The 72,089-nt window shown below is 42.0% G+C and overlaps 4 protein-coding genes across 4 annotated transcripts; 1 reads left to right on the forward strand and 3 right to left on the reverse strand.

The window, feature by feature from the left end:
• Window positions 1–8,660: 8,660 nt before the first annotated feature.
• On the reverse strand, window positions 8,661–10,117 carry LOC306739507 (uncharacterized protein; the record flags this gene model as incomplete). The annotated part of the gene is made up of 3 exons (XM_079221528.1): window positions 8,661–8,689; window positions 9,490–9,657; window positions 10,066–10,117. 3 exons carry the CDS (start codon window positions 10,115–10,117, stop codon window positions 8,661–8,663), a joined length of 249 nt encoding a protein of 82 aa, XP_079077654.1.
• Window positions 10,118–27,044: 16,927 nt separating this feature from the next.
• LOC306739508 (interferon-induced protein with tetratricopeptide repeats 1-like) lies at window positions 27,045–28,388 on the reverse strand (the record flags this gene model as incomplete). Its single annotated transcript, XM_079221529.1, has 1 exon — window positions 27,045–28,388. The coding sequence occupies one exon, from the start codon at window positions 28,386–28,388 to the stop codon at window positions 27,045–27,047; it is 1,344 nt and encodes a 447-aa protein (XP_079077655.1).
• Window positions 28,389–29,582: 1,194 nt separating this feature from the next.
• On the forward strand, window positions 29,583–42,792 carry pomgnt1 (protein O-linked mannose N-acetylglucosaminyltransferase 1 (beta 1,2-); the record flags this gene model as incomplete). The annotated part of the gene is made up of 21 exons (XM_079221342.1): window positions 29,583–29,702; window positions 30,477–30,579; window positions 31,291–31,406; window positions 31,493–31,558; window positions 33,261–33,374; window positions 33,484–33,601; window positions 34,188–34,286; window positions 34,503–34,630; window positions 35,452–35,522; window positions 35,933–36,008; window positions 36,731–36,814; window positions 37,009–37,050; window positions 37,279–37,337; window positions 39,269–39,341; window positions 39,699–39,827; window positions 40,401–40,526; window positions 40,720–40,784; window positions 40,895–40,939; window positions 41,053–41,188; window positions 41,598–41,707; window positions 42,659–42,792. The coding sequence occupies 21 exons, from the start codon at window positions 29,583–29,585 to the stop codon at window positions 42,738–42,740; spliced, it is 1,962 nt and encodes a 653-aa protein (XP_079077468.1). The 3' UTR covers window positions 42,741–42,792.
• A 7,229-nt stretch (window positions 42,793–50,021) lies between these two features.
• tspan1 (tetraspanin 1) lies at window positions 50,022–64,398 on the reverse strand (the record flags this gene model as incomplete). The annotated part of the gene is made up of 7 exons (XM_079220468.1): window positions 64,339–64,398; window positions 60,312–60,518; window positions 58,583–58,657; window positions 52,985–53,083; window positions 51,624–51,767; window positions 50,486–50,569; window positions 50,022–50,081 (listed from the first exon to the last, which is right to left on the reverse strand). Exons 1-7 carry the CDS (start codon window positions 64,393–64,395, stop codon window positions 50,022–50,024), a joined length of 726 nt encoding a protein of 241 aa, XP_079076594.1. The 5' UTR covers window positions 64,396–64,398.
• Window positions 64,399–72,089: the final 7,691 nt, after the last annotated feature.

Consider the following 72,089-nt stretch of genomic DNA (forward strand, 5'->3'; position numbering starts at 1 on the left):
AGATGGACCATACCCAGTCGGATGGAGCAGGCGTCACTGGCAGTTGTTGTTGATTGGGTTGCTGGATCGGAGGCTATAGTTGTGGCAACCGGAGTTGTTGTTGTCGCAGCTGTAGTTGTTGTCGCTGCTGGTGTAGTTGTGGCAACTGTAGTTGATGTTGGAGCAGCTGTGGTCGTTGTTTCTGCTGGTGTAGTTGTGGCAACTGTTGTTGTTGGAGCAGCTGTGGTCGTTGTTGCTGCTGGCGTAGTTGTGGCAACTGTAGTTGTTGTTGGAGCAGCTGTGGCCGTTGTCGCTGCTAGTGTATTAGTGGCAACTGTTGTTGGTGGAGCAGCTGTGATCGTTGTTGCTGCTGTTGTAGTAACTGTCGTTGTTGCTGCTAGTGTAGTTGTTGTTGGAGCAGCTGTGTCCGTTGTTGCTGCTGGTGTAGTTGTGGCAACTGTAGTTGTTGTTGGAGCATTTGTGGTCGTTGTTGCTGCTAGTGTAGTTGTGGCAACTGTAGTTGTTGTTGCAGCAACTGTAGTCGTTGTTGCTGCTGGTGTAGTTGTGGCAACTGTAGTTGTTGTTGGACCAGCTGTGGTCGTTGTTGCTGCTGGTGTAGTTGTGGCAACTGTAGTTGTTGGAGCTGCTGTGGTCGTTGTCGCTGCTGATGTAGTTGCGGCAACTGTAGTTGTTGTTGGAGTAACTGTGGTCGTTGGTTCTGCTGGTATAGTTGTGGCAACTGTAGTTGTTGTTGGAGCAGCTGTGGTCGTTGTTGCTGCTTGTGTAGTTGTGGCAACCGTAGTTGTTGTTGGAGGAGCAATAGTTGTTGTTGCTGCTGGCGTAGTTGTGGCAACTGTAGGTGTTGTAGCTGCTGTGGTCACTGTCGCTGCTGGTATAGTTGTGGCAACTGTAGTTGTTGTTGGAGCAGCTGTGGTCATTGTTGCTGCTGGTGTAGTTGTGGCAACTGTAGTTGTTGTAGCTGCTGTGGTCGTTGTTGGTGTAGTTGCGGCAACTGTAGTTGTTGGAGCTGCTGTGGTCATTGTCGCTGCTGGTGCAGTTGCAGCAACTGTAGTTGTTGTTGGGGAAGCTGTGGTCGTTGGTTCTGCTGGTGTAGTTGCAGCAACTGTAGTTGTTGTTGGGGCAGCTGTGGCCGTTGTTGCTGCTGGTGTAGTTGTGGCAACTGTAGTTGTTGTTGGAGCAGCTGTAGTCGTTGTTGCTGCTGGTGTAGTTGTGGCAACTGTAGTTGTTGGAGCTGCTGTGGTCGTTGTTGCTGCTGGTGTAGATGTGGCAACTGTAATTGTTGTTAGAGGACCAGTAGTTGTTGCTGCTGGTGTAGTTGTGGCAACTGTAGTTGTTGGAGCTGCTGTGATCGTTGTTGCTGCTAGTGTAGTTGTGGCAACTGTAGTTGTTGTTCGAGGACCTGTAGTTGTTGCTGCTGGTGTAGTTGTGGCAACTGTAGTTGTTGGAGCTGCTGTGGTCGTTGTTGCTGCTGTTGTAGTTGTGGCAACTGTAGTTGTTGGAGCTGCTGTGGTCGTAGTTGCTGTTGGTGTAGTTGCGGCAACTGTAGTTGTTGGAGCAGCTGTGGTCGTTGTTGCTGCTGGTGTAGTTGTGGCAACTGTAGTTGTTGTTGGAGCAGCTGTGGTCATTGTTTCTGCTGGTGTAGTTGTGGCAACTGTTGTTGTTGGAGCAGCTGTGGTCGTTGTTTCTGCTGGTGTAGTTGTGGCAACTGTTGTTGTTGGAGCAGCTGTTGTCGTTGTTGCTGCTGGTGTAGTTGTGGCAACTGTAGTTGTTGGAGCAGCTGTGGTCGTTGTTTCTGCTGGTGTAGTTGTGGCAACTGTTGTTGTTGGAGCAGCTGTGGTCGTTGTTTCTGCTGGTGTAGTTGTGGCAACTGTAGTTGATGTTGGAGCAGCTGTGGTCATTGTTGCTGCTGGCGTAGTTGTGGCAACTGTAGTTGTTGGAGCAGCTGTGGTCGTTGTTGCTGCTGGTGTAGTTGTGGCAACTGTAGTTGTTGTTGGAGCAGCTGTGGCCGTTGTTGCTGCTGGTGTAGTTGTGGCAACCGTAGTTGTTGTTGGAGGAGCAGTAGTTGTTGTTGCTGCTGGCGTAGTTCTGGCAACTGTAGTTGTTGGAGCTGCTGTGGTCGTTGTTGCTGCTGGGGTAGTTGTGGCAACTGTAGTTGTTGGAGCTACTGTGGTCGTTGTTGCTGCTGGTGTAGTTGTGGCAACTGTAGTTGTTGGAGCAGCTGTGGTCGTTGTTTCTGCTGGTGTAGTTGTGGCAACTGTAGTTGTTGGAGCAGCTGTGGTCGTTGTTTCTGCTGGTGTAGTTGTGGCAACTGTTGTTGTTGGAGCAGTTGTGGTCGTTGTTGCTGCTGGTGTAGTTGTGGCAACTGTAGTTGTTGTAGCTGCTGTGGTCGTTGTCGCTGCTGGTGTAGTTGTGGCAACTGTAGTTGTTGGAGCAGCTGTGGTCGTTGTTGCTGCTGGCGTAGTTGTGGCAACCGTAGTTGTTGTTGGAGCAGCTGTGGCCGTTGTTGCTGTTGGTGTAGTTGTGGCAACCGTAGTTGTTGTTGGAGCAGCTGTAGTCGTTGTTGCTGCTGGTGTAGTTGTGGCAACTGTAGTTGTTGTTGCTGCAGCAGTGGTCGTTGTTGCTGCTGGTGTAGTTGTGGTAACTGTAGTTGTTGGAGCTGCTGTGGTCGTTGTCGCTGCTGATGTAGTTCTGGCAACTGTAGTTGTTGTTGGAGTAACTGTGGTCGTTGGTTCTGCTGATATAGTTGTGGCAACTGTAGTTGTTGTTGGAGCAGCTGTGGTCGTTGTTGCTGCTAGTGTAGTTGTGGCAACCGTAGTTGTTGTTGGAGGAGCAATAGTTGTTGTTGCTGCTGGCGTAGTTGTGGCAACTGTAGGTGTTGTAGCTGCTGTGGTCACTGTCGCTGCTGGTATAGTTGTGGCAACTGTAGTTGTTGTTGGAGCAGCTGTGGTCATTGTCGCTGCTGGTGTAGTTGCAGCAACTGTAGTTGTTGTTGGGGCAGCTGTTGTCGTTGGTTCTGCTGGTGTAGTTGCAGCAACTGTAGTTGTTGTTGGGGCAGCTGTGGCCGTTGTTGCTGCTGGTGTAGTTGTGGCAACTGTAGTTGTTGTAGCTGCTGTGGTCGTTGTTGGTGTAGTTGCGGCAACTGTAGTTGTTGGAGCTGCTGTGGTCATTGTCGCTGCTGGTGCAGTTGCAGCAACTGTAGTTGTTGTTGGGGCAGCTGTGGTCGTTGGTTCTGCTGGTGTAGTTGCGGCAACTGTAGTTGTTGTTGGAGCAGCTGTGGTCATTGTTGCTGCTGGTGTAGTTGTGGCAACTGTAGTTGTTGCTAGAGGACCAGTAGTTGTTGCTGCTGGTGTAGTTGTGGCAACTGTAGTTGTTGTAGCTGCTGTGGTCGTTGTTGCTGCTGGTGTAGTTGTGGCAAATGTAGTTGTTGGAGCAGCTGTGGTCATTGTCGCTGCTCGTGTAGTTGTGGCAACTGTAGTTGTTGTCGCTACTGTGGTCGTTGTTGCCGCTGGTGTAGTTGTGGCAACTGTAGTTGTTGGAGCTGCTGTGGTCGTTGTTGCTGTTGGTGTAGTTGCGGCAACTGTAGTTGTTGGAGCTGCTGTGGTCATTGTCGCTGCTGGTGTAGTTGCAGCAACTGTAGTTGTTGTTGGGGCAGCTGTGGTCGTTGGTTCTGCTGGTGTAGTTGCAGCAACTGTAGTTGTTGTTGGGGCAGCTGTGGCCGTTGTTGCTGCTGGTGTAGTTGTGGCAACTGTAGTTGTTGTTGGAGCAGCTGTAGTCGTTGTTGCTGCTGGTGTAGTTGTGGCAACTGTAGTTGTTGGAGCTGCTGTGGTCGTTGTTGCTGCTAGTGTAGTTGAGGCAACTGTTGTTATTGGAGCAGCTGTGGTCGTTGTTTCTGCTGGTGTAGTTGTGGCAACTGTAGTTGTTGGAGCAGCTGTGGTCGTTGTTTCTGCTGGTGTAGTTGTGGCAACTGTTGTTGTTGGAGCAGCTGTGGTCGTTGTTTCTGCTGGTGTAGTTGTGGCAACTGTAGTTGATGTTGGAGCAGCTGTGGTCATTGTTGCTGCTGGCGTAGTTGTGGCAACTGTAGTTGTTGGAGCAGCTGTGGTCGTTGTTGCTGCTGGTGTAGTTGTGGCAACTGTAGTTGTTGTTGGAGCAGCTGTGGCCGTTGTTGCTGCTGGTGTAGTTGTGGCAACCGTAGTTGTTGTTGGAGGAGCAGTAGTTGTTGTTGCTGCTGGCGTAGTTCTGGCAACTGTAGTTGTTGGAGCTGCTGTGGTCGTTGTTGCTGCTGGGGTAGTTGTGGCAACTGTAGTTGTTGGAGCTACTGTGGTCGTTGTTGCTGCTGGTGTAGTTGTGGCAACTGTAGTTGTTGGAGCAGCTGTGGTCGTTGTTTCTGCTGGTGTAGTTGTGGCAACTGTAGTTGTTGGAGCAGCTGTGGTCGTTGTTTCTGCTGGTGTAGTTGTGGCAACTGTTGTTGTTGGAGCAGTTGTGGTCGTTGTTGCTGCTGGTGTAGTTGTGGCAACTGTAGTTGTTGTAGCTGCTGTGGTCGTTGTCGCTGCTGGTGTAGTTGTGGCAACTGTAGTTGTTGGAGCAGCTGTGGTCGTTGTTGCTGCTGGCGTAGTTGTGGCAACCGTAGTTGTTGTTGGAGCAGCTGTGGCCGTTGTTGCTGTTGGTGTAGTTGTGGCAACCGTAGTTGTTGTTGGAGCAGCTGTAGTCGTTGTTGCTGCTGGTGTAGTTGTGGCAACTGTAGTTGTTGTTGCTGCAGCAGTGGTCGTTGTTGCTGCTGGTGTAGTTGTGGTAACTGTAGTTGTTGGAGCTGCTGTGGTCGTTGGTTCTGCTGATATAGTTGTGGCAACTGTAGTTGTTGTTGGAGCAGCTGTGGTCGTTGTTGCTGCTAGTGTAGTTGTGGCAACCGTAGTTGTTGTTGGAGGAGCAATAGTTGTTGTTGCTGCTGGCGTAGTTGTGGCAACTGTAGGTGTTGTAGCTGCTGTGGTCACTGTCGCTGCTGGTATAGTTGTGGCAACTGTAGTTGTTGTTGGAGCAGCTGTGGTCATTGTCGCTGCTGGTGTAGTTGCAGCAACTGTAGTTGTTGTTGGGGCAGCTGTTGTCGTTGGTTCTGCTGGTGTAGTTGCAGCAACTGTAGTTGTTGTTGGGGCAGCTGTGGCCGTTGTTGCTGCTGGTGTAGTTGTGGCAACTGTAGTTGTTGTAGCTGCTGTGGTCGTTGTTGGTGTAGTTGCGGCAACTGTAGTTGTTGGAGCTGCTGTGGTCATTGTCGCTGCTGGTGCAGTTGCAGCAACTGTAGTTGTTGTTGGGGCAGCTGTGGTCGTTGGTTCTGCTGGTGTAGTTGCGGCAACTGTAGTTGTTGTTGGAGCAGCTGTGGTCATTGTTGCTGCTGGTGTAGTTGTGGCAACTGTAGTTGTTGCTAGAGGACCAGTAGTTGTTGCTGCTGGTGTAGTTGTGGCAACTGTAGTTGTTGTAGCTGCTGTGGTCGTTGTTGCTGCTGGTGTAGTTGTGGCAAATGTAGTTGTTGGAGCAGCTGTGGTCATTGTCGCTGCTCGTGTAGTTGTGGCAACTGTAGTTGTTGTCGCTACTGTGGTCGTTGTTGCCGCTGGTGTAGTTGTGGCAACTGTAGTTGTTGGAGCTGCTGTGGTCGTTGTTGCTGTTGGTGTAGTTGCGGCAACTGTAGTTGTTGGAGCTGCTGTGGTCATTGTCGCTGCTGGTGTAGTTGCAGCAACTGTAGTTGTTGTTGGGGCAGCTGTGGTCGTTGGTTCTGCTGGTGTAGTTGCAGCAACTGTAGTTGTTGTTGGGGCAGCTGTGGCCGTTGTTGCTGCTGGTGTAGTTGTGGCAACTGTAGTTGTTGTTGGAGCAGCTGTAGTCGTTGTTGCTGCTGGTGTAGTTGTGGCAACTGTAGTTGTTGGAGCTGCTGTGGTCGTTGTTGCTGCTAGTGTAGTTGTGGCAACTGTAGTTGTTGTTCGAGGACCTGTAGTTGTTGCTGCTGGTGTAGTTGTGGCAACTGTAGTTGTTGGAGCTGCTGTGGTCGTTGTTGCTGCTGGTGTAGTTGTGGCAACTATAGTTGTTGTTGATGCAGCAGTGGTCGTTGTTGCTGCTGGTGTAGTTGTGGCAACTGTAGTTGTTGGAGCTGCTGTGGTCGTTGTTGCTGTTGGTGTAGTTGCGGCAACTGTAGTTGTTGGAGCAGCTGTGGTCGTTGTTGCTGCTGGTGTAGTTGTGGCAACTGTAGTTGTTGTTGGAGCAGCTGTGGTCATTGTTTCTGCTGGTGTAGTTGAGGCAACTGTTGTTATTGGAGCAGCTGTGGTCGTTGTTTCTGCTGGTGTAGTTGTGGCAACTGTAGTTGTTGGAGCTGCTGTGGTCGTTGTTGCTGTTGGTGTAGTTGCGGCAACTGTAGTTGTTGGAGCTGCTGTGGTCATTGTCGCTGCTGGTGTAGTTGCAGCAACTGTAGTTGTTGTTGGGGCAGCTGTGGTCGTTGGTTCTGCTGGTGTAGTTGCAGCAACTGTAGTTGTTGTTGGGGCAGCTGTGGCCGTTGTTGCTGCTGGTGTAGTTGTGGCAACTGTAGTTGTTGTTGGAGCAGCTGTAGTCGTTGTTGCTGCTGGTGTAGTTGTGGCATCTGTAGTTGTTGGAGCTGCTGTGGTCGTTGTTGCTGCTAGTGTAGTTGTGGCAACTGTAGTTGTTGTTCGAGGACCTGTAGTTGTTGCTGCTGGTGTAGTTGTGGCAACTGTAGTTGTTGGAGCTGCTGTGGTCGTTGTTGCTGCTGGTGTAGTTGTGGCAACTATAGTTGTTGTTGATGCAGCAGTGGTCGTTGTTGCTGCTGGTGTAGTTGTGGCAACTGTAGTAGTTGGAGCTGCTGTGGTCGTTGTTGCTGTTGGTGTAGTTGCGGCAACTGTAGTTGTTGGAGCAGCTGCGGTCGTTGTTGCTGCTGGTGTAGTTGTGGCAACTGTAGTTGTTGTTGGAGCAGCTTTGGTCATTGTTTCTGCTGGTGTAGTTGAGGCAACTGTTGTTGTTGGAGCAGCTGTGGTCGTTGTTTCTGCTGGTGTAGTTGTGGCAACTGTAGTTGTTGGAGCAGCTGTGGTCGTTGTTTCTGCTGGCGTAGTTGTGGCAACTGTAGTTGTTGGAGCAGCTGTGGTCGTTGTTGCTGCTGGTGTAGTTGTGGCAACTGTAGTTGTTGTTGGAGCAGCTGTGGCCGTTGTTGCTGCTGGTGTAGTTGTGGCAACCGTAGTTGTTGTTGGAGGAGCAGTAGTTGTTGTTGCTGCTGGCGTAGTTGTGGCAACTGTAGTTGTTGGAGCTGCTGTGGTCGTTGTTGCTGCTGGGGTAGTTGTGGCAACTGTAGTTGTTGGAGCAGCTGTGGTCGTTGTTTCTGCTGGTGTAGTTGTGGCAACTGTAGTTGTTGGAGCTGCTGTGGTCGTTGTTTCTGCTGGTGTAGTTGTGGCAACTGTTGTTGTTGGAGCAGCTGTGGTCGTTGTTTCTGCTGGTGTAGTTGTGGCAACTGTAGTTGTTGGAGCTGCTGTGGTCGTTGTTTCTGCTGGTGTAGTTGTGGCAACTGTTGTTGTTGGAGCAGCTGTGGTCGTTGTTGCTGCTGGTGTAGTTGTGGCAACCGTAGTTGTTGTTGGAGAAGCAGTAGTTGTTGTTGCTGCTGGCGTAGTTGTGGCAACTGTAGTTGTTGGAGCTGCTGTGGTCGTTGTTGCTGCTGGGGTAGTTGTGGCAACTGTAGTTGTTGGAGCTACTGTGGTCGTTGTTGCTGCTGGTGTAGTTGTGGCAACTGTAGTTGTTGGAGCAGCTGTGGTCGTTGTTGCTGCTGGCGTAGTTGTGGCAACTGTAGTTGTTGTTGGAGCAGCTGTGGCCGTTGTTGCTGCTGGTGTAGTTGTGGCAACCGTAGTTGTTGTTGGAGCAGCTGTAGTCGTTGTTGCTGCTGGCGTAGTTGTGGCAACTGTAGTTGTTGTTGGAGTAGCTGTAGCCGTTGTTGCTGCTGGTGTAGTTGTGGCAACTGTAGTTGTTGTTGGAGCAGCTGTGGGTGCTGTTGCTGCTTGTGTAGTTGTGGCAACTGTAGTTGTTGTTGGAGCAGCTGTGGTCTTTGTTGCTGCTTGTGTAGTTGTGGCAACTGTAGTTGTTGTTGGAGCAGCTGTGGTCGTTGTTGCTGCTTGTGTAGTTGTGGCAACTGTAGTTGTTGTTGGAGCAGCTGTGGTCGTTGTTACTGCTGGTGTAGTTGTTGTTGGAGCAGCTGTGGTCGTTACTGCTGTTGTCAACGCAGTGTTACACAAACTGGTCCCACAACAAGTTGGTCCACTAGTGATGCTACCAAAGATTTGCATGAAAGGAAAGCTACCCAGTACTGAAGCATCTGCACAAAGGTTTGAAGATGCACAGCCAAAGGCTGGAGAAGTGCTGGACCCACTTGTCACTGTCGATGAAAATTAATTTTTTAGTGTAAGTTATTTTAACTAACTTGTTAATTTCAATAATAAATATTCAGTTTTATTGCATGAAATATAGTGAGTAAATGCTACTAAAAATGTACTTTTCGTGTTTAAAAAGTAATGGATTAGTCTTCCGGCCACTCAAAGTGCTTTCACACATGTCATCATTCACATCCATTCACACACTGATGGCAGGGTCTAGCATGCAAGGTCACCTGACCATCAGGACTAACTAACATTCATTCAACATTCACACATGAGAGCAGGCACAGCTACGGGAGAAATGTAGGGTTAAGTGTTTTGCTCAAGGACACATCGACGTGGACTATTTGAGCCGGGGATTGAAGCTCCAATCCTTTGTTTTAAGGATGGCTCTGCTCTACAACTGAGCCACAGTCGCCCCTGGTACTCCCCCTGTCACAATTCTATTGTTATAAATACTTTATGTTGTTCAATTTCAACATCATTACCTTTCTGTGGACTGAATATGTGCGAGATGATCATAACTTCTTAATCTTTAAACTAAAGTAACAAGTCACTATAACGGTCATTTAAATGTAATAATTCAGGTCTTGTGACCTTTAAATACTCTACTGCAGTAAACAGGTCAAATGTATACCTCTGCTATGTAACATACAGTAAGTAACACATTATATTAAATATTAAAGGAAAGGTTCAGAACAAGTACTTCATCACTTTCTTCCACTGGGGGATTTTCCAGATCTCACATGTAGTTTGTTTGAGATACTTTAAGGTCGTAAATCATGTTTTGTAAGCTACGTATGATTAAGACTCACCACTTGATTGAAAGCATTGGTCCTCCACACCGCTGCATGTTAATGTAGAAGTACATTGAGAGGTGCTGGGGTCACAAATGTTACACTGAAGGGCGTTTTCTGCCTCAGCAGCAGGGACTGAAACAGAAAAGAACGTGACTTGTTTGAGGAAGAGAAAATGTTTCAGCTTCACAAAATTAAACTTGAACTTATGAGAAGATGGCAGGATTTAAATGTTCTTTTCCTATCTGTTTGATCTTTTTTCATAAATGAGCTACTTATCCGTCTGTACTTACATGTTTCATTTCCTGCGTTGCAATTATCTGTGTTGCAGCACCTAGCAGATGCAACTGCACCCATAGCACCCAAGTTGGCAGAAAATGTCTGAGAACCGGTGGCTGGACACATGGAGGACGATGCACACGCCTTGAAGACTTGCAGACCTGTAACTCCAGAGGAAGTGGCTACAAAATGAAAAAAAAAGTAGTTTGTCAATATTGTCAGAAAGAAAGTATAACTCTGAAGTATTTTAATTTACTCAAAAGTAGTACATGGTATAAAGAAACGCCTACCTCTAATGGAAGCTGTTACACACATCGTCTCTGAGGAACAATTGAGTGGTGTTTGGGTTGAACACGGCTCATCTGTGCAAGTCATACACTGAAGTGCTCGAGCTGCAATTGGGAGAAAAAAATGTCAAAATGTTAATCTTGAGTCTTGATCTATATACAGTATATGTCATTTATATTTTTCAACGATATCACATCATATACTTTCCAAAAAATTAATTCTGGGAAATTAAAAATGTCTTAAAAGTTCTTCATATGCTCTATTGCTTCTTCAGAAAATATATTGTAAGAATAAGCGGTTACCTGTGCTGGAGAGTGCCCAGATGAGAGTCAGAGAAAGGATCAGCTTCATCATGATGAACAGGTAGTACTCTGGAGATTAGTTTTCCTGGAAGGTGATACTACTCCGTATTGACACCGCTGCCCTTAATATACTGTGCGGGTGTTCTATAAATATATGGCACATGCGTAGGTCAGCATTTTCGGGTTTGGGTGTGATCCTGTCTTCACAAATGTTCAGCCCTTCTTCTTTTGTCTTTCAGAAAAGCAACATGCCAACACACCTTTGCCCACCCTTTTTTATTTTGTCACTGCTTTCTTAGATAGGAGACAATACATACGCAGTTTATATTTACGTCAGACATTGAATACAATATTAAATCACCAGGGACAACAATGGAAATAAGTTAAATATCATATAATACCATACAGGGGCCTGACATAATGCTCACTGAGTAGCAGGAATGCACAGCAGTTAGCCTATTTTTTTTATTTACAATTGGTTTGTTGTTTTGTGTCACACGTCAAAGACAAGTGACCACAAGAAAAGAATTTGCTTGAAAAACAATAATGACGTGATTGTGATCTGACGTTGTGATGACGGGAACAACGTACCCTTTGATAAAACATCCTTACACTACGTCTAAAGGAAGGTCCTTTCACCACACCTAAATATGTCACCGCTCGCTAGCATGTGCTTCTTGCTTTACATCATTGGGAATGCTGTGAAATTGAAAATTGTTTTACATTGCAAGTTCAATTTGGAACTATTTTTCTATTTTACTCTGGTTTAATCTGGTTTGTTCTATTTGATCTTTATTCATTCTTATTCTACTTTCTTTCAATCATTTTATTTATTTTATATGTTGTCTCAAGTCCTTTATGCCTTTAGTAAAATGTTTTGCCTAATTGCCTTATTGTTGAAAGTTGCTATACATTAGTTTTGTCCTGCTTTCCACTGTTTGCACCACCTTACAAGATAACCTTAATAACAGCATATAAAGTAGAAGCATTAGTAATATGACTGCATTGCACCTTGAACAGCAATAACTTGATTCAATAATATATTATATTTAATAATGTCACCATAATTCAACGATATAAAGTACTATAAAGTAGGATAACCGTTGAGACATAATAAGGCATATAAGAAACATGGTTGACTGTGATCCGAGTTACCTTAACTGACACAATCAATATCAGCAACAGTGAACATTCAAGAGGCATAACAAATAAAATGTCCTAACATGGCAGTGTTGTTATCTTATCAGGCGAGGCTTAAATAACACACCTATCCATCTCTACTTACATGTGGGGTTTGTGAGGTGCCAATAAAAACAAACTGCACCCTTGTCAATGTTGTGGGAAAGCATACAAAACATTTTTTATTCATGTCACTGAAAAATTATGACCATGAAGAAACTACAATCTCTAATGGAAACTTCCATCCATTTACATCTTAGAGCAACACATAAAAGTCTGAAAGAGGCCATTCTGCATCATGAGTACCTTCACATTCGATACCTATTGGTGATCATTCAGTTACTTTTAGTACTTTAATTTAAGTAAATCACCTGACTTTTACGTACACAGCGATGGAAGATGTATTCATGTTTTACTACAGTGTAAGTAGCAGTATGACTTTGGACTTGGGTTAAAATTCCTAGATTTTAACTTCAGAAAGAAAGAAAGGATCAAATCAAAGGTCTCATTATGCAGGAGAATATCTCGATCTGTTGTTGAACAGCTGATAGAGACTATGGGTACATCCCAAGTCTCTAAATTGCATCCCCGTTTCCCTCACTTGCGTCTTTTCCTTGCGTCTTAGTCCCTCCCACCAGGGATGCATGGAGAGACGCAAGGAAACCAAGCAGGGAGAGAAGACGCGAGGAAATATGTTTTAACAGACATGAGACGTCCTTTCCCCTGAAGCGTCACGTGAAGCGACGTCGGTTTATGATGACTGCGGCCGACTGACAGCTGATCAGCTGTCAGTCGCTTTAACAGCTGACGGAGTTTTGTTCGGAGAGTTTTTAGCGAACATTCCAATAAAAATGCACTTAAAATATTGATAAAAATGTTTTCAGTTGATTTAATGGCGTTAAACTACTACTTACATTAATAAAGACAAAGTTATCATGAGTGTCAGAGTGGAGATGTTTTCTCTGTCGTCTGTTACTGTTTAATTAACTGCATTGTATTTTTATACTGTGATGTGTCCTGCTTATTCGCGCAGGATCCATTTCTACCGGCGGAATGCGTCTTATTTATTTATTATTTACGTCAGTATGTTTTGAAATTCTGATTGTGACATCATTATAAAATAACCCACAGTATAAATATGTTTTCTCTTCATTATGTGTTGTAAAAAGTGTTTCCTCTTTCCAGCTCTCTCTGATTTTAATCACATACATAATACAAGTTATTGAGGGAAACAACAGTTACAATCTTTGAAGACAGTTTGTGGTCCTTATATTATTCAGACCTACAATGAACATATTTTAACCAGATGGTGAATAAGAAAACAGATATAATATATAGCTTGAGTTTAATCTGTGATCGTCTCTGGTATGAAACTCCAGACATCAGTCCGCTCAGCTGCAGCGTCCAATCACATAACAGATGAACAGAGAGGGGGCGTGTCCAGCGTTAAAACACTTCCTGGAAGCTCACTCTCGGGCTCCTCGATCATGGCTCCTCCGATTTCCCTCCTCGCTCCTCGATTCTCGCTCCTCCGAGCAGAATAAGAGCTTTGGGACGGCCGTCAAGATGGCGGCGCAGAACCACTTCCGGTTCAATCGAGTCTTGAGGAGCGAGGAAACGACAATTTAGAGACTTGGGATGTACCCTATGACTCAGACTGAATGCGCAGGTAGAAAATCCACGGCCCGCCACTGGTGGCTGGTCACTGCTGGAACCAAATTGCTGGAACCGCACTCCCATTTTCCCTGCCAAAATCCCTCCACCAACCGACCACTGCCACTGGCACTAAGTCCCAGCCAGTTTTGACACAAACAGCGAAGTTAAAGCGCTGTGCCCCTCTCTCGCCTCCACAACGGCTGCACCACCATTCTCTATCTCCCTTACCTGATAAAGGCATTAATTGATATCTTTTGGGTTTGTGTCAAAACTGGCTGGGACTTTGTGCCAGTGTCATTACAAGTCTAATGACACCACTGATTACCTCCAGGAATAGTCAGGGACCTGTATGACGCTAGCCTTCTCAATTCCTGTCCTGATGTGAGGCTGCGAAGAAACATTAGTAAATCTGCAAATTTATCAAATTTAACATTCATTCCTCGTCAGCCTGTCCAAATAAATTGGGAAAATAGAGCTTTAAACACATTAAACTTAGCTTTATTAATTGTCAGGTCTCTGTCAGGAAGACTTGACTACTGTAACAGTGTGTTCACAGGCCTCTGTAAAGGTCAATCAGAAAGCTGCAGCTGATACAGAATGATGTATTATTCCCAAAAAATCATATATGCTATCCAAGGAGCATTTTGCTGATAATACATTCACTTTTTTTGTATGCAAATCTTTTACTTGCAGTGGAGTGTCTTCACAGTGAAGTATTATAAGCAAAGGATCTTTCATCCAATGATCCAAGTTGTGATCTCAATCACCCATGGTTGAATTCAGTGTCAAGTCAGGTGTCTTTGATTAAAATAGATTCAACAGAAGATGCGCTTTGCTCATTTCTGTTGGCAGCGCTGTGTTGTTGATGTTCTCTGGCAACATTGCCAAACCTGTTATTGTTGAGTGAACGTCACTGCCCTTCTCTATTTTTACTTAAAGAATAGGCCATTGAAAATTGTGATTGAAACATATTCACACACCTATTTATGTGACGTTCTATTTGCTATGTTCATTACGTGTTTCTTTGTTTTCAGTCTCTGGACACCTGTGTGTGTGTGTGTGTGTGTGTGTGTGTGTGTGTGTGTGTGTGTGTGTGTGTGTGTGTGTGTGTGTGTGTGTGTGTGTGTATATATATTGTAGTGTCACCCTAGGGCAGGCTAGAGTGGGGCAGTGCAACAGAGAGTGGTAAACAAGCACAATCAGATGGTATAAATCAAATATATACATATATATATATACATTTTGGGTACAAGCGGCCGAAATGAGCCGAAGTGGCCGATATTTCGGGTACAAGCAGCCGAAATGAGCTTCCTCCGCAGGGTGGCCGGGCTGAGCCTTAGAGATAGGGTAAGGAGCTCGGACATCAGGAGGAGCTTGGAGTCGAGCCGCTGCTCCTTCGTGTCGAAAGGAGTCAGCTGAGGTGGTTCGGGCATCTAGTCAGGATGCCTCCTGGACGCCTCCCATTAGAGGTTTTCCAGGCACGTCCAACTGGTAGAAGGCCCCGGGGAAGACCGAGGGCACGCTGGAGGGATTATATCTCCCGGCTGGCCTTGAGCTGGAAAGTGTTGCGGGTGAGAAGGAAGCCTGGGTCGGCCTGCTGAACCTGCCACCGCGACCCGACCCCGGATTAGCGGCTGATAATGGATGGATGGATATTTATATATTATATATATATTATTATTATATATATATATATATATAAATATATATATATATATATATATATATATATAATATTTTTGCTTAAATGGTGATTCGTGGATCAACGGCAAATACATCTTTTTTTTGTTTAACATTTTCTGGTTCCGGCTTCTTAATTTAAGGGGTTTGCTGGTTGTCTCAGTTTTAAATCATTGTTGTCTTTTATTTAAACAAAACTAAATATTTAACACACATCACTGTCGGAAATTGTAGTTGCCAATTTTGGTACTTTCCCACATTATATAGACCAAACCTGCAACAATTTATTGAAAAAAGAATTATCAGAATAATCAATCAATAATGTTGAGTAAATTATTTAGATCTCTGTCTTTCGTGTATCAATTTATAAAGCAATACAATGTGATAGACTCTAAATTAATCAATTACAGTTTAGGAAGTGTATTAATTGTTTGTCATTTTTCAAGTAAAACAAGCCAAATATTTGTTGGTATCGTTTTGTCCAGCGGAAGGATTGGGAGCTCGTTTTTGTTTAACATGATACAAAACTAAATATATTTGGGGTATGGACTGCTGGTTGGACAAAACAAGCTATTTTAATATTCCCCCATGGTCTATGACAAATAGTAATAATTGGCATTCATATTTCACTACTTTCTGACATGTCACACATGGAACAATATAATTGATTAATCAAGAAAATATCAGCAGATTAACCGATAACTCTGAACAGAGCAATATGTAACAGTGCAGCACAGTTAACACCACAGCATGTTAATATGAGTTTAGCTGTGACGCCAATGGGTCAATACAATGTGGATGAAGTAGAAATACCAACTTAATTTGAGGAAAACACCAAAATCACATTCAGGTTACATTCAAAGTATAACAACTCAGAATATTTGTTGCTATATTTTGTTCTATTACCTCCCTTCATTTGACTACTGACTATTATGTGTAGAGGCATCTATTCATTATTTAAATTATGTGTAAATATTTTTACAGTCAGGCAGTAAAGGTTTGGATTAGAAGAGGACACTGTACAACCTTTTGTGCCTTGTTACCGCTTGCAATAAGACTGTTATTGACTGGCAACTCTGTTTGCACCTGGGTAGCTGGTGTGCTATTAAGATTAGACAAAAGTAATAATGTCAGAAATTGAGTCCACTTGAAGTGTGAAACAATGTCATAAAAACATTATTGTTATTAATTAGATTTGTCTAAAATGAAGTATTATATTTAATATAAAAATTGTGAGAGCATTCAATCCCATTGAAATACACAAAGATTCAGGAAAAAAGTGGATCACTACAGTTCTGAGGTCTTTGCTCTGGCTTCCTGTCCAACAAAGAATTGACTTTAAAATCCTGCCGCTGGTTTATAAAGCACTGAATGGTGTAAGGCCTAAATACATTTGTGATCTGCTGCTACCTTATGAACCATCCCGACCCCTCAGGTCATCTGGGACCAGTCTACTTTATGTTCCAAGAGTCAGAACTAAACACGGAGAAGCAGCGTTCAGCTTTTCTGCTCCACGCATCTGGAACAAGGTTCCTGAACGCTGCAGGTCTGCTGAGACCCTCAGCTCCTTTAAGTCCAGATTGAAGACGTTTCTGTTTGCTGCTGCCTTTAATTGAACCAGATTCAAGGATATTAATCAATTTATGCATCTCACTACTGCATTTTATTTCTTAAACTGCACTGCAACTGTTATTGTAATTATTGTAAATAGTTTTTTACTGTTTTAATGAATGTTCTTAGTTGTTTTTAAATCTTGTTTTCTTCTGCGTTGTGTGTTGATGCTTTTAGTGGTTTTATGTGAAGCACTTTGAATTGCCTTGACATTCAAATACACTTGCCTTGCCTTACAAGTTAAAACAAGATATGAGTCATACCAAAGGTATTGCAACAACATTCTGGACTTTGTGCCAGCAAACCTGTGTGCAACTGCATCCCAGCAGGTTAAACTCATATTAACTGGTGTACCAAACTTGTTGAGTCATCTTTTGTTATATCATGCCTCAACAACTGCCAAAGAAATTGTTGCCAAAACAGTTGCAGTATCAGTCTGGGTGCAGTCTGTCTGTTGTTTGGACCCAAACCAGCAGGGGAAATAATAATTCTATAAGAAAACAGATATGTTACATACACCACCGATATGTTTTAATCAGGAGCTGGTATTGTAAAATGTACGGTTCTAAATGTTGCGTAAGTTGTGGGTGGGCAGAAAGACTATTGTCATAATTGTAGTGTTTGTATTTTGTGATGTTAAATCGGCTGTCAGTGAGTCTGTGGTCAAAGCAGGAAAACAGGAAGAGAAATTAATCCTGGTTCCTCTCTGAGAGGTACAGAGAGGCTTTAGTGTTGTTCTGGCCAGAGACAATGATAAATCACTTTTTAGTTCATATCAAGAGTAGTTTGAGCTTTTTTTGTAAACATTTTCAACAAAGTTTTTGCACACCATTACATCTTGCATGTGCAAAGGTCAAAAAAAGGTCCTTCGTAGTCACTTTATGAATCATTTAATTTACTACCAGGTATGGCCAGTATTCAGTATTTTTAATTGCAGTTGCTCAGATAATCTATTGACACCAGTTTATCTATGTTATAAATTGAGTAGATTGTAGGGTTTTTAAAAACACGTTATTATACACACTGTACACTCGCCATTTTCTAAAGTCGACCTTTAAGTCCTAGATAGATTTCTCTTCCGAATAAGAAGATTTACATTTTAGGAAGTTTAATTTAATTTTACTGCAACAAGGTGGTTGATGCCATGTCTCTATGAGTTAACCACAATGCCTTGCATGTTTTGCAGTCAACATTATTTTACATCCACAGTGTGAATGTATGCAAAACTATGAGGAACTCCAGTAAAAAGAGCTACCAGGAACTCTGTTGATATTAATAAGGGCTCGCATGAGAGTTTTGTTGAGAAGTGAAAGCCAAACAATCATTCTGGTTGCAATTAATTTTATGTGACAACAAAGTTTATTTTGGTTGTGAAATTGAAGTCTTCCCAAAATGGTCTTTGGGTGCAACCCGAAGAAACCCGGATCTGATCTCATCTGACACGTTTTTTCTTAAGATTTCTGAAGTGAAATATGGAAAAATATTTATTTTTAAATTATGTTTTATTGACCATTCCCTAATTTTTCACCCAATTTTGAGCCTTTTTTTTTAGGGTTTACACATGATATCTGTTTTTAGTTTTATGAGAAGTTATATAGGATAAAATAAAAGAAGAGTACTTCAATTTGCCTTGTATTGTTGTATTTTAATATATTTTGATGAGAAGTATTTTTTATCAGGTACATTATATAAAATATACCCGACATTAGTGATGGTGTTACTATTTTTAACATTCGTGTTCTAGGGTTAATCACTAACTCGCGAGTGAGAACGACAACATGTGTGTGACGGTGAGTGTGTAGTGTAACATTAGCAGTAAGTTACAGCCGTGAACGAAGCACTGGAGTGTGTGTGTTTTGAAATATATATGTGATTCAGCCTACCGGGTGAAGCACTAAAGTCACAGGAAGTCACACCGGCACAGGTCTAGATGCCAGGACTGTGTGCACATTTCAATTAGATGCAAATAAAATCAAGATGGCTGTGGAAGAAACAACGCTTCACGTTGTAGGTTGCTACGGTCACACTAAAAGATGGCACACAAGGGTAGGAGGAATCTCACAGCCATGACAGCAAATGACAGCTCTGTATTTCAGTCTGTGTGTTTCATGCGGCCAAGCTGGACGTTACATGGTCACTCCTGGTTGCTTGACATATGTTCTCGCCCGTTTGTTTGTCATGGTGAAGGCTTGACACTTCACTCATTGTGACTACATTTCCCCTGTGAAAGTGAAACATATTACACAAGCCTTCAGAAACGTCTGCAGTTAAATTGGACTAAACAAACACTTTCAGTGATGACAAACACACTAGACACTGGCCTAGAAACATTGAGGCTACAAACAACCCATAACAAAGCTTTTTATTCTAAAAGAATATCTGATGTTGTAAACATGTAATTGCTTCGAACCTCGAATATAAGATGAACTTTTTCAAATGTAATTTCCTGAAAGAATACATGATGTTATGTGCAGGCCAAGAGGGCAACTAGTAAAGACTCCATCCATTGCTGAGCTCCACAAAACAATTGTTTACCGGCTCAGTTCATCACCTGGAATAAGATGCCAAATGTACACTTGTCACCTGTAAAAGTTTCTTACTTTTCAACAATTACACCCAGCATTTGGCAATTAGCATGTTTATCGGATCAATGCAAATTATTTTTTTAAAAAGCTTAATAGTTTCTTGTTGAGGTTCCCCTCTTTGAAAATCAAATTACTACACAGTTCCTTTTTTTTCATGTATCTACAGTAAGGTAGCTTCCTCTTTTTAAACACAGTCTCACATATATTAGGTGTAGCTCCGTAAACCCATCACTGTGCACATGTTCTCATCATGATGAAGCTGGGTCTCTCTCTCACTCTCATCTGGATGCTCTCCAGCGCAGGTAACTCAACTCACTCCTAGATCTGGGTTTATGGACTACTTTTAAGATTTTAAATGCTTTCTTGAATGACTTTTTCTTTGGCGAAGACTTTTACTTTAAATAAACAGGATCATGAGCCTCACTTTACTGGGCACAGAAATGCCTCTAATCCAGATAACGCGTTGTAGTCAAGGTCAGTAGAGTCTGAAGAATAAACATTTTGATATATAGCTGAGGAGGTGGAGGGGAGGGGAGAGTCTATGTCACTAACAGTCAATGTGGCAGCCATTTAAATTGATGAGTTGCCTTTTAGATATCAGCAAAATAAGTTGAGGTAGTATTTAATTGCAATGAAATTGTATATATCTGTGTGTTTGTGGTCAAATAATTTGCTCATTGTTCAGTTCACCAACATTTTTCTCGTTGCAGATGGAGATCATGAATGTCAGTATAGACACAGCTCCAAACTTTGTGCATCCGATGAATATTGTGCAATTGCTGCCATAAGTAAGTGTAAAAAGCTTTCAAATACATGTGTTGACCTCTTGTCTTCATAGCGTTTGCTCTGTGTATCTTTTTTCAGTGACATTTACAAAATGCACTTTGGTTTCACAGACCAAAGCACCATAACATATCAGTCCAAGTTGTGTGTGTCGTCCTCTGCCTGCGATCCAAACAATCAGACATTCTCCATCAACATTGGTTTCGCAAAGCTCACTGCACTGGTTCACTGCTGCAAAACAAATAACTGCAACAGTGAAGATGTGGCTTGTAAGTAAAGTGTGTTAATCTGTGTTAATAGTCAAGGACGGTAGGTGAGGATTATCAATCAGACTACAGTCAAATATCAGACCACTACAAAGGGGACAAGGGAAATGTTTTGTTATCACTTAGTTTTGTGTGTGTCTACTGTTCTGTTTCAGACCCAGGTGCTCAAACAGACAACAACCTCCAGTGTGTCACCTGCGATGCTGCTGCTGTCTGTAACAAGACGGTTCAGTGTGTGGGAGAGCAGACCCGCTGCTTTAAAGGAAATGGTGAGCTCTCACACGGGTGTTACATCTACCTTTACGTTTTTTCTTTTTTTCTTTAGTAAAACAGTGATTTTGTCATCCACAGTGGGAGATCTTAACGACACCTTTCCGGTTCTCGGCTGTGCTTCTACAAACATGTGTGATCTTCTTCAGCTGAAACAGCAATCTGCTTTGATGGGCAATATTAAGTTCACCCGTGTAGAATGCTGTGGAACCAGCTTCTGTAATTCAGCCGGGACTGTCAGTCTGAGTGTTGTTCCCGTGCTTCTTGTTCTTCTTTTCCTTATTGTCTATTAGAACCAAGAGTGAAATAGAACTGAGAGGTAAACAGAAAAACGTACAAACAACAATTAACAACATCATTGACCTAAAAGGGGTGGACAGAATGATATAAATATATAATGCAAAAGCAATGCAAACTACAACCTCTGAATGTCCGAATCAAAGTTTTCACATGACTAGTTTAAACTTTTCATCTTTTGAGAGCTGCCTCCTTAAAAACAACCAACCCCTCTTGTTCGGTGTATACAGCTCTTGTCTTTGTCCTGCGCCTTCATTTAAAACAAATGTAGTTTCAAAAAAGCTCTATATAAAATTGATAAAACCATCTTTCTTCTGTGTCACATTCTGTGCATATGTTACTGGACTTTTTATTTAATCAGGTAAACGCCTTTTTGAGATTAAAACCTCTTCTATCGACCGAAAAAAAAACACTGTTGAATGAATGAAAACAACATAGTGATGTGTTAAGTAGCACTGGGTTGTGTGTGAGAGTCGGGAAAGTCACTACAGACCACAGAAAGAAAATATGTTGCCTGAAATACAGTGCCACACACACACACACACACACACACATACACACACACACATATTCTCCATAACCAAATCTTAACCACGGTGGTGTCAGATCAGTAATCTTTCAAAAGACTAAGTACAAATAACAAACAGTGTCGTCCTGATGGTAGCGGCTCAGACTTGTTGGATGGATTGTACAAAATTAGAAGAATTTACTGTTTCCCATTTAAAACCTAAAACTAAATTGCCAAACGACTGAATCGAAATGGAACAGAATAACTATTGGAAAAAATTACTTCATATTCAACTATTGCTGGAATGACAATTATTGACTTTTTTATTAACATATACAGTTTCACATATCAAAAAAAGATGGGAAAACATGAATGAAAAGGAAAACAAACACAAATAAATGAAGATGAGCTTTGCTCTTTAGTTTTGTCTGAATCTGTACTGATGGATGAGTCTTTTGGATGAATTTAGCCATCTTCTCCATCCAGACATCTCCTCTTCCTCTTATTTTGGAGTTGCTCCTCCTCATCGGCTCTCTACTTCTTATCGTCATGGCCGTCCTGAGTCAAGCTCAACCAGGCCTCGACTGTATTCATTAGTAGTTCTAAAAAAAAGAAGAAAATGATTGTTCTCCAATACGGATAAAACCTATTGCCATAAAGACCCTAAGAATAAATAAATTCCCATCGTACACTTTCTATGGCAAAGCTTTTTGAGCGATCCTGGGAATGGGTTGGTAACATTTTAAGATAATTGATGTACTGTGACGGGAAATTTACACTCTGTTAGTTAAAAAATACTTTTCTATAACGTGACTTAATTTGACCTCACTCAACAACAAGACCATGAATAACATTTATTTACATTTATGGTTTGATTGCCTTGCTGAATGGCACAAGGATGTATTTATCTCCAAACACAGATAAGTCTGCCACAGCATGTTTAGTTTAGGGTGATGTTGAACAGGCTCTCTGTCAGGTCTCATCCCACCCCCTCTCCTTTGTCCCCCTACCCCTTGATAAGATGCATATACCAGCGGGTTAGTTAAATATTTGCCACCACAGTACAACAATTGTGTATACATGCAGAAGAAAGTACTTTTTTTTTTTTTTTTAAGAAGTGGTGTGTGTGTGTGTGTGTGTGTATACATGCAGGAAAAAGTAAAGCTTTTTTGTTTTTTTTAAGAAAGTGGTGTGTGTGTGTGTGTGTGTGTGCGTGTGCGTGTGAGCGTGTGTGTGAGCGTGTGTGTGTGCGTGTGCGTGTGCGTGTGAGCGTGTGTGTGAGCTTACTATTGACACTGTCCATGGGGATCAGCTTCATCCTGGTCCCTTTTGAGCAGCAGTGAGGCTCGTTTCACCTCCTGTCGATGTTGCTGCTACATCCAGGAACACTAAAATAAAATTACAATATATATAAAAAAACAATGTGTGACTTCAAAAAAGATAAATACCCAAAGACAGTATGGCTGAAGTTGACATTGCTCTTGTGTTTTCATAATACTGATCATATCTGCTCCATTCAACTATTCCTCCAGAGCTTTGCGGTCTGAGGGCAAAGTCTTTATGCTGGACTCCCAGCTCTTTTCTTTCGGGACACTCTTCTGCTCAAGAGCGTCCTACTTGTCCTGCTAGGCCTCATTGATCTGGCTGAACATCTGGCGTTGGCACTGGGGTTTATTCTCAGAGAGACTGTGGCTCTTTTCCTCCAGAGCTTTGCGGTCTGAGGGCAAAGCCTTTATGCTGGACTCCCAGCTCTTTTCTTTCATGACGCTCTTAATATAACTCGTATGCTTCATTACAAACCTTTGGCAGCAAGAATGTTTGTTCCTACATTTGCATTTCATTTTACATTAATTTGCTCTCTAAGTTTCTGCTTCTTTGTGAGCTATCGCTAGCTGCTTCTTTGTGAGCTAGCGAGGTTCGCTTGTTACGGTGGGGGATTTAGAGTTTCCAATTAGCTGAATATTTTTTTTCTTTTTGTGGGAGGAAACCTGAGTACCAGGGGAAAACCCACGCAGACACAGAGAGAATATACAAACTCCACACAGACAGAAAGAGGAAAGAATCCAGGAAAAGTTTTGATCATTTGAAAAAAGAAATTGAAACTGAAAGTTTAAGGTTTGGTCTTGAACTTTGAAAAATTCAACAGAAAGAAAGAAAGAAAGAAAGAAAGAAAGAAAGAAAGAAAGAAAGAAAGAAACACAAATAAGTGTATTACCCAAAACGTTTATTGGGGTTAAATATAATTTAGATTCAGTTCTGTAATTTTTTGAATAAAATATACAAACTTTCTGGTTCAAATCTTTTTTTCAAATGATCAAAACTATTGCCCTGGATTTGGCTCTATATCTGTGAGGCAGCAGCGCTAACCACTGAGCCACTGTGTAGCCTGGAAGGAGGGAGAGAGGGAAATAGAGGGGGAGGGGGATAGAGGGAGATAGAGGCAGGAAAGATGGATAGAGCGATACACAATGTATTAACAACGAGTCCTTGTCGATACGTTTACCTGACTCAACAGAGGTCCAAGAAAGACGAGGGCTGAGGATCTGCCAGCAGGGTTTCCACGTCTTTGGCCCAATCAATCAAATCAGCGTCCAACTGAAATATATTGAACCAGAGAGGCAGAAACATAGAACATTTATTTAAAAAATAAATGTAAACATAAATCATCCATCACTATGAAAAAAAAGATAGAAAAAATTATATTTACCTTTTTCATAAGAGGGTTCACTTCTCCACCTCCTCCTCCTACATTGAATACAACTTACCAGAGCTAAAACAACTTTTTAGATTAAATAAAACTTAACACATCTAAAACAACTTAGTACATGAAATAAAACTTAACACATCTAAAAAAGCGTTAAACATGAAATAAAACTTAACGCATCAAAAGAATAAAGCATCTAAAACAACTTATATGTGATTGTTTGTATGTGTATTCATGCAGGAAAAAGTAATGTTTTTTTTAAGAAGAAAGTGGTCTGTGTGTGTGTGTGTGTGTGTATACATGCAGGAGAAAGTAAAGCTTTTTTGTTTTTTTTAAGAAGAAAGTGGTGTGTGTGTGTGTGTGTGTGTGTGTGTGTGTGTGTGTGTGTGTGTGTGTGTGTGTCAGTCGACCTCCATCGGCTCGTCGAATCCCTCAGGTGATTCCGGGGGATCTATCTCCATCGGCTCTTCGGGGTCCTGAAGAGGAGTGGAGGCTCTTTGGAAAACAACAAAATAAGTTATCAGAATTATGCAGATGAAACACAATGTTACATAACCATATGGCATGGGGACTATTCAGAATCTTCTTCAATTAAACAAAGACGTAGGTAGTTCTTTCTTACACTGTACTGTAACTTTTAGTCTTATATTTTATTCCTGTCTAATTCTAGTTTAGTTTGTCTTAATTTCCGGTTCACTTCAATGCTTTTACTTGTATTTGAATGTCATTTTGTGGTGTGTTTCTTTTTATACTTTTGCTTTTGATGTTTTGTGGAGAGAACATTTAATGGCCTGGTGAATAAATAAGATTACCGTCCCATGCCTAGCCAAGAGGAGGGGATAGAAGAAGAGGGGGAGGAGGAGGAGCTAGAAGAAGAGAGAGAGGAGGAGCTAGAAGAAGAGGAGGAGGAGGAGCTAGAAGAAATGGGAGTGGAGAAGAGACTAGAGGAGTTAGAGGAGGGGGAGGCTGTCTTACGGGACGACCCAGAGTCACCGGGCCGGTTGATGTCCGGGCACGGTGTGGCATTCAGGTTCTTGGTGTTCTTACCATGCTGCTGATTGCACTGAATTGGAACCGACGGGCCATCTGAGGGAAAAAAATAACAACAAACAAGATAATGACTGGGAGCTCTATTACAGTTTACAGTACACAGATACTTTTTACACAGCGAAACTTACGCCAGACTACATTTAAAAAAAATGTCAATTTAAAGCCGTCTTTCTGATCGACTAAAAGTCGGACACATATCGGTGCCTTTTCTGTAAAAAAATATATTTCTGTGGTTGTTTCACTCTCTGCTGCTCATCGTGTTAATGTTTGGGGCACAGTGACATAAAAGTGACACATTTATGAACGTCTTTTTATGTGAAATAGCCTTCTCTAATATCAATCAAACTTCATTTCAGACTCAAGGTCCAGACAGTACAAAACATTAAATAGAATAAAATAAAATCCAATATTATAAAATATGATATTTAACTTTGAAATGAGACAATCTGCAAGAAACATATTTATTTGGCACTTATTGTACTAATAATACTTCTGAACCTGAGTTTATGTACTTTATTCAATTATTATTTATGGTGAACAATTTTACAATTCACAGACCAGAGGAAATATGTTTCAGTTAAGTTTAGAGAGATAATAAAATCAACTTCATGAGTGTTTAACTTGTACTCTGGGTGTAAACACACATTGCTACATGGCTAACAATCAGCTGGTTGAGTCCTTACCTTGCTGTTCACTGACGGTTGAGTTGGGTTAGCTTGGGTTAGGTTAGCTTGAGTTGGGTTAGCTTGAATTGCGTTAGCTTGAGTTGGGTTAGCTTGCTAGCTAGTTGTTGAAGTGGTTTTCTTCAGGAGAAGTTCAGGCTTGCTGTCTTCTCGGTGGGGTTCTCAAGCGCAATGAGGAGAAAAGAGGGACACTGTTCTTTTATAAGAACATGTGAGTTCTATAGAAGCTCTTAGATTATTCCATTGAAATGTTAAAATAATGACGCCAAAACCTGGGCCACGCCCCCTGGCTGCCGGAACGTCAATCAAAACTCGCTGTTGCTGGGCCACGCTCCCCGAGTGCCAAATCACTACTGACTGCGTCAGTAATTATTAGTACAATATATATATATATATATATATATATATATATATATATATATATATATATATATATATATATATACATATATATATATATATACATATATATATATATATGTATATATATATATATATATATATACATATATATATATACATATATATATATATATATATATATATATATATATATATATATATATGTATATATATACGCCAATATTATTATTAATAGTAATACATTTTATTTGTTTTGCGCTTTAAAAGATACTCAAGGTACTTTACATGGTAAAGACAAACAATAGAAGCAACAACAAAACAAGCAGTAAGATGTGTTATTGAGGTTATTGAGGTACATTACATATACGCCAATATTACCAGCCAACTGATGTGTTATTGAGGTTATTGTTTAGAAAAATGCATGACAAAAAAAATAAATAAATAAATATATATATATATATATATATATATATATATATATATATATATATATATATATATATATATATATGTATGTATATATCTGTATTTATGTATACGAAAAACTAAAGTACTAGTAAACTACAAATGCTGAGACCAAACCTCCGCCCTTTCTTAAATATATACTTCAAGTCACTGTGAGGAACTTTTAACTTGACACAGTCTCAATGTCATACTGGCACCTCAAAACGACCTTCGTAAGTGTCAACGAAAATGGGTTTCCACAAGTGACTGATGTTGTCAAAGAAATATAGTGGGGAAAAAATAAATGTACACACTGGGTTGTATATCAATGCCTTACCAAATACATGGTTTTCTCTGCAATTAATTAATATTCTATCCTTATTCCTGGTTCCATGAGTGATTGTGGAATAAAAAGGATTCCTACTGTCACTGTGTATCCTATTATATGCCTTAATAAAAGTAGATTGGGTCAGTCAGCACTGATAGTGTGAATCATATATTACTCTAAAAGGGATCATACTTTACTAATTGAACATCATGCTGTATTGAAGAAGACTTGAAACTAGCAATTGACACCATCAACTCATGTTCTCAATGTTTATTGAGGTAATAAATCAAGAGAAAAGTAGAATCATTTGCTCAGACTTCCCTATAATCTGACATATTTCTGACACCAAAGGAAGTGTTTCCCTCTGGTGGCCTTTTGAAATAATACAAGTTTAGGCCATTACACATTTTAACTTTTCAGAATCAGAAGTTGCCACCTGGCTTTAATTATTATACAAATAATAATGTAAGAAATTAATGTGATAACAATGTTTGGTTGTTAATTCATTATTAATTACTCTGGACTTAGTTACGAACAGTCACAACAGTACATTCAATGTTCCCCTCTTTTTTTCAGGGGGTTATCAGGTTGTTCAGAAACTCATCAATTTCTCCGCACATTCGGTTTCTGTTTCTTTCTCTAATCCTCTCCAGGGTGTTGATGGTCTTCTTACGATAGAGAGATTGTTGCCGTATCGCCGCCGCCCTCATGTGGTATTCTATCGACTTGTAGGGCTCGTTTCGGTGGAAATGTACATATTTTGCATAGTAGTGGTAAAGCATCTGTGCCCCTTCGGGATCCAGATCCCTTTCCAGCAGTTCCTTGTATATCTGGTCAGCTTTAGCTTTGTTATTGAACTCTGCGTAGATGTTGGCAAGATATATTTCTATTGGAAGTGAAGAAAGAGGGTACAGAGTAATCACTTCCTTATGGAGACTGATTGCTCTGTCGATCATGCTGTGCTCCAGGAGATTGTCCTTCCTCTGGGAGATCCTCTTGTAGCAGACTGCAGCACAGCTCTTCAGATAACGCTCATCTGGATTTCTTTCCAGAGCCTCCTCTGCCAAATCAATGGCCTCATCCAGCGATACATAGATTCTGTACAGCCTTAGTAATGGTCCGATACCGCTGTAGCTGCTAGCGGGCTTTTTTAAAACCCTTCTGGCCAACTCACGCGCTTCACTTTCAATGTTCCTTCCTTTCTTAGCACAGGCCTCAAGGTAAAGAGCAGCGAGATACAAGTTCTCTGGATCCTGTTCCTTGGCGATGTTCATTTTCTCCAAGATGTCGGCCGGTAGCTCTGTGTCGCTGTGCATAAAGGCACTTGCTAATCCTATGACGTGACTGGTGTGCCACTCCACCATGTCCGGCTGCATCCTGATGGCTCTCTGGAAGTAATCTGCCACCAGCTCTCTGTCTGCTCTGAACTTCATCAGGGTCCAGGCTTTCTCAGCGTAGGTCTCTGCATGGAGCTCGTCCTGCGATGGTGATGGGTACTCATTTATCAGGGCGTCGATTTTTAACAGGTAAGCCTGACACTCTGCTCGTTCTTTCCTCTGGTAGTGCAACCAAGCCAGGTTCCCGTAGTTCACCACCAACCAGGGGCCCTCATCTGAGACGGTGTTTCTTATCTGGCGGAAGGCCTCCGTAGCCCTGCTGAGGAAACGGCAGGCGTCATTGCTTAACCCCAGCTGGTAGTAGATATACCCCTGCAGGTTGTAGATGTGACCCAGCCAGCTGTATCCCTCCTCTGTGCCGATGTCCTCCAGCTGGTCTCTGAGGCAGTTAAGTCTAGTCCTGCTGAGCTCTAGATCCCAGGTGAAGTGGCACTGCAGGGCCTCCAGTTTGGACTCCAGCGTTGTTTGACTCTGAGCAGCACTGATGGGGAATAAAAATACAAATGTCAAAACATTCATGCAGTACAGTAAGATGATTTTCCGTGGTGTACTATGTTTATGATCACCGTGATAATCATCATGTTGAGGAAGGAACAAAGGAACAATGAATAGACAGAAAGGAACGGATGTGTGAAGCAAGGAAATAATGAAGAAACCAATATCAGAAAGTATGGAGGGCAAAAATTAAAGAATTTACCTTAGATCCATAATGTTTAACATACTGTATATTAGAAATGCAACTGATTGACATGCAGAAGCAGACGCTCACCTCATCATCCAGCTGTAGTTTGCGAAATATGAGTCTCTGGTGTCTGCTCTTTGAACTATGCAGTGTTGCTTTAGGTGTGGCGCCATAAAAGTGCCACATGTTCAACTTATTTGGCGTTGTAAATTATGTAATGTTAATCACTGGATTTGAACTCAGTGGACTTTCTTTTCCCAGTAACATAAACTATACAATCACATCTGTCATGCTGAACAAGCACATCAACATCTTTGTAATTTCATGGATGTGATGATTAAAATACAGTTTGAGGTTTTCAGATTTACCTTTTTAAAAAGCAGGCGTTCGACTCAATATAATTCATGAGAGTCGCAAATTGGAGATACATCTTTAAAAAAAGAAAAAGAAGAATGGTGATTAATGTCATTCGTTATTTTATCCGATGGAGGGCAGTAATGAGCCTGACGTTGTTTATAGCGCAGACAGTCACAACGAGAAGAAGAAGCTCGGTGACGTCGTTTGCGCTGCGACAAAACACCGTCCATGTAGCATGTAGCACGTAGCATGTAGCTTGTAGCAGCAGCAGCGACAAGCGACTTTTCTGGATCTCGCTGCCGACTACGATATTAAAACGATAATGCGTGGTTTTCTGACGACCCCGTGAGTAGCGACGTTAATATCTCAGCAGGAAAAGAGACGAGTGGAGTGCGCTAAGCTGAGCTAACGCTAGAGAGCGAGTAGTACCTGTTTAATTTGCTTGTGTATAAATAGTCAGCTAGCTAGCTGTCGTTAGCTGAACTTTGTGGTTTGCTAACTTTATCGCTGGCCCGTGTCCGTGCTCTGTCCGTGCTTTGCAGATGACGATGTGACAACCAGTCGTGTGTCGGTGGTGTCGTGGAGCAGTGCATGCCCCTGGAGCAGCAGCAGGAGGAGGAGGAGGCCGATGCGGAGGGTGTGAGCTCTGTTGTCGGCGACTGTCGGTGTCCGGGATGGAGACCTGGACCCCCAATCCCAGAGCCAAGCCGTTCATCCCTCGCCAGCAAAGAAGCTTGTACCTCACCTGGAAATACAAACTAACCAACAAGAGGACGATTCGTCGGTTCTGTCAGGTAACGTGAGGTGAAACACGACTGACAGCTAGGGTTGACGTGTGTTTCTTCAGCAGCACAGAAAAGTCCCATTTCTAGACAGAACTGCACATCCTGCGCTTTATACAAAAACTGACACTTAGGTTACTCCCTCTGAGTTTCCAAAACTGATTGTTTAAGTTAGTTGTTCTTTCCTGTGTGGTTTTGGATTCACCTAACCATGTTGGTCCACTCTTTATATAAGTTATTCGTCATTATCCTGTACAAAACATCCACAGAGAAGCAGCAGATGGCAATTTTAATCTTGGATTGAAATCTAAGACGTACAGTAGTAAACAAGTTATAATGTAGGGATACAAATATGACATTGCTGCTTGCAAACTGCTTTCAGTCATGTTTTTTCAGGGAGTGTTAAGTTATTGTAACCTGCTTCAGTAAATACCTACACTTACGGAATTTGATCTTTTTCCATCCCACACTTTTAATCTTTCTGGTTGTATTTATCTCTATTTGGCAGCGTTAACAAGCAGGAGTTGAAATGGGAAAGAGGTTAATGTTTTGTCCTTCTGTGATGGAAGTGCTTAGTGGACATTTAAAGCACTGAGCAGTGTGTCATTTCAAAAGAGTGTCATTGGAGATGCATACACACACTCCTTGTTGAACACTGTGTGTAACCTGATTGTTAACAGAAAACAGCCCACCTGCCTTGAAACCCACATATCAAACCAAGATAAGAAATCCCTGCCTAGGAATGAAATAAATTAATATTTTAAGTGTATGTTCTTCCTCCTGCAGGCTGGCGCTGTGCTGTTTCTGTTGATAACTGTGATAGTCAACATCAAACTCATCTTGGACACGAGAAGAGTAGCTGATGAAGATGCAGCGGCTCAAGAATATGGTGAGAAACATGTCCGGTGTTCATTCTGTTTACATCATTTGTTTCACGTTCGGACTAGCACAACTACTGAATGCCCTACTCTATGACTTTGGCATGTAATTTGGTCATACATTGTATTGTAAAAAATAGTGACTGTGTCTCTGTTGTCACAATTGCCATTCAAAGAACATCTAATGGGGAAAATGCTGTAGTATTACTTTAAGTGGGCGAGGTTTCCAGAGCAGAATATGACCATCAAATCAATCGGTAACCCTCTTAAACTCTTGATGTGACCTTATTTCTAATCTAGAAACATTTTCTGCTCTGTCAGTGTCACATATGTATTTTATATCGGCTGGTTCTAACTCCCTATGGAAGCTTTGTGATGGGTACACAGAGTGAAACCATGACTATAAATGTCTTCTGCACAGCTGGACATAGTTGGAAACTTGAGGATATCTTTTTTTTTCTTTTTCTAGAAGTTCAGCAAGTTTAAAAAAAGATTTGTCTCAATATCAGACTGTAAAGGTGGACCTGCTGGTGGGGTTTTTAACAAGGAATAAAGCTCCATCTTTTTTCCGGCTTAGTCAAAGTCTTTTATTGAAACCCGACTACAGCGATGTATTTTGTCTTGTGAATTTAATTTGACACAGTGTAATGGAAAATGTATTGCATCTCAGCATAGCTTCACGAGGGAGAAACTGATCTTGGTTCCATGCTCTCTTTTTTTAGAGGAAACGATACCCAACATGGAGACCCCACGAAAGCCGGCTAATGGACGCAAGATCCTGGACATTGAGGTGTACTCCAGCCGCTCCAAGGTCTACATGGCAGTAGACGGCACCACTGTGAGTTAAAATGAAAGAATGTTTCTTCCACACAAGACTATAAAACTGTCCGACTGAGCAGTCTTTATTTTGCTCATAACCTGCAGGTGCTGGAGGATGATATGCCGGAGCAGGGCAGAGGCATCCATGTGATAGTTCTCAACCAGGCAACTGTAAGCATTTTCTGTCTTTATGTTTCATGTCAACAAGAAACTTTCCCCTCATTTCAGTTTTATGGCTTTTTTTCACCTTTCGGCGAAATTCACCGTTTTGAAATCTAAATATGTCATCCACGTGAATCGTGTAGATCCAAAGAGTTTTTGTTTTTTTTGGGGGGGGGGCACGGGAAAAAACTGAGGTCGTGATCATCAGCAATAGAAGATCTTTGACGTGTCGAGTCTTGGCCAATCAGCGTTAAGATGTCTACAGCGGCTTCATTTCCCTCCCACCAGTTTTTGAATGGCAAACTAGTCAGTCTGCTAACACGTTAGCTAACGTTGTTGGGAGAGACAGCGAGTGAGATTACTGGCAGCGGCGAGTCCGTGGCAGCGTGTGACGTCAGCCAGGAGAGCGGCGAGTCAGCGGCGCTGGCGGTTCTGCCTACCGACACCTCACTACATATAAGGAGAGGACAATGGAGATTTTATCCAACTTTTATTTTAATAAAAAAAACGAAATGAGTTTCCTCCGTAGGGTGGCCGGGCTACTGTTTATATTTAAGGGTTTAAGATCTACGTGTAGAAAAAAAGTGTATACTCCAGTTAATTATAATCTATATAATTATGCGGTTATAATGATGTCACATAGAGAGAGGTGTGCATGTTCAGGTTTACCTGGTCGAAACATGATTCAGTGTTCTAGACTAACAATGACGTCTCCTCAAAGTAAAGTGGTATAACAGTATGACATAAATATGGTCAAATAAAAAGGCTGGTACATTATACATATTATGGCATATAAGTGTAATATTATGAAGTGAAATGTAGTAGTAGCAAAACAATATTCAGTATAGTATAGCAGTATTGTAAGTATTAAGTCTACAAAATATATATACACACACTACCATTCAAAAGTTTGGGGTCACTTAGAAATTTCCTTATTTTTCAAAGAAAAGCACTATTTTTTTTTCAATGAAGATAACATTAAATTAATCAGTAATACTATTAAAATAGTAATATTAAATAGTAATACACTATACATTGTTAATGTGGTAAATGACTATTCTAGGTGGAAACGTCTGGTTTTTAATGAAATATCTACATAGGTGTATAGAGGCCCATTTCCAACAACTATCACTCAGTGTTCTAATGGTACATTGTGTTTGCTAATCGCATATGAAGACTAATGGATGATTAGAAAACCCTTGTGCAATTATGTTAGCACAACTTAAAACAGTTATGCTGGTGAGAGAAGCTTTACAACTGGCCTTTGTGGGTTCCATTATACTCTCAAAATGGCCAGAAAAAGAGAACTTTTCATGTGAAACTCACTTGTATATATATATATATACACACACACACATACATACGCACACACACTTGGATATTGACAATAGAAGAATTAAAACCCATAATGATCATAGTTTGTCAGCTTCTCGACGAGTGACGCTGTCCGGCACTGACTCGCCCGTCACTGACCCGCTGGTGTCACCTTTTTCACCCCTCATGAGTTTGCAGGTCTCTATTACAGTTAATGCTTCTTTCCCCATTTCCTCCCATGTTTGGTTGTGAAGTGTTGATGCTATTTCTGATTGTGGTGTGAGACCCAACAGACGGCAGCCGCTGAATTACTGAGAATTCTCTTCCTGAATGTAATCTTTTCAATGAGGTCAAATCACCAAGGTCAGATAAATCCGTCACTGTCTGTCTGTCTCAGGGTCATGTGATGGCCAAGAGGATATTTGACACCTATTCTCCCCACGAGGACGAAGCCATGATCCTCTTCCTCAACATGGTGACCCGGGGGCGAGTCCTCATCTTCACCATAAAGGTCAGTCACTGCCACTGCCACTGTCTGAATTAGATATCAATTATTCATGTAATATTCATGTATCGCACGGACTTGGCACATTAAAAGATGAGCGGTGTTTGTCCTGCAGGATGAGGGCACGTTCCACCTGAAGGAGGCCGCTAAGAACCTGTTGAAGAGTCTCGGCAGCCTGGTGTCCCTCAACCTCAGCTGGAGGGACATGTGGACTCTGGTGGTGAAGAAAGGAGGTAGAGGAGCAAACTTTAATTTGACAAATAGGTGTAATTCCTTCGAATGGTTTATTGGCACACAAGTACAATTGGAGAAGTTTGTTTCTGATCTCCAATGTGTTGACTATATGATATTTGAAAAAGTAAACGGCAACATGTCTGTTCGGAAGAGTCTTTTGAATCCATGGCTAATTTATTACCAGGCTGTTATGTTAAAAAAATAAATGTAAATTAGGTTTCTAAACACATAGTGGTGTTGAGGAGAAATCGTTCTTTGTGGCTTGGCTATCTGTCTTACAGTTGTGTTTCAGGAAAGCTTTCATGCCGTATTGTATAACGTAATTGCTCATTACATTCAATGATTAATGAGTTACTGATAATTTACTTGGCCAGCAGTTGATTAAGTTTGTTAAAGAGCAAGAACATGGCAGGAAACGGTAGTATCCTCACATTGGTGTCTATTTTTCCTTTTCACATGTAGTCGACAAGATGATGAGAAAATAAAAGGTCGGTGACGGGGGAGAAAGGCGAGGATTAAGTTAGCGTTTATAATAGGTTTAATGAAGCTTGCTTTATGAGGTTACCTGTGTGTTTGGGGTTCCAGGTCAGGTGTATGGAGAAAAGCACTCAAAGTCTCCAGCTCTGTCCACCTGGGGAGACCCGGTGCTGCTGAAGACCGAGGTGCAGCTCACCGCCTCTGAAGGTAAGACGCAGTTCTAGCGTGCTTGGAAAAGTGTCAAATCTGCCTTAACTGCTCATATTGCAATGCACCTTAAAGGGCCATAACCTAAACAAACCAATAGAACCGGTGTGTAAAAAGGCAGAACGTTCTCTCAATGTCTTCAATCTAAAGCTGCACACACCTGCTAGCTCTTGATGGCGATGTCTAATGAACTGAGTGTGGTCCTCCGTCCTGCAGAGGCAGAGTGCCACTGGGCAGACACCGAGCTCAACAAGAGGAGGAAGCTCTTCTGCGGCAAAGTGGAAGGATACGGCAGCATCTGCAGCTGCAAAGACCCGGCGCCCATCGAGTTCAACCCTGACCCTGTAAGACACACAGCAGGACTCGTTGCTTCTCTGGCAGACGTGTGTTTCATTGAGACATTTTTGAGACTTTATACATTTTTTTAACGCAACCACATGAGATGCTGTTTTGGTAAAGACCTCTCTGATTTAGACATTTTAGAATGACTGGATTTCCTTATGAACAGGAGGAATGATTACAGCAGGCACAACCGGTTTCACCTCTCAATAGACAGAGCAACTTAAATTAACGTGGACTAAATATAGTTGTTTACGTTATTTGGCTTTAGAGGTGCTTATTTTGTTTTTGTTTGGCAGAGTTGGGTTTTCTTTCTTCATGCTCAGCTATGCTGACATTATCTTCATATTTAACTTACTGACATGAGTCATGTCGATCCTCTATCTACCTCTCTGCCAGAGAGTGAATAATCATATTCTTTGGAAGTAAATTCATGTGAATTGCTGTAAAATAGCACGATATTGCCAAAAAGTGCACGAGTGCCAAAAAAAAGAAGATGAATGAATACGTAGAAAATTACTTTTATACTATATATCGACTGATGTCTGTAGAACTACGAAGAGCAATACTTTGAGCTAATGAAGCCAATGCATGCATGTCTTTATCACTGAAGGACTCTGGACTTATTTAGTCCAAGACGATATATCTGTACTACAGATGGTATCAGCGCTACCTCATGTGTCATCTTCCCACACAGGTTATTGGTTTGAACGTAGCTTGGTCATGTGCTGAACCTTTCCAATTTAGATTCACAGAAAATGTTACTCTACATTTTACTGTCAAAACAAAACCCAGCTGAGGGACTCGCTTTATTTTCTGTCTCCAGTTTCCCAACAATAACGTCTTGAATGTCCCAGTGGCCGTCATAGCAGGGAACAGACCCAACTATCTCTACAGGTAAGATCTGAAATAGTTCTTCACAATACCAAAACTATAACTTTGATACAATACCATGGCAAATTACTAAAACATCAGGAAATTTACGGAATTTAAAATGGTCATTATTATTTTATTTTTAAACATCCTACCAGATTACTTTTTTTGTGGGTTTTTAAATTAACAATTTTAATGTGCATTGAAAAATACATTTTGTTTAGATAATCACTTGTATATTTGTGACAAATTATACTCGTGAATCTTTCTGTGTGCTTTCATTAATATTGAGACCGATCTGACCCGGTATGTGGCCGTCCGACCTTTTTGTTTGATCGGAAACAAATCACATTGTCTTTATGAAAAATAAATTGCTCTCATTCATCTCTTTTTTGCCTGAAACCAAATTGCGGCCGCTCGTCGTCTGTTCTCAGGATGCTGAGGTCTCTTCTTTCAGCTCACGGCGTCAACCCACAGATGGTCACTGTCTTCATCGATGGATATTATGAGGTACCAGGTTTTTCTTTCCTTGCTTTTTTTCTTCTTTTCTCACATCATTCCGTCAGTACACACCACAAGTACCAACACTGTGGCAATATGGGTGTAAACTACAGGTTCACCTGTAAATAATAGCGTTGATACAATATCTGAGTTTTAAGTACTGGTACAAAAATGTTGTTATTCATCCCTTTTTAAAAATAAATCAAAAAATAATCACTAACATCAGCACTCTAACAGTGTTCCAAATTAGTCGGTGCAGAGTTTGAAGAGGAACTGCATAAGTAATGGATGTAAAAAAGAATACCAGAAGAAAACCATAACATTTTCTCAGGCCTCCATGCTGCTTTCCACTGTTTACTAACCCTGTTTTCCAAAACTGTTCCTAAAGTGACACACAGGGAAAATAAACGGAAAGCCATACTTGTCTACTGGCAGTGGGAACAGAGTACATTATCTATTTTTAGCTGGTTTTCCCATGTTAAAAAAACCCGACATGTGTTAATTTAGGTGGAAAAAGGGTTTCTGATTCTTTAATGTCTCAAATGTTAAATGTCCAAACATAAACAGCCATACAGGAAAATTCACAACACATTTGAAATACACAATAACTGGAACGTATTGTTTATTTTAATTATCTGGTATATGTGGTGTCATGCACCCCTGTGTAGCTTAATAAACCGCTCAACCACTCGTACATCTTTTTCGTACTTTGCGTGTGTTTTTGGACCCAGGAGCCGATGGATGTCGTAGAGCTGTTTGGACTGAAGGGAGTTCAGCACACGCCCATCAGCATAAAGAATGCCAGAGTGTCGCAGGTAAACAACAGTCAGCTCCCCATTTAAGGGTTAAGGTTTCCCCATTCTGAGGAAAAACTAAGTAGAGGAAGTAGACTAATTGCTAATTAATGTAACCTGGATTTCACGTTTCCACTGTGTGCATCACACAGAAATAACAGAAGACGTCCAGACGTTTTGCTTTCATACATTTTTGCTTCTTTTCTCTGTCGCAGCACTACAAGGCGAGTCTGACTGCAACCTTCAACCTTCACCCAGTGAGTGCTGCGGTTTCCTTCTGTCAAGACAATCAACAAAAAGTTACTCTTTCATGTACTTGATGAATGAGCAGTGAAATGTGTTGTTTGATTTAAGAACAGCTTTCTTTATTGTATTATTGGTCAGTTTATTTCTTGACTATAACTTTCATTTATCACTTGTGAGTTGCATTGAATACTTTTCCTCACAACAGCACTGACCCAGCATGTGTTATTATTTTTCTTTAGGAGGCCAACTTTGCCATCGTCCTCGAAGAAGACTTGGATATCTCCATCGACTTCTTTAGGTATGCACAAACACTACTAAATATAACTGAGTCATTATTATACATGCATTAGAACAAACACAATGAGGCAACTTGTATATGAGTAGATGCGTAAAATGTAAAAACGTTTTGGGTGTTTCTTAAAGTCTCAAATGTGAAGATTTACTGCTTCTATTTTTTTCATACTAGATAGTGAATTGAATGTCAACGTTTTAGACTGATGTTTAGATACCAAAAAAGCTGTTTTAAATATATAACCATTTATAGAATATTTTGTATATATGTATTTTCTCATCTATTGTGGAAAAAAATCAACGGATTAATTGATAAAATCATTTTTGTGCAAGATTTATCTTCATATTACACTGCAAAGGTTTACGTCACTTATATAGACCTGAAATAAATGACACGCAGATATACTCCCATATATCATCAGATGTGTAATTTAATCATCAATTAATCTCACAATTATATAGTTTGAATCCAAGTCTGGTTTGGCAGCTGTGGCAAATAGTTTTTTTATCATTTTTCCCATTCCTTTCTGCAGTCAAAGATTATGGTTTGGGGCATTATGGGTAGGTGGGCAGACGCCTTTCTTCGATATTGGAAACACGTAAGACAGATGTTCCTTTTTTAGACTGTTTCAAGATATGATAAACAGTTTCTGTTAGATGGAGCCCCTTGCTATTGTGTCAAATAACATGTTCTGGACGTCACCGCATCAGCAGGGAAGCTCATGAACCTTCTCAGCTGCCAGAATGACCGCTAGATGGCAGCAGATCCTCAGTGCTAAAGCTGCAATCGGCTCTGTCAGAAACCCGTCTTCCTTTGTTGGACAGGCTCGGCTTTGAACTGTGCATTTTGCAGCTGTAAAAGTTCCAGCTCCCCTTCTGGACTGACCGGCTCGTTTGAAGCGCCGACTTCAAACAGATCAGAAGCACTCAGCTTTTAGTGCCAGGTTCTTCTCTGAAACGAGCTTTGGGCTCTCAGTTAGAGAGGGGTGAAAAACCTAAACAAGACCTCCTGTCAACAAAGACAAGCCTGTTTATATTGTATGTTTACTGCTAAAAAAAAAGCATCTTCCGGGGTGATTGGGATTCCTCATAGACCTGAATTATATTTTGCAGGTATCGGACCAAAATATCACAATATTTTCTGTTGATTCATGATTAAAACATTATTTTTGTCAACATTTTGAGCTTGCTTACCCTCCATACAAACATAATAATACTTCATACTGACCTGCTGCTAGCCTGATATAGAGCCTGCACAGACGAAAGCAAGGAACAAATGGAGAAAGTATAGTCTTCTTTTACACTTTGTGGGTCTCCAGGACACACATTTATGTTGGAAAGCCATAGAAAAGTACATTTGGCCTTTTTAATGTCTCAGCTCAGGGGGATGAGTGGTCGTCCTGTAACCACAAGGTAGACGGTTCGATCCCCAGTCCCCCCATAGCTCACATGTCGAGGTTTCCCTGAGCAAGACGCTTAACTACTGGCTGCTCTCCGGGCGCCTCTCAGGGCAGCCTACTGCTCCTTAGCCAAGGATGGGTCAAATGCAGAGAAGAATTTTCCCAAGGGGATTAATAAAGGATAATTTCTTTCTTTCTATAATCCTTCATTCTAATGATATTTTAGGCTTCCAGTCAGATCTCAGTTCAAAGACTTGAACCAAAAGCGTGGCGGCTGTTAAAGCTGCACGGTCGTGGTCTTTGAAGGACATGTTCAGCCATCATTGTGTCCACTTATTTTTGGCCATGTTGTTTGTTTATGTATGTATGTAGGATCTTAAGTTTGCCCCTTTAATAAAGTATGACATTGTCCTCCCTGAGTTTACGGTTACTGTCAGTTTAATGTTGCTCAACAAGGAAGACTTTTTTTTATGATGTTTTTGTTATCGATCCTGATGTAGCTGTCTGTACTAATGTTGCTTTTCTGTATCTCCCTCAGTTTTCTGAGTCAGACCCTCCACCTGTTGGACGAGGACGACAGCCTGTACTGTATTTCAGCCTGGAACGACCAGGTGAGTGCCGACTGCTTCACCTGCTCAAACTGTCCCTTCCCTTCACCCTAAGGCCGCCAACCTCCATCTCTTTTCTGTGACTTAGACACTTAGACTCCGGTATCTGTTTAAAGTCTATAAGGGTTATTTTTTCTTTGCCTGTCAGCTGTTCACATGATGTTGTTACTCCTCCTCTTTTATTCCATACCTTCCCTAATACACATGTAGCCTAGTTCAGACGGCAACAAGCATGACGACTACATGAAATGAGTATCCTGCTGGGTCTGTTTATCTGAAACATCTGAAAGAGTCTCACAATGAGCCCTCAGAAAGGTTTCCTGCCTCACTGACTGCTGCTGCTGTTTTGTTGTTGCGCAGGGCTACGAGCACACAGCAGAGGACCCGGCCCTGCTGTACAGAGTGGAGAGTATGCCCGGTCTGGGCTGGGTGCTGAAGAAGAGCATCTACAAGGACGAACTGGAGCCAAAGTGGCCGACACCCGAGAAGGTCCCGCATTTAAGAGTCTTAACCAATGCTTTTGGGGGTTTTCCAATACCTGTTACTACCAGTTATGCATATTCTACATCCCAGCTGACCAATTGCATTTGACATTGCTTCAGATGGAGTTCTAAAAACTCCCATTGGTTTCAGTTAATTTCTTTTATAAATTACTTGGTCAGCTTTTACAATCTTTTTGTATTTATGTATTAACATTTGCAGATAAAGTTACTGGCTAGCTGCTGAAAAAGTGGAGTATCTAGCCGTTAAGGCACCTGATAATATCCTAAGAGTTGGCGAGGACTAAATCTGAGTTTAAAGCGAAGTGAATATTTCACCCTCATCAGGTCAAAACTCACTTTCAGGTTATCTATCTGAAGCAAGTTTTTAATACGTGCAAATTGATTTTCATAGACTGAACTAAAACTAATGGCTGCCCATAGATGCTCAGAAATGTGTATGTCAAATTTGCATTTAAGTATAAGGAGTTCGAACACGCAGACCTACATGCATGGTCCTTTTTTAAATGCGTGTGAAAAGCAGATGTTCTAAAGTGTGGATGATCTGTGTGTCGTCCTGTAGCTGTGGGACTGGGACATGTGGATGCGAATGCCGGAGCAGAGGAAAGGCCGAGAGTGCATCATCCCCGACGTGTCCCGCTCGTACCATTTTGGCATCATCGGCCTCAACATGAACGGCTATTTTCATGTAAGATCTGCGGAAGCTTTTTAAGGTCTTAATATGGCTCCGTGTTAAAAGCTAACACTGTAACCCTGGGAGACACAATTCAGCATGAACATCTCCGTCTTTATCGGCCCTGCAGCAGTCAAACTATTGTGTTGGGATGTGTTTTTGTGATGTATAGCTATTATGTCTCATTGAACTGTTTTCTGTCTCACAGGAGGTATATTTTAAGAAACACCGGTTCAACACCGTTCCCAACGTGCAGCTCAGGAATGTTGACAGGTGAGTTCACTTTAATTACTAATTAACTAATGTCTGTTGTGCTGCTTTTCATGTTTGTGGTAAATAATTAAGCAACATAGTGACCGTCTTGGTGTTCTTGTGCTTCACAGTTTAAAGCAAGATGCTTATGAGGTGGAGATCCAAAACCTGTTGAAGTGAGTAAGATTTCTTTTTAAAAGACACTGATTCCAAAGATGATTTTTATTTCATTATGACGTTATATTTTTGTTACTCAATGTATGGTGTGTGTGTGTGTGTGTGATCCCAGGGAGGCGGAGGTTCTGGACCACACTAAGGACCCGTGTGAGGATTCGTTCCTGCCCGACTCCGAGGGGAAGACCTACATCATGTTCATTCAGATGGAGACGGAGACGGACACATCCACCTGGACGGAGCTCGCCAAGGTGAGTCCGAAATGGAACGCTGGCCGGTGGACTTTAAGACTCCGTGCCAGTGGTGGTTTATTTCTCTGAGAATCAACTTGACGATGATGAATAATCCTTCACTGTCGACGTGCTTTTGGCTTTATACTTGATCATAGTTATGTTGTTGCCGTGAGGTCCTGCAGTTTAGAGTTGTTGGTCCATTCCGCACTAAATCTGAATCTTATGGCCGTATTGTCTTGGTTGAGGAGTGTTTTCACTTAAATTCTTTTGTCTTTTTTTTTTTTGTTATGGATATTGACGTCTCGTTTTTGTGACAGGAAAAAAAAAACAATCCTTCACAAGTGTGTTTTATGCTTTTGGCTGAAGAGCTGAAGCTCGCCTTAAGGAACAGGATAATGTTTCTTGCCTTTCTCCGCCCTCTGCTCAGTGCCTCCATGTTTGGGACCTGGATGTCCGGGGATACCACCGAGGCCTGTGGCGGCTCTTCAGAAAAAAGAACCACGTCCTGGTGGTGGCCGTGCCAATCTCCCCATACTCGTGAGTGAAGCTCAGATTGCACTTTGTGCGCTCGCATGGATGCCGGGGTCCGCGTGACGTAAAATTGCGTAACTTGCCCAAGTTGGTGTGCAGCCCAAAATCTTTACACAGACAGCACTTCAATTAACATGCCCAGCTGCGCAGAAACCAAATGGGTTATCAACAAAACGGTGTACATGTCTGCTGTGTGCGGTCCACTTTGAAGTATATCAAAGCTATTACACAGGTGTTAGCGCTTTGTGGCCACCGAAGAGAATGTTAAGATTTAGGTTTCGGTAATACGATAACATGTAGCTAGTGTAGCTAGTTATCTGTGATAAGGTTCGTAGCAGTGAGGCTATCATTAGTACCACAGACTGAGCTGCAGTATCGAGTTTTGTGGCCTCTGGTCTCCCAAGGTTCTTTGGTTCCAGGTGAGGGCCATGCTAACACCCTGCTCATACAGTCTGTGTCAAGAAAGCAGCCCTGAAGCTATTTTTTTTTTTTCCATAAATTGGAGTAATGAATACTTTAAAAACGGCGAGTCTCAGTTTTATGTTGTGCCAAGGCTTCTTCGAGGCACAGCCGTAACCGAGCCAAATGGATTAAATTATCTGTATCTGCTCACTCAGACATTTGGGAAAAGGAGGACTGAAAAATGCATCTGAAGCAGAGACGGCTTGTGAGATTGATAAATCTGGATCAGTTTTTCCCTCGTGCAACGCATCCCCGCTTAAGGAGTAAGATAACATGGACGCACCATTGTGGAAAATGGGTCTAAGGGTGCACCTCACAGGTGTCTCCAGAATTAAACTGGAAAGCTAAAAATCTAAAATCTTCTATAGTCTTATTTAAGGTTTGTTTATTGGTTGTAAAGCAGCAACATACATTCAAGACAGAAGAAATATGTCCCCGTCGGTCCCTTTTCTAATCTCTCACCATTGCCTGTCCATCTCTTTGTCTCATGACCAGTGTGAAGAAACCAGCCGGTGTCACTCCCATTCACTTGGAGCCTCCGCCCAAAGAAGAGGGAGCACCGGTGGAGCAGATATAGACCTGATGTTACACTCTTCAACCAGCCTTAACTCTTCTCCTCCTCTCTCCACCAACAACCACTGGTAATCCAGTCTGGGATCCATAACAAAAGAACCTTTTTTTTAAAATCTTTTCCTAGATGTGAACTTGTGTGCGAGAGGATACCCGGGAAATGAGTCATTTTAATTTGATTCCTTTCTTATTTCCAAACAAAAGGGTGATTGACACCACAAAATGCACTACTTCATCCGTCCAACAGCTTGACGAGGAGCGATGATGCTCAAACCAGTTCTGGTTAAAGTGACTGAACTGAAACGGTACATGACTGTCGACGGCTGTCTTTTTCTGTTTCTGTGACGACTGTGGGCCGTAAATCTCATTCAACCTGTGACTTTTAAACGAGAACTGTACAAACGACACAAACACAAATTCTCCTCAGTTTGATGTGATTTTAACTACTGAGTGCTTTGTTTTGTACATATATTTTAACTTATCTCTATTTATTTTACATCTATCAATCGAAAAATGAGTTGAGTGGTTTTATGGCTTTTTCTTTATTTTAGATCAAATTTGATTGAGATCAGTGCATTTTTAAGAGCCTACCGTTTACAGATAATGAAATAATATGTACATACATGCCTATATATTTTTTGATGAAAAATGTAAAAGGTCAGCATATTTTATTAGTTAGGTATTTACTTTGAGTTGAAGAGTTGATAACAGCCCTGTGGGTTTTTACTATTATTGACTGCTTGGGTCAGTTGCCTCGGATCAGGTTGCATGAGGGAAACGCAACAGGGGCTGAAAGAGACACAAATTTGAAGATATTTACAGATTTAGAAAAATACCCTCCCATTAGAAACTGTAATGCATTATGCTTACTCGATTGTACCACACTTTTATCTAACTAGACATTTTATATCTTTGATCGAATCAGTCAGTTCCTGAATCAAACTTTTAAAATAATATTTTGACTACATATAGATGCTCTTTGACCTTTTTGCAGGGTGCGTTTTGGCATCAGCCACCTACAATCGTGCACTTCAAAACCGTTTTTCCAACAGCTAATTATCACGATAATTCTGAGATACCAAGTCATGGTTGCAATATCTCGTGTTTTTCTTTGGGGTATGCAATATGTTCTGTACAATTTAGATCAAGCAACAACTTAAGTCATACTTTACCTTTACTCCTCTGCAGCTTATCAAAAAGGAATTGACGGTCAGAAACACTAATAAAATCGAAACACTAAATAGTTTATTAACACTTAATAAAAGGTTAAAAACACTATAATGTATCTAGAAACTCAAATTACATTTTTTTTTTTATGTCAACAATTCTGAAGCATGTTTATGAAGCATCTGTACCGGGGGTAAAACAGATGGTGAACCCTTGAGAGTAACGTATGGATGGCTCTGTATGTTAGTCAAAAATATATATCAGTGGTTGTAGGCTATGATAGTTGGCCGCTTGTCTCCTTGCAATACTGGCTCCTCGATGTCAGTTAATTGATGCAAACATCGTTTCCACAGTTCTGTCCACAAACCGTTTAATCCTACTTTGAAAAGTGAACTCAGTGAACAGTACCTGCATTATCATATTAGTGGATATTTTCCTTCTATGAAAAGTGACCGATCAGATGCTTCATTGAGAATTTACAGCTGATGGACATTATAAAACAATTGATAGACTATTTTTTTGCGCTATAACTGCATTATAGTGTTTTATAGATATTTATCAATTGCTAATATACAACTTAAAGATACCATTTAGGGGATTACAAAAATCAACATTTTTAAAATACCCTCCATTTCAAGTGAAAGGTGAGTAAATGTGATGAGAATCTTAATACACCTGCTTCTGTGTGTGTGTGTGTGTGTGTGTGTGTGTGTGTGTGTGTGTGTGCGTGCGTGTGTCACGTTTCAAAGCATCGATCAGTATTTGCAGAGCAGTTTTGACTTTAACGTGAGTAATTGCTGTGCTGAAGAACCACATATTTACCATCTGATAACCACTTATTCAGCAGTTTTACAGCCTGCGTCATGACTGAATTAATGTCCCTTTGTGGCCTGGAAATTTCACTTTAGGTTTTAAGAAATTAAAGAAGTAGAATATGCCTACCTTTTTTAAGCTGCTTTTTCATTTAGTCTTTTCATTGAACTGTATTATTTTGGTAGTATGTGTGCGTCATTTTGTCAAACTAAATCATCATCGTCTCCTCAGCAATACGGTTGATTTGTGTGATGCTGTGAGATAATTTGGAAAATAGTGAGTGTGTGTGTGCTGAGGATCCATGGACGTACTGTACGTTTCCAGTGCAGTTTGACATGTATGAGATCTTTTATCATGGAGATGAATAAAGATGTTTTTTTTACTGAGGTTTCATAGTGTTGCTACTTTTTTTTTTTTTTTTATGTCATACCCAACTGTGTTGTTTAAATAATTCATACATAAGGATTTATTATTAGTGCATATTATTCATGGGATAAACTTGGTGCTATTGTTATTCTTGCCTCAGATTGTTGTACTTGTGTGGCCTCTTGCTGCCTGCAGATTTCCCTAGAGAGCTCCAGGCAGCAACGGTGAGAGGAAACGCGTGCGGCAAGGGAAATGTATGCAAATCCTCTGGGCTGAGTGGATTTCTGCAGCCATTGCGGTCTACCAAGGACAAATGTGGCTTCCTGCCCTTTGAGCTCTGACTTTCATAACCTGTGATGTAATAAAACTGGACCAATTTGACTCGGATCAGGGGCTGCTGTGTCAAAGTCCGATGATTGGAATAACTGTTTTCTTGTATTAAATCTTGAATCGTTTAAAACAAGATATTTTAGTTTTACATTTTCAAAGGTGATTTTTTTTTTTCACCTTCAAAGCAGCCTTTCTTTTGCCTTTGTGTCAATGCTGTGAAATTCAGCTTGAAACTTGACAGCTAAGTAATCTACCACGGTCAGCATCATGTCAGCTTTTACTACTGTCAAATGTATGATGTTTGGTAACATACAAATAAATAAATAGTATATTCCCTTCCCCTAGCTTGACACAAACTAGGGACTAAAAGTCAGGATATCTGATATATGCTGCTGCATTTTTAAATGTTTTTGCAGTACTAGGTTGTCTTTCAAGTCTCGTCAGGTCAAGTGTTATGAGTATGCAAAATCATGGTGAGAGGCGGCGGGCAGGTGTGGGGATACGAATCCCCCGCTAAGCTCTGCTGTGATGGGCGTCTTCCCCGGGGAATGAGCGGATCGCCTCTATGCGGTCGCTGAGAGGAATTCTCTGACTGTCGCTTGCGCTTATATCCCAAACAGCAGTTTGGAATACCCGGTTTTCGAGTCTTTGGGTGGTGTCTATAGCCACCACGCAAACAATGTCTAAATTATTTTCACCCATCGTGGCTACGAGTTAGTCTTTCCTTCTTGCCTGTAAGTTCATGATCAACACCTCCAACAATCATGTCCATTACTCTTCTCTGTCATCCTTAAACTGATCTTTCCCTAAGCCTTGCCTCCCTCGCTGCTATGACGTCTAGTTACCAAAGCTACCATGGAGCCCACACTGTCACTAACACCAACCCCTAAATAAATATTAGCTTATTTTTGATAAAACGTAAAAGTAGTTTTCAGAGTCGGAAGAGTTTACAATATGTGTCTACCATAACATGTTAATAAGTTAAAGATAGAACCTAAAGTCTTCAGATCAAAGTGTAAAGGTGAACCACCACATCACCTGGCAATTGAGACTGAAGACAATTCAATTAACTCACATTCTGTGCACAGTCCTTTAAAGCCGGGATTGTCTTTATTTACCGTTACGATCATTAAGAAAAGCAAAAGCAGCATGTGTCTATATTCATTATACCTTCAGTAGCTAGCGTAGCATAGACATCCTAACGCTAGTTAATGATGTGCTAATGTACTCTCCTAATGTTAGCTCCACACATTCTTACGTAGAAACGTAATGTTTAGAAACTATGGAGCAGAGCTTTTGTGCTCCATCTTTAATGTTTCTGAGTGCATGTCATTTTTCAGGCTGAACACTCATGCCCCGTCTTCTTTGTTTACCTTTTTGTCTCCATGCTTCCACTGGTTACCCCGTGGTTAACGGCACATATTGTGGGTAATTCCCTCGCGCATAGTCTGCATCTAATGGCCACCAAATGTCTGCGAGAGACTCAAACACTCGAAACGATTTGACATCGGGACAGAACTAAACCCTCATGGACTTTGTAGGAGTCTGTGAGTGTGGAGATTGAGATTGAGGCCCGTGTGTTTCTTCACATACATCAACAAGTAATTCAATTCAGTTTATTTTATATAGCCCAACATCACAAATACAAGTTTGCCTCGGGGGGCTTTACAATCTGTACACATGACATCCCTGTCCCGGGACCTCACATCGGATCAGGAAAAACTCCCCCAATAAAGATAGTAAAAACCCTTTCACAGGGAAAAAAGGGGACGAAACCAGAGGGAGAGCAACAGAGGAGGATTCCTCTCCCCGGATGGACAGAAGCAATAGATGTCATGTGGCCAGAATGAATAACGTAACGGAGTTACAGCACATTAAATGAATATGACAGAAATGATTCATATAATGAGTAGAAGTAAGTAACACTGTAGAGTTTTGTTATTTCTGATATAAACTATATAGCAAACACAAGAACCAAGTTGTGATGCATCAGAATGTTCTATTGAGCACATTTTAACTGGAAATAGTCCACTGTGATGGAGAACAGCTGAGGGTGCATGAACACCGGCCCAGGTGGCCATCCGTTCTCTCTCTGTCTCATCAACAGCGACGTGTCAGCCGTGTTAATGAAGTCTGCCCTGTGTGTTTGTGAGCTGATGTCACTGTTTGTATTTATGAACCATTCTGCTGGAAACTTTTGCATTGCCTCTAATTAAGATGGATTTTCTGACTGAATATAAAGTGATAGGTATTGTGTGTGTAACAGCAGCGTGTAGCGCCTTTTCTCCACAAAGCATTTGTTTCATTGTCAGCACACACACACACACACACACACACACACACACACACACACACACACACACACACACACACACACACACACACCCGTCTTCACCAGCCCATAGCTCCAGACCTGGCCATTTGTGCCTGTCAGTCAGAAGTTGGTGGTTCGTATCGGTGTGTGTGCGAGTGTGTGTGCGCGTGGCCTTTTAAATGTCATTTTTGACCTATTGAGCATTCTGATGAGCCGAGCTCAGAGGCTGATGGCTGAGATGTAGATGGAATATTGATTTTGTGTATGTGTGAGTTAGAGAGCCGGGGGTTATTGTTAAACATGGAGCTCAGCAGCGCTGAGACGATGACAGATTTAACTCTAAACACCTCGCAGGTGTATAATTGGATGGAAGAACCCGCTCCCTTTCCGTGCATGTGCCTCCATTTCAACAAGCCTTACTGCCATGAAGAGCATTAGTGTTTGGTCACAACAGAATTCATAGTTGAAGTTTTTGTTTTGTTTCTATTATTGTATAATTAAACAATATGCACAGAACACATTAATATAGAAAGAACAATGAGATAAAACAGTAAGGGGAGAGGATTTTGGATTTTCCAGGAACTCATCTTGCCTTTATCTTCCATTATTACTGTGATTTTTGTTTGTTTCTTGATTTTCATTTAATCTCTTGGAATACACACACACGCACGCACACACGCACGCACGCACGCACACTCAAACATACATATATATATATATATATATATATATATATATATATATATATATATATATATATATATATTATACCTCTTCCTGTTATTCATTTTTATCTATACCCTCAGACATGCATGTACTCATACCCCCTCCCCAACATGTGACACGTACCTCCGCATACATTCACAATGACACCTACAGTACATACACAGCAACACAAGTCCTCAGGCACTTTATGCACTTCCCCATGTAGCCTCTGTTAGCCTTACTGTACCTAAAATAAATATATAAATATCAGCCATATTGTCGATACCATCATCGGTTGTGATGTACTTTGTCTTAATAAGTGCACTTTTGGTTCCTCTTATATATTACATTGTTTATGTTTAAAAACAAGAGAAATACAATATCTGAAAGAAAAAGGAAGGATGAGAGCTGAACCATAGTATAAGGAATTGGGCCTTCAACCCCAAATAACGAGGTAAAAGATGCTGAAAAGCTAGACGGGCTGTCGAGCTGACTGGAACTACACATTTGTCACTTTTCACATCATGCTTTGACATTTCATCCATCGTTAATACAAACATATTGATCAGAGGAGCTTAAGGAATGACATTTCCTGAACATTTGAAATATCTCCTCTCTGAGACTTAGAAATAAATTATGGCTGCTGAATGTCTTTGCACACAAGACTGGAAATAGGTGATCTTTTCCGGTTGATCTCTTTCTCTCATTGTCATTCTCTCTCTCTCACACACACACACACACACACACACACACACACACACACACACACACACACACACACACACACACACACACACTCTGCAACTCTGAGACAGTTGAATAAGCCTGTGGTTTTGTGATGAAAGCACTAATTCAGGAGCGACAGATGACCTGCTGCATGGCTGAACAACGCTCAAATCCTCTTTGTGTTAGTTTTGTGTCTCTGTGTTAGTTTTGTGTCTCTGTGTTAGTTTTGCATGTCTTTGTGGTTGTTTTTGCATGTCTTTGTGGTAGTTTTGCATGTCTTTGTGGTTGTTTTGCATGTATTTGTGGTAGTTTTGCGTGTCTTTGTGATAGTTGTGCATGTCTTTGTGGTTGTTTTGTGTGTCTTTGTGATAGTTGTGCTTGTCTTTGTGATAGTTGTGCGTGTCTTTGTGGTAGTTTTGCATTGCTCAGTGCTTGCCAGCTAGTCTCTAACTGCTGTTTGATGCTGGGCAGGTAGTTTACAGTGGGTTCATCCGAGCTTGTTTGATAAACAAACGTTGCCTGCTGGCTCTGGAAACACTGAGACTGAACCAGAAAGGACCAAAAGTAGCAGCTAAAAGAGGCTAAACAGTTGTGTAGAGATGCAGAGTTGTTGATAACATTCGAGGGGTTCAGAACTACAAGCGACAATAATGAGAATAATGTATTCACTGTGTCACCATATACACTTGTAAAAAAAGGTTGGGTAGTCCATAAAATAAACAGTGAACAATCAGGTGTGTCCCTGAAATATTTTATTGGCAAATGTGAAATATTTACACTCTGCATGTGCAAATAAAACTAATACAAATACACAAAATAAATAATGCAGTTTCTGTGTCCCGGCTGTGGTGTTTCCCTGAAGGAGTCTCAGCTGATTCTCTTGTCCAGGTTGCAGTACAAGTACATGGACACTATCATTGCAGCAATCTGAGGAAACAACATAATGCAAATGCTCATCTCTTTTTGTATTATTTTTAGGCTACTAAAATTGTGCAGATCAGATGATAATCAGACATTACAGAGGCCTATAGTAATAATAAAGAAAAGACTAGAAAACTCATTTGAATATATATACCCACAGTGTTATCTCTTCACACATGTATTATATTGAAAGGTTCCGTTCTCAGAAAAGCTCCATGTAGACGTCTGGGGTTCTAATCCCCCCTCTTATGAAAAAGATACAGCATTACCACCACTGATTTTAACCAAGACACTGGTTTTACAGTAAGAGTTTGTTGGAATTTTGGGGATTTCTTTCACTCTTTAGTATGTACCAAAGCACCGACTCACACTTTTGAAAGTTTAGCCTTTTCAATTCTGTGTTATTTTACCTCTAAGACTCCAACTCCTGCTGCGATGCCTCCCACGATGTTGGCGTGCTCTTTCAGCGTCTCCACGATATGTTTGAAACAGCCCTGAGCACAAATAGTTTGTGTCAATATATACATTCTTAACATAGTTACACCGTAAACAATTATGGCACCAATGGCTAAAATACATTCACTAATTCTGCAATACATTACACGTTTTCATAGTATTGAAATTAGGGCTGGCTGGCTCAAAATCAATGTCCTTGTATTTTTTATTTTATCTGACCTCGGTCCAAAAACTAATTTGTAGCCATGCCCGCGGTGGGTTGAAATGATGGAAATGGATTAGCCGTGAACTGAGAGAGGAACTCTCTCACGCTTTCTTTATTCCGTTGCGTCCCTTTTTGTGGGTGTAGATAATGACAACGCTATGAATGTCTTCCAGGAGAAAAAACATGCATTTGTTGAGTCTCCACATGCCTTTTTCTGAAAAAATGTCGGCCTTTGTAGTTCCTTGAGAGGTCTTTGTGATTTGACAACCTTGACCAACCCCCATTGGGATAATTAATTGTAATAAGTATTTAATAATTATTGTCAACCTTGTGATAACCGTCAGTAAGGGATGTCACAAGAACCGATGCTTTGATTACCAATTCGATGCCAACATTTAGAAAACCAGTATGGCAGGTACCAAGGATCAGGGCTCTAAACTAACGTCATCCTGTCGTCCTGGGGACAGTAGAACATGTGTTTGGGCCGAACAGATCTCCCCCGAACGCCATTGAGACTAAGGTTATATGGTATTTTTGTATGTACTGTGTAACTAACCCTTAGCAAGTGATACAGCGAGTGTTCAGGCGTTATACAACTGAAAGGACGCTGTGAACTTACTATTGATCTATGTTGAAGATTTATCTTTATGTTTTTGTAATTTTACCGAGATATCGAATTGGGTATTGTGAATCGTGGAATTCAACTGGCACTGGCATGGGCCAAATTTCTGGTATTGTTACTTTCATACCATCAATGTTTTTTTTGGGGCCATTTTTAGGATAATACAATACCAATAAGTAGTGAATGCAAACGCAGTGTTGATGCTGCCTTCATGTGCGGAATGGGAGTTAGCATGTGAGCTAGCATGCGCTGTTTTCAATCTCACCTGCACAGCGCTGCGCTCTGCCTCATAAGAGCTGCAGGGGGTGCTGTTGGTCCAGCAGCAGCTGGGCGGCAGGCTGCCTCCGTTCTCCTTTTCAAACTTAGAGCCGACAAAGTCTGTGTAGTTGGTGAAACCGCAGCACTCCAGCTGGGAGAGGGAGGAAAACACACAATGAGAATGTTCTGTCCATAAATATGTCATTTTATCCATAAGCGGTATCCCTCTCCATTGTGCAACCATTTAAGTAAACTTAATTCAAGTTTTGTGAGAGCCTTTTGAGAGGAAGTTTTTGCTCTGCTTAGTTGTGCGTTTCCATTCAGAACAGATCTGTATTTACTCTGTTGAAAACTATCAAGTAACCATGACACATTCTCTGGGGCACCACATTGTTTTGAGTTGTATAACTAAATTCCATTCACCTCACAACTGCAAACGCAAGCCAAAGCTTCTGCTTCACTTAAAATACGTGTTGAGTTGTTTTTGTCATGGTCAGACATTTCTTGAATGTTTCACTTTGTCAATGTAAACTGAGCCATTGTAAAGCTGTCACACAGTAAAAATGGAAGTAGATTTTTGTTCAGCAAGTGAGAAAATGAGAGATAGAAGGAGTTACCTTGACTGAGACCATTGTGTGCAGGTGAGCTGAAGTGAAATGAAAGGATATAGGCAGACCGATGTTGCACACAGTTTACAGTTCTGTTATTGCTTTTGTTTGATTTCAGTTCAGAAATTGTGGCGCTGCACTTTAGAAACAGGTCATTTGTTTCTTCGGTTTAATTAGTTCACTAAAGGACACCGAGAGAACATGAAGTCTATTGAATCAACCCTAACAGACTCAGAAATTCTCTGGTTCACCCTGGTCAAGAACTATTCTGTAATATCTTAATTATTTCAGTTTATATTGAGCACATACTGTATATTCCTTCATAGATGTAATGATTGTACTTAAAGGTGACAGGATACATATGCGTGCAATAGAAATGGAGGTGCGGTCAACTAATAGTTAATAGAAAATGTTTCCATGCACCATAGAAAAGTTCCAAATATACTTCTTCCATGCATTTGTATTGCAACATGTCAATATCATTACCTTCAAATACATATTATATAATTAATTTTAATTTGAATAGTAATACAAAAATGATATTGGTTTAGATGTGACCATTTTTCAAGCTGATCGTCATTGGAGAGGAAAGGAAAATAAATGTCTGCAAGAAGATGGAAAATTGATATAAAACCTGATTTTGTGATTTGGGAAAAGATCAGTAGGGAAATGAAGTATTTATACATTCCAGTAGTTTAGAACACATGCAAAAGCAGTACATTAATGCAAACGTTGAAAACAAACAGTGCAGATACTGTACCTCTGTCATGGTCGTGTTCCAGATCTTAGTGAACACAGGATCGCTGCCGTAAGCTTTCTGTAAAGCAGGGGTCGCCCACGCTTTGAGGATCCCCTCTGCCTGAGGAAAACCACACGCATGTAAGGACACTTATTGACGTTCTGTTTTCCCCGCGCCTCTGACCTTAACCTAAACGCAACTCTAACTGCAGCACCCAAACCAAGTCTACGTTCTCTCATATGGGCAAAATGTCCTCTGTTTTCAAGAAAGCCAACACCGTCTTCACTTTTCTGAAGTGTTCTCCCTGGCCTGATAAACATGTCCGCTTTATGAAGTGTCCTAATTTTTCACTATATCCTAATTTTCTAAATATGTACACTTTCCAGAGATATCTTACCAAATATGTAACATGTCCTTCCACACACAAGTTAGGACTACAACCACTAATGGATTACATAGATTTAAATAGATAATTAAAATACATGGCATTGAATTTCATTGATTAGTTGGATCTACGATGATGCTCCTCAAGCGCTGTGACAACGTCTCCTACGGCGAGGGCAATATAGAAAGCCAACAACACGCTGTGTGTAGCCAACGCGGGAAACTGTAGGAAATGACGCCGTCTCCTTTGGAAATTGGTTTAAGGCAGAGACTGATTAGCAGAGGAAAGTAAAGAGGCAAATGCTTGATTACAGTATTTAATTTAAAAGAAATATGTTTTCAACAGAAATACCCTCCATCTGTTTCCTCTCTGTTTTATGACGGCGCCATGTAGCCAACGTCCTGCGCCGGGTCCTCATGCAAGCTAATCCTCCATAATAGCTGCATTGATCCAGCACAAATGAACAGAATAAATACTTTATTTATGTATGTATGTATGTATGTATGTTGTTTGTTGTTGTTAAATCAACCTTGAATTGTCTGTTTGTCTGTCAAAGCGGTCATAAATCTGTCAGAGACAGCAAATCTAGCTAACGCTTATTAGTGGAAATTAGCTTAGAGCGACTGAGAATGGTTGCTCATTTAAAATATTTCACATACTGCTAGGTATGCGTCATATATAATAATGTATTAATTGATAAATATTTTTTGGGACATTACTATAACTAAAGCTGTCAAACATAATGATGTAAAAGGTACAATATTATAAATTAAGTAAAAAATAACATATAATGTAAATACAAAATTGTATCAAAGTGCATTGCTTGAGTAAATGTATTTAGTTACATTCCATTATTCGTTGCAGCTCTATCAAAAACCCACTTTTCCTCAGCGCCAACACACTGTCTCTTTTAGGATCCAGTATTTATATGAGAGGCCTATACATGCAAATAAGGTCCCGCAGATGGATGTAAAAGCACATCTCTTCACTGCAGTCCAATAGTGTCACACACATACACACACTTGAGTATACACACACATCACACTGTGGAAGCCCCCGAAAATAAAATACTGCAGCTGATTTCACGGGCAGGAAAAGTAATTCTCTGGCAGTCACCTATTCATCAGGAATTAAATAAATCTTTCACACAAAGCACTTGGGAAATAAACAGCCCCGACCTGGCACCTGGAAAAAATGAAAATAAATCAAAAGATGACCTGACATTATTCTCCATTCTTCTTCTCCTTTTTATGGCCGTGAACTAGGGGGGGTATTTACATATATATTGATGCTCCTGATGGCTTTGGTCAGGACACATTTTGGCTGCTATTTGTGTTTATCTACAGTGCAAAAAAGGCAGGTTACGGTTCAGGCGAGAGGGAGAGTCTTTTGTTGGGAAAGAATTCCTTCACAAACACACAGGTTAGCTTTCTTTCACGCCTTCCCCTCCTCCCTTCCTCAGTCAGTTTTTCACCATTTTGATTAATAATCCTATCGCGTACAGTCACACAAAGACCCATTTGATGAGGAGTGTGAGTGTGTGCTTTACTCTATGTGTATGTGGCCAAATGCAACCAAGTGTCTATCAGGTTTATGTGTCTGAAAGTGCTTCTTTTTTTTCTTATTTTTTCTTCTCCTGTGTGTGTGTGTGTGTGTGTGTGTGTGTGTGTGTGTGTGTGTGTGTGTGTGTGTGTGTGTGTGTGTGTGTGTGTGTGTGTGTATACAGTGAAGGGGGCAGGCATACGAGATGCCCGAGGGGATGCTGAGATACATGCCACAATTAAAAATGCCCCCCCAAGAAGCCGCGAGAGCGGCTGAGATCAGAGAGGGTTATTACCAGCCGGCTAATTCATCACTGTCACTCTGCCCCGCGCCTCACCACATCCCGTTAAACACACACACTCGCATGCGTACACACTGATATAGGCCCCTACACACACACACACACACACACACACACACGCACACAAACACACAAGGTGGCCAGGCAGGACAAAGCCTACAGTAATACACGGCACAGTGAGGCGGGAGGCGATAACACATCTATCAATACAGTAGAGGGAACTCCTGCACACACACACACACACACACACACACACACACACACACATGATAACAATCTTCAGCTTCATGTGTTATTGATCTCTTGCTGCTTTACCGTGTGTTGCTGCTCCTGAAATAATTATCGATATCTTTTACTTCAGTGACTCGTCGGCTGCTAATTGGTTATTGTACGTAAGTGGACTATGCAATAAATGTAAACCGTATTAAATTCAGCTGAGCGTTGCTTTGTTAAGAGGAAAGGCAATGGTTCGTGCCATCAGTCGTGAGCATTCCCGGCCACCTTTTTGTCTAACTATGTTTAATTTGAAAATGAAAAAAAACAAAAAGTTGAAATAAAAAAGATCCAAATAAGGGTGATGGATACGAATATTTGGAATACAACTCTTTGTGCTTCATCTGCGGCCCACAAAGCCCCAGTTTATGCTCTGCATATATTATCTTCCAAGACACAGAGCTTAGTATCACTTTAAAACATTTACCGCTCTAAAAGACCTCCCCAGAATCCTCAAGGACTAAACATCTGTAAAAAAATATGTTCCATCTCCTGCATAATATAAAATTGCAACTAATCCAAACAAACACCAGGTAATGTTATTGAGAATAGCAAATGATCTCAAAGCTAATTTTCTCCGTCGAGCAGATTAACTACAGCACTGGTGATGAGTCTCCGTGGGTTTGTCATGAGTGACCCCTTCCACATACACAGTCATTTCTTCCATTTTTAATATAATACTATTGATTTGTGCAGCATTAAAGCAGAAGTAATTGGAGTTAATCATCTCGCATCACTTACTCTGGCTCATCTTTCCTCCTCCTGACGAGATATTAAAGCAAACACCAATCAGTATTGGATTACGTTTTGAGAGAACATTCCTTTACTGTCCATGGACGTCGGTGTGATTCAATAAATGCCACATCACATCTATTTCATTCATCCAGTGTGAAGTCCATATCGGCCCCGGTAATAAATCTCCACCCGGGTCACTTCCGAATCACTTGGCGGAGAAAGAACAACCATGACCACTGACGGCCTCTCATAATGCCTGGTGGAATTGCTTATTAAATCTCCGTTATTCTGACCACCTGAAGGTTATTGGTGCTTTGGTTAGATGAGCTGCGGGGGCTCGCTGGCCAAAAGGCAGATTTATGCCGCAGATAACTAGGACTGAATAGATCCGCGCTTTATCTATCCTCCCCTTTCATTGTATGCGCCTCTTACTTATTGACACAGACGGCTATATGCATGCATATCAGGTGTATATTGCCCATATTCATTATTCTCTATTGTGTTTACTGTGTCTTATGAAAAGCAGGAGATGGACATCTGCTCTGGGCCTGATAATGTCCTTTGTGTTCGTAATGAACAGATGATGCTAAAGCTAACACGGCGCGTTAAATTGACTCTAAACCTTATCCGTGATCGTCTATAGGAAGATACATTTTTAGTTATGTCTTGCGTTTCACTGAGCTCTCTCTCGCCTCCCACCCACCCTCGGCTGGCATTTCAACAAAAGCCGTTTACAGTGATCGCCAGCTAGATAGCTCAGTTTTTGTAAATGATAACAGCAGTTCTCCTAGCTCAGCCTCCAAGGACACGTGCACACACACACACACACACACACACACACACACACACACACACACACACTATCTGAAAAACACACACTCTCTTAGCTCCTTTGTGTGAGACACCAAGGTTGTTTCTGTTTATAGTAGAGTCCAATAAGATATCACATTTTCTTAAAAAAGTGAAAAAATCTATTCGTCCAAAATGTTCTAGAAATTATTTTTTTTTCGTTAAAAAAACGTTCAAATTGATGCTCCCAGTAAAGATGTGAAGACAATTCTGACATCATGTCGTCATCGGGTATGTGATCAAGAGAGTCCATATAGATTTACATCACTTAAATGCAAGGTCTTTGATCCAATTTGTGCTGACCTTTTATGATTGCAGCCAAACTAGAGAGAAAAAAAAAAGATTCTGGGAATATTTTAAAGCATCAAGATATCGAGACCAAAAAGAATTGCAGGGTGAATTTCCAGCCTTCAGATCTCTGTAGTGATGCAACTACTGTTTTCACCATTCACTTTGTAGTTCATAAGAAACGCCAAGTCATTTCTCCTGGTAATAAGAACCGATCATGATCCCGAACAAGTATTTGCCTCCAAGAATCTTGCACTGAGCCAAACGACATGTAAGCAAGATCCTAATTTTTCAAGGATATCGTGAATACTCAAATCAAGATAATATTCATTGAAGAAAAACGGCATAAATAATCTACCTCGCTTGTTTTAAGAAGAATACGACTTTAAAGACTTCATTGTAGGTGGTGAATGAATTCCTTCAAACTAATTGACAGAATTTGAAATGTCTGTCGCCCTTCAAAAACTTAAACTCTGTCCACAGGAGGACAACGCTTGTAAGTCTTAGTGTCTTTCAAAACACACACTACTGTGTGCTGCTGCTGATCAGACTACCGACCAACACCAGCACAAACAAGGTAAATTCCCAGGCACTGCAGAGTCCACTCTCGGCTCATCAGCTCCTCCCTGCAGATGGATGTTGTTTAGATTACCTCTTTTACTCCTGGGGACTCAGATACATCCTCTGATTGGATAAAAAATAAAAATAAAGCATCGACTCTTTTCTTTATTAGGATCCCAATCTTCACTAACCTCCTTTTATATAGCTCATTTGAAAGCCCTGTAATTATTATATGTGGCACTTAATGTAAAGGGAGCATGTGTGTGAGTGTGTGTGTGAGAGAGAGAGGGAGAAAAAGAGAGCGGGAAACACATATGTAAATAGCCTGTTTTGCATATAAAATGCTTTAGCTTCAATATTCCAGAGTAATAAATTGCTCAAAGTTAGTGATGGCGCACACTGCCCCGGGCTATCCCGGAGTCATTAAGTAGCCGAATGTAGTGAGGCGGACATAAAGCCAGTAATTCAATGATGGCTGCGGCTATGATGGAGAATTTACATGGAGATAAAATCCAGAGAGTGGGACGAGGAGGTGAGAGGGTGAAAGAGAAAGGCTGAGAGGGACGAGACGAATTAGGAGACAAAGGAAGGGGAGTGAAGAGGAGGAGGAAGAAGGGTCAGAGAAGGGAGGGGATGTGATGAGGCAGTGAATGAAGGGGAAGAGGTGAAGATGGGGGAGACTTACAAATGAAGAGTAGGCCAGAGCCACGACTCCAGCTGCCACTTCAGCGATGAATATGATGAGGATGATGGAGAAGAACTGCAGGGAGGGAAGAAGAGGAGACAAGCGGAAAGTTTTTTTTTTCTTTTCTGTATTTAATTATATAAAACTAATGCAAATCATGCTTTTGTCTAGTCTGGATCTGAAATGATCTGTATTTATATTTGCATGATAGGGCACGGGTGTGCTCGGCTTCATGTCATAAGCTGTGGGATTACCTTTTGTCAACATTTGCGTTGATGAAGATAATCTTTTTTAAGTCAATAATTAATTGCACCTCAGAGTATGGAGTCTTTTTTTTTCAAAAACCTAAATGTGGAAAGATAAAATACTAAATTCATAATTTGAACATCAAGAAAAGCTGATGCTGTTTGTAACCACCGACGCATCTGATTAAACAGCTATTGTTGTAGGTAACAATGGCAGACTGCCGATAAAGCTTGTCTGATTGCGCAGAGGGGCAATAAGGAGACACATAGCCTGAGTGAGCCTCTCTTCCGGCTCATCCACTGCAGTTATCCAGTCCATTACAGCTGTTTCTCACATGAGCCACGGTACTCGCCGGTCATGCGCGTGTCAGACCCGCTGCACCGTCATCATTCAACGCGATGGGACATGTGGACATGATGGGGGCTCTTCAGGGGTAAAACGTGCCGCCTGTGCTCCTCATTAGACTCGCTGCAGTGGACTAAGAGGTAGTTAGCCTCGTTGCTAATGAGCATACTAATGTACACCACCGTTCGGGGGTTGGTGGCGTAGCGGGTATGAATGAGGCAGGAGGGGCGGACGCGGCTATAATCTGTTGGCGAGGCCGGGGAGCAAATGCATGGATGCGTGGGATACTACGTGAGGGGCGACTGGATGTGAAAGCACATGATGAACCCATGCGTGATCATACGTGGTGTTTTACATCAGAATTGCAGTGGTGGCACAATTGCCTCCTCCATTACATCCAGTAGACACAGAGCAACATTGATGAATGTTCACTCTATTTTAGCTCTGGTTTGGTCTCCACCAACTCCTGAGAGACATACCTGGTAGCTGCCTGCTATATGTCCCACTATAGATTCAGCAGCTATTTCCTGACTGTGCCCGGGCAGGTAGTGTAAAGAGGGCTCATCTGAGACCGAACCAGACAGGAAATGTGTGTGGAGGATCATTCTCTGTGGATTTGTCACCGGCACCAATCTCCTCAATTGTCATTTGATTTGGACTAGTGGTTTGGACTAGTGGCTCATTTTCAATGCCTTTGTATATCTTTTAAAGTTCATTAAGGCCAGTTATTTTTGCACAATTTAAAACACTATTTGAACAGACGATGTAGGAAGCTGCTTTAGAATTCACTTTGTGCACAGTGGGCACAGAGGGTGAGTCAAAGGATGTTTTCCTGTTGAATTCAACGAAGACATCGGTAGCAGCAGCAGCTCCTCGAGTGTTGATCGATGCTCATATTTTACATCTCACTGCTACACAAAATGTTCAGGTCAACAGTTTCTACTTTGACCGTGTTTGTTGTGACCAATGGGACGACAGCTGGGAAGTGGCCCAAAGGCCGTTGGAGAGAAGGGTTACTCTCTTTGTCTCAGCGTCTCTAGAACTATGATGTACAACACGGCCTTATTTTTCGACTCGCCTTTGACTTGCCTCTGCCTCTATGTGCTGTCACTTTAGAGAGCGGCTCATTTACACCCACCGTGAGCAGCAGACACTTGGTCTCCTTGTGGGCTCCGCAGCAGCCAAGGAGCCCCAGCAGCAACATCACGGCCCCGACGGCGATGCAGAAAAAGCCCACGTTGACGAACTGCAAGCCTTGGTCGGAGAACGGCCCCAGCTGCCGCAGGAAGGAGCCCCCATCCACGCTCACCCAGATCCCCAAGGCCAGCAGGGTCAGGCCCCCCAGCTGCAGGAGGATCAAAGAAAGCATCATGTTGAGACCTAGACCTTATATATCAGGTCACAAGGTACAAATCAAGAAAAAAAAATCATGTTAGATATCAAATTAAACATAAAAATCAGGGCTACAATAATATATAATCTCCATGTACAACCTATAAGCACAACTCAAACAATAAATAGGGTTAGGGGTTAAGGACTGCCAACATACAAACAAAAACTAGCAAACACAATGTACACACAGAATCTCTGTCAATTATAAGAATTGGACACAAAGCAGTTTTCCAGAGGATGTAATACACACTTAACAATGACGAGTTAAACGTCAGTCGCTGGGTGGGTTCACCAGCTCTTGAGGAGGTAATGGGATTTTGGAAATGAGAGGCCATCTAATCCAGACATCACCAACCCTCTCTTACTATCACCTCTCAGTGACACCATGACGCCAATATCGTTCCCTCTTTTCAGAGAGGAAGATTCCTTTTGTGAGACAGAGGTGACTGCCTCAGGCGTCCCATTATGTATCGCGGCCGGAGCGACAACTTGGCCTCTTTTTCCTTTTTCTGAGCGAAATGACTGACCTTTTCCAGGCCTGCCTTTATCGCCCCACTCATGTCACACATGGAATCCATTTAGTGATCATCTTGTGCTGCTGAATAAAGCCTCGGGGTGTTCAGAAGAGGGCTACAGGATTATAGCACGGAAAGTCATTGGGGGGCGTCCACTGTCTTCCCCCTTACTTCCCCTTTTTACAACAGCCATGTGGGAAGTTGAATCATGGAAGTGCTAAAAAACTTCAATCCAGCTGAACTGAATTATGACAGAAAACCATCCAATCGTCCAGCAGACAGATTTTAGTTTTAAAACCCTCTTAGAATGGGACGGACTGGAGCCTTTTGGGCCTTTAGGGCTTTATAATGTGAAATAGTTGTGCAGAAAGCGAATCAATTGAATCCATGCTACGGAAATGCGCCGTACACTATCTTCAATCGATCAAGAACACAGTTAGAGATGGGGGACATTTTAATTTAATAAAATGGGAGCACTTAAATGAGTCTTACTTACATATTATTTAAAACAAATTTAAATTAAGAATAGTGGTCATAAAAACTTTTACAAGAATTTACATTAATTTACATTGCTTCAAAATCTCTGACTATGAACATCAACAGGGCGAGCAGGCAGTCGTTTCATGATGGGACACTGATAGAAAACTATTGGCTCCAAACCTGTAAAACCCGCTCATAGCAAACCCGATCAAAAAACCATGTCACATGTTTCATATTACAGTCAGGAAATCAACTGATCCCACTGTCATTATCTCTCTCTGCATGCCTCTCGCTCCTCCTCTCTCCACCTCTGACCTTCTCCTCCACCCCTTTATCCTCCTTCTCCGTCTCCTCGCTGTATTTCACCCTCAACTCCTCGCACTGAGTGATTTCTCCTTCCTTCCTCGTCCTCTGCAGAAAACATGTTTGAAACCTGATATTATCTGTCAGGCTCCATCAGGCTCGTTGCAGTCAGGGGCCCCCCGTTTCCTCCACCCCCCTCCTCCCCCCCGACACTGCACATCTCCTGTCAGACGCTGGCGTCGCCCACGTGGGGATCATCTCCTCCTTCTCTTCTTTGTCTTCCTGTCTTGGCCCCGCTCTCCCTATCTATTTTTCACTCTCCTTCATTCTCTCTGCCTCGCCCCACCTTTCACTCCGGGTTTTCTTTTCTCGTCTCCTGAACCTGTTCAGTGCCATCAGCGCACCGTTGCCTAAATGTAATACGACAAGCATATTCCCCCTCTAACTCCTCGTGTGCCACCATCATCCCTCACCAGGTATAATTAGAGCTGGCACAATGGCTTTTTTTATTTTTAAAGATGTCTAATCCCTTTGATGGTGTGCCACATGCAGGTGGATGCCCTGTCAGTTGAACACCCACATGGCAAAAGGACTGGAAGTAAATCAGGTTTCTGAAAGAATAAGGAGGGGGGGAGGGGGCAGTGTGTCGTATCTATGGAGATGGGAAATAAAACCTATTAGGGTTAGAGGAGAGGGAATGAATAACAGGCTGCAGAATCGGAGGCCATGGCCTCCAGGGGGAATGGAGAGATATAAAGATACGGAGGTAGCAGAGAAGAGAACGGGCCCGGCCCACCCCATTTGAAATGGAATTGGTTCTCTTTGAAAAGGCTGCATTGAGAAAGACGTCAGTTGAGTTTAAAAACCCATTTTCATGGGTCATATTACTGGGAGCAGACAATCTGATTAAGTTCCTACGCTCGACCGACAGTCTTGACTCACGGAGACACTTCTAATATCCGATGCGTTCAGATCGGCAGAGCACAGAGGCACATTGGAGCTGGGATCACCTGCGTGTCACTGCTACTCTCTGTTTGTTTAGTTTCATTTTCAGACCTTTAAAAGATCATTCATGAATGGAGTTGAGAATCAGGGGACTGGCACTCGGTTCTTGACAATAGCAACATGTTTCGAAAGAGCACAGCTTCCTCAACTTCCTCAGAGGACACCTGCACGCTTCAGGACTCTGCTTTATTTTTCAGGGTTTCAATCCGACAATCACTTTGATTAACTCCAGTCTTCTTCACTGCCAATTATATTGCAGTTGCGGCGGCCCTCTCAGAAGGCACCTTATAGATTGTACAATGTCAACCTCGTCACTGTTTTTTGCGTCATTTCGTGTCATATTCTGATCCGTTCAATCAGACCGGTCGGATTCAAAGGCCGACCTCGTTTAATTGACAACCAAAGATTTCAACAGCGACTCTGTCAACTCTCTAGGACAGCCCAAAATCCCACAATGCAAAGGGACTTTCACCAGGACTCCTTGGCCTCGCCTGCTGGAGCCAATGGTCTGACTGCGTCACGATACAAACCTGCTGCTTTTGGCCAAAGCGTCTGGTTTGGTGTGTTCTCCTCCGCTTAATTTTCTCTGAATTAATCTTATTTTTAAGTTTCAGGAAGGGGAATACCAAAAACAAGTACATTTGATACAACCGGAAATTGGAGACACTTTGTAAAGTAATATTTCCATCTTCATAGCATCACAGTTAGCAGCTTCACTAAAAGCAAACGTGATTCGGTGACTTCCGATGAAGACTATTGACTCTTATTTGAATCCATCTTATTTCCTTCATTAGACAGAGTTCAGATTCCGACTCCTCTGATGAAGAGGAGACATTGAAGTTGCGACGGCGAGCTTGAAACGCAGCGGAAAGCGTCAAAGCAATGCCCTTTCATGAGCGGAAGAGAATCGCTTCATCCTCCCGCGCGGCTGGCTAACATTTCAGAGAGGCACCGTAATCAGTGTGCTGCTGTGAGTTTGCGAGCTGCCAGATTCATCAAGCATCGTAACTTGGGGAAAATGTGGGGGGAAGTGATGACTTGTGCTGGAAGCCTCATCTGTGACAGTGGGAGCCCAGGTGGGCCCGACTCAGCGGGCGCATTCAGCTTACCTTTGCCAAAGTTTCTCTCCATTTCACAAAGCACATTAGTTATCAACATTAAGTTGGAGATGGAGGTGGCAAAATTAGAGCCTTTGAAGTTAATGAGATGAAAATTGCTACGGTGTGGAGAAAGTGGAGGAGAAAGGAGCATCGTTTAGGCCTTGATCCGAACTGTTTATGTGCCGTCTGCTTGCACTGAAGGGTGCTTATGAAATGATTTTCTAGGCATCGTGCCGAAGGCTATTGTTTGTCTGTTTTTTTTACTTTAAACATAACTTTTCATGCTAAGATTCAGCATAATCAAGCAACACCAACCCTCCCCCCCTCCTCCTCATGTGCGAGCATGCAATCAAAGCGGAAACATACTCACAAAGATAAGCAAGTTGAACAAGACCACCATCAATTTGACGAATGTGAAGCAGCCCATTTTAATCTGTAATAAAAGGAGAAGATAAATTATTGCATTTCCTCTTTCATCAGCGGAGACCTTCTATCTCCCACTCGCACACAATCTTCACACGCACGCTTTGCAATAACATCCAGCTCACATCCCAGTGAAAGGACTGTGAAAATGACATCGCTGACAATGAGTTCATAATGATAACACACACAGCTGTGAGAAATGCTGAAGATATCTGTTAATGAGAGGTCTATAGGAGACGGAGAGCCATAATAGAAAGGAAAGTTTATTGTGTTTACATGTGGACATTATGGCACCAGAAACACAAATCTTACCTTTTAGTGTTCTAATATTTTTTTAATATCCAAAGTAGCGCCGATTCAAACCAGTTTAACAGTCCTGGGTTGCAGAAAGCAAAGCTGATCTACAAAAAAGCAACAGAACACCAAATAAAGACAAGAAGCAGGAGTTTCTGTTTCTTCCGGCCAGGTGTTTCCAGGTGTGCGGAGGTGAGTGCCAACACGACTCTGCCTGAATATATATATATATATATATATATATATATATATATATATATATATATATATATATATCCGCTCAGTGACGATGTCCACGCAGGTACAAGCCTGTGGTGGAGATCAGTAATGTGAGGAGTGGAGGACTGGGTGTGGTCCCGGAGGACACGGGTGACAGCAGGTGGATGTTGTTGGAGAGGCTTGAGTGGCAGCTCTGACCCCTGCAGGTCCACAGTGGCACAGATTCACGGTACAGGATCGCCCTCTCAGTGGTTCGAGGTACAGGAACAGCAGTAGACCTGTCAAGACTCTGAAAAGACAAAAATAGTCCTCCAAACTTGAGAAGGGAGAGTCATATGAGTATGTTGCACAACATTGGTAAACATAACCTGTTACGTGGAGCCTGTTGAGTCTGTTAGTCTTTTCTTACAATGGTGACAAAACGTGTGAAACAAGAATAGTAGAGGCTTATTGTTCACTTTTGCCTACAGCATGAAGTGTTGGCCTCAGCCTTGAAGCACAGTTGAAGCCATCAAGTGCATGTTTTAAAAAAAGTCATCTGGAGGCAGTGTTTTAATTTGTCATTGCTATGCGACCGGTCAAGTCATTGACGCAATAAGAAATGTAGACTGAAAGTCTATAAATCTAATTCACGCCCCTAAAAACCAAACCACTGTGTTCTGTGGCTGTGCTGCTGCTTTCTGCTGTCGACTCCATTGTTCCGCCTCTCCTTCCTTTGTTCCTTTGGCCCCCCTGGACACTGCAGGGGCCCCTGCTGACCACCAGAGGGGGGTAGTGAACTGCAATGCCGGCTGAGAGAGCCTCATCCTCTCCTCGCTGTTGTCCTGCAGCTTCAAATGGCCATGAGGGCTTCTCTGAGTGGAGGAATGTGCTGGTCTTTGTCCAGGAGGAAGTGGAAGAAAATATTCAAAATATTTTGTTTGCGTTGTTCCTTACATATATTCATCATGACCACCTCCTGCTGCTGTTAATTTAGTGGTCCATTTTTAGTCCCATTTCAAAGCCAATCAGTTTTAGATTATCTACATAATCGCAATCTACGGCTCTAACTTTACATTTGATTACAGATGTTGCGTTGACAGTCTTTCTGCATCCTTATCAGTAGTTATGGGTGAATGCAGCAGCGGGAGCTTACAGTGTCTTCCTTTGTCTCATCTCTTGTTTCTTCCTAAGATTTTTCTTGAGTCAAAACCCATTTACACTCGGCTGCAGGCGAGAGATAAAAAGAAAAAAAAAAAAGACTTCTGAAAAATGGCTGGAGCCCTCCGTCCAATGCCACCTTGTTGGAGAGTTGAGCCCGTATCAGTTGAAGCCTCTCTCAGTAATATCACTTTAATGGCCTTATTGTGAGTTATGACAATCTCACCCACACCGTCATTAACCCACCGGTCCTTAATCTCGGCGAGAGTACCACCTGTCAGGCTTCGTTATCCATTAAACCGTTAATAATCTCAGCCAGCGCGCACGCACACACTCCGCGGCGCGTGGAAAAGGAAAAGATTAGACGCGTGCTTTTTCATCCCCTCTGATGAAAGCCCCGACGCCGCTGTGGAGATCTCTGGTGAGATGGAGAAGGTAAAAAACAAGGGTCCCTTAATGAGGTCGGTTAGATTGAGGATTATCAGTGGGCCCCGAGGGCAGCTGCCACGGTTATGCATCTACTGCTGCAGCGGCTGCTGCCATTACAAGTATAACTTGTGAATCCCATGTGGGCATTGATTCATCCTTTCACTTGATTTTAAGGTTGATATAATATCATCCGCTTTGTGCTCAGCAGCCCTAATGGTCCTAATGCTCATTAAAAGCTCTTAGAAATGTGACTCGTGGTAATCAGCCTGGAAATGAGGGATGATTTTAGCAGCTATTTGCTGTTGACTGTCGATAATCTCTTATAACTCCATGCTGTCCTTCACTGCACTCCCATTTGTGTGGGAAACCTTTCCTGACACATGGTTCGATAACAATTATTAAAGTGCACGTGATGACCTAAAAAGGAGTGACTTGGCCAAGCAATGAACTAATATTTGTATGCCTTCATTGGAACTGACGGTAGAGAGGGGACTGGAAATGAGGTCAATGAAATGCAACACTGGTCCCAGTCGGACCTGAAGCGAGAGGCGTTACCGTTCATGGTTGGCACCTTGCCTCCCTTAGCCAACAGGGTGCCACGAGCCTTGAAACTTTCCAAGGGCATCACTCACCCACGACCCGTTATGTAAGCCTCAGCACGATGTGTGTCAACCCGTCAGATCACACAGCACCGCCATATTTCCCAGCATTGACGTGTTTCATCTCCCCAGTAAAACTGCTATTACATCCTGACTCCTTTAACCCGACTACCCGGCGATTCTACGGGACTCCTTGTCTTCTAAAACAACCCTGTCTCCTACAAATTTACGTTCCAATACAACTAAACCACGCTGTCAATTACGTTCGGGGGAAACATGTTTTCTACCGGATTACCGTCGCAGTTTGAAAGACATGGTAAGTGGTGTCAATGTAAATGAAACAAAAACGCAACAACTTGGTTATGTTTAGGCAACAAAACTTCTCCCTTTGCTTTTTGACCTTTACACTCACCCCACCCCCTCGCCCTTGCCGACATCTGTGGATTTATTTAAAATTTATTTGTGATATGACAAAAGTAAGCATAATCCCCGACAAAATACTTTCCCCTCAAAACGTAATTCACAATCTAGTCTTGTTGTACAGGAATGTAATTTTTTTTCCTTGAGAGGAGAAAATCACTCTTCGATTGAACTGCTGACACCAGACATGCAACCTATCACGAGAGGTCATATTAAGGGGTCACAAGCAATAACAGCTTTCGAGCCACTGGGTTAACGCTGCAAAAACACTTTGCTTCTGCTTCATTTTTCATACCCATCTTTCTCTAACATTAACCAAGATGTTTTTAAGTTGCCACACAAAGTGTGAATCATGCTTTAGTTGCCTCAAGTGGCTATGGCAGGAAGTCAAATTGTGTGTTTCACTGCAAATAATAATAAAAAAGTTTCCTTCTATCTGAAAAGGTTTATAATCTGAATTTCCCGGAGACGGATGTGATCTAATCGGCGAAGAAATTTAAGGGGGAAAATTCAAGAACTCGCCGGGAAGAAATTACAAAGCTGAGGGAAAGTGCACTGAGAGCTCAGATTCATAATTAGGGGGAATGGTCTCATTTGATGGCACCATTTGTCAGAGGTTTCCTCTGAGCTGTCTATAAACCCTCTCACGTATGTGCTTTGTGCTGAAAGTAAGAAAACATGGTTGTTTTTCTGAGTTAGTGCCTGAAATGTTGACATTGTGAAGATGAAAGGTTTTCACCCGACCGTGATGATTCACTGCCTGTGTGTGTGTGTGTGTGTGTGTGTGTGTGTGTGTGTGTGTGTGTGTGTGTGTGTGTGTGTGTGCCATGTCTGTCAGATATTTTCTGATATAGACCTCAGAGTTCACGACCCCGTGAACTATAAACCACCAGAACGAGGCCTCTTGACTTTGGATTGCCGTAAATAGCCTCTGGTCATAGAGCGTGTGTGTTACAAAAGTCAGATGATGATGATGAGGGTGATGAGGGTGATGTATTCTTGCACCTAACCTGACCTCTCCCCCCCCACAGGCAGCCAGGATGAGTCTCTAATCTCCGGGTTGTTGTCCCCGGTCAACAAAGGGGGGAAAAATACGAGCTGATGAATCTCCTCCGAACGCGGCGCTCTGACACCCAATGATGCCTTTTGGTTCAGACAATAACAATCGCTGCTCCCGATCTTTATGACCCGCCTAATTATTTCCACATGGCAAGTGATATTGAAAGACTTCATCTCAACGAGCAAAGCAGTCACTATATTATTGTTCGTCATCCATTATGTCGACATTACAAATTGATAATTTCTTTTCGGGTGAGGGATGTAAATTGGGGGCCGCAGTGGCGTCAATTCAACCACCGCACGGTGCAGAGAGTGGTATACGTCTCTGACCTCTATTGTGTCTCCTGCACTTTAATTCATCACACACACACATAAGACTTGCATATTAATTCACAGCAATCCATTAGGCTATAGGAGGTCCCCGGTCTATAAATCAAAACTAAAGGGCTGGCTAATTGACTCACACACAAAGGACCAGTACAGCTACAAGGAAGATGGGAAAGGATGGGGGGGGGGAGAAAAGTGGATGAGGAGGAAGGGGTTAATGGAAAATTAAGTGAAGGACGGGAAAAAGACGAGGAAGAGAAGAAGAGCAGCAGTGTGCAGCGGCGTGTCGTTGCCTTTGACCCGTGTGCCTCCTTTGTTCTATGACTGATGGTATCCTGCGATGACACACATTGCTTATGAGCCCCTGTGGCCATGGGCTTGATCTCACCACCTATAGGGCCACTGTGCAGGAGCGGCATATAGGGGCCAATTCTCCCAGGGCTCTTAGCGGCGCTGCTAATTAGCTAAAAGGGGTCATTTGTATGCAGCCTCTCTGCCTCTTTATCTCCCGCTCTTCCTCGGTCTCTCCCTTGGTCTCCGTCTCTTCTTTCTCTCCCGGTTATCAATCCATTTCCCCCCTCGTCTTTATCTCAATTTGTCTCCGCTGCTCTAATTGTATCTGTTATAATAATTAGCGTTATTCAAGTCTAATAAACTGGCAGTTAGCGCTAACAGATTAGAATTCAGAAACTTTCATTTCCTCCTCCTCGACGCTGCTATACTGTATTTACAGAAGGACATCGACGCTGTCCAAGCTGGTCCATGTCTCCTAGATTTCTGTTTAAGAAAATTAAAACATATTTTGATTTTGATTCAGATAAAGTGGACACGGACATGTGGTCTTCCTAGTAATCAAGACCGGACTTGGAACCGGAGTCAGAGCAAAAGGATTCAGTCTAATCTGGTCCCAGTGGGGTCATGTTCTCTCTGGTCTATGTCAAATATGTTCGATACCCAAGTGGATCAAAGTGGACTTGCTCTGGAAATTAGCAACAAAAATTGGACCCATAAAATAAAGAATGACCAAAGTCCACTACTTGTATGCCAAAGACTGTATACTGTATTTGAAAAGGTTTTTCCACCAGCCTTTTCTTCCAGGTTCAACAAGCTAAATGAAGTCTTGAAAAGCCTTTGAAACTGTGTTTTGGACCTTTATGTCAGCAAAAAAAAAAAAATGCAATATAATATAACTGAGTGCTAATAGAACAGTTAAGTAAAGCAATACTTGCATATACTCACACTTCCACGATGTGGAAAATCTAAATACTGAAATACACTTAAGAGGAGAGGCGGGGGCTCATTACTCAGCCCTGGTTCAGCATCATAATCACAGCAGCAGAACAATATGATTGATGATGTAAATCAAAGAGTGTGAACCGTGAAATGCAGGAAACATGACGTGTTTGTTGATCTTTTTGACCACAGCTGCGCGTTAATCGATGGAACATCATCGCCTCCGCCAGCGTCTGCGTTCTCTCTACTACTTGGGTCTGTTTGTTTTCCTGATTTAATTATCCGTGGGTCTATTTTTGATGGGACCGGTCTCGCTGTCCTCTCATACATCACAAGGTTCAGGCTTTTTAAAACATATTTCTTCATGTCAAGTTGCAATACGTTTTCAGACTGTGGTGAGCGTCCAAAAACTGGACCAACTGACCGAAGACCTCTTTTCTTTCTATTGCGATGTGGCACCTTCCGTTTCTTTCCCCGATACTTTGTTTGCACTCCCTCCTTTCCTCCTTCCTTTCTCTCCTCCTTTCCTTTTTCACACACACACACACACACACACACACACACACACACACACACACACACACACACACACACTCAATTTCGTCCCTTCAGCCCCCCCCCCCCACCCTTTTCCGTTTCCCCGGCTTGTGTTGGGGATTGATGGAGATATGGGAGGCTGTCATGCAGTAAATAGCATGGACATTGGCTCCCCGCCACGAGATGGGAATCAAGCCTGCTTCTTGTGCTCTTAACGCTTCCCCTCTCCCACTGCAACTCTGGACTTCCTCCCACCTCCTCCTCCTCCTCACCTGAAAAAAAAAAGCGTTAAGTATGGACCGCGGAGGGCAGCGAAGCCACTGTGAAGCCTCCCCACCATCCCTCACCCTGACGCCCGAGCCAATCTGCCTTCCCAAACAAAAGCCTAGTGAAAAACATTACTCCTTGTCCTCCTTCAAACGCGTGTCTCTCTCTCCTTCTCCTCCGCAGCTAATCCACCCCTCTCCCTCTCCTTCTCCTTCCTTTCCGTTTCTTTGTTTGGCCCGCTGAATGAGTTATTTCCCCGCGACGTTTCATCAGGCATGCAAAGCGCCTCATCGCGGCATCATGGACAATGAGTCCCTCTGGCTCGTGAAAGGTTAATGCTTTGGATGATTGTAAATTGTTTGGCTATTTCAAGGGGCTGTGAAAGGGATAAGTCAACCATAAAATTTGATCGGCTGCCTCCCTCTCTTCCTCCTACGCCTCTCTCATCTGCAGCATCCCCTGTCACTTCCCTCAATCATTCTAATTTTCTTTTTCTCTCCCCTCCCTTCACTCTCGCAGTTCGCATTTGGCATTTTCCTTTTTGTTACCCAAACAAGAGTTCAAAGGTGATGAGACTGAAATATCCTCCCTGTGGCGTCCTCCGTGGCTTTGTCCCACATTAAGGGAGGATTTCAGGGAAATTGCCCTTTCACTCTCTATACCTTGAACCTCAATTTACAGCATGGGACTGCAGTGGACTACAGAGTAGAATGACTTTCATGTGCTCACATGGTTGTCATTAGGCCCAGCCGGAGTAGACAGCGTCCCCCATGTCGCCCTCCATAAAGCGATGACCCCTCAACTCTTTGAACAATAAAAGCTGGCGTCTGGGTGGCTCAGTGGGTCGAGACATGTTTCAGTTTCCCTTCAATGTATAGAATGAAATGGAATGATGGTGTACTAAATTAGTTTTCTGACATGATTATTGCAAGTCTTCCGATGACAAAACAGGTCGTTTATCCCTGCCTTCCAAAGTCCAGGGCTTGTAACCAAATGACTACAACATTTATGGCTGGAATTCTCCTACATCGTCTCTTTAATTCCATAAACATATGCACACAAAAAACGCAAACCGACAATAGATTAATCATATAAACAAACTACTAGCTGGATAACCAAATGGGAAAAGCAGGCAACTGCGACAGACCCAGAGGGACTCCAAAAGTCCCTGCAT

Source organism: Taurulus bubalis (genome assembly GCF_910589615.1).
Source record: "Taurulus bubalis genome assembly, chromosome: 7".
Lineage (NCBI taxonomy): Eukaryota > Metazoa > Chordata > Actinopteri > Perciformes > Cottidae > Taurulus > Taurulus bubalis.